Source organism: Onychomys torridus, chromosome 19 (genome assembly GCF_903995425.1).
Source record: "Onychomys torridus chromosome 19, mOncTor1.1, whole genome shotgun sequence".
Classification (NCBI taxonomy): Eukaryota; Metazoa; Chordata; class Mammalia; order Rodentia; family Cricetidae; genus Onychomys; species Onychomys torridus.
In genome coordinates this window covers 7,524,099-7,589,687 of record NC_050461.1, presented here as the reverse complement: position 1 = coordinate 7,589,687, position 65,589 = coordinate 7,524,099, and the positions used below count along the sequence as shown (strand labels likewise).

At 45.7% G+C, this 65,589-nt stretch overlaps 1 protein-coding gene and 1 non-coding gene across 3 annotated transcripts; one reads left to right on the top strand and one right to left on the bottom strand.

Annotated features, from left to right (window-relative positions):
• Window positions 1-3,890: 3,890 nt before the first annotated feature.
• On the bottom strand, window positions 3,891-3,971 carry Trnav-aac. The gene has a single exon. It is a non-coding gene; the product is annotated as a tRNA-Val (tRNA).
• A 32,396-nt stretch (window positions 3,972-36,367) lies between these two features.
• Cd24 (CD24 molecule) lies at window positions 36,368-41,776 on the top strand. 2 transcript variants are annotated; one of them, XM_036168897.1, is made up of 3 exons: window positions 36,368-36,603; window positions 36,943-37,119; window positions 40,122-41,776. In XM_036168897.1, the coding sequence occupies exons 2-3, from the start codon at window positions 37,051-37,053 to the stop codon at window positions 40,281-40,283; spliced, it is 231 nt and encodes a 76-aa protein (XP_036024790.1). In that variant the 5' UTR covers window positions 36,368-36,603; window positions 36,943-37,050; the 3' UTR covers window positions 40,284-41,776. The 2 variants fall into 2 exon arrangements, with proteins under 2 accessions (XP_036024790.1, XP_036024789.1); XM_036168896.1 differs by lacking the exon at window positions 36,368-36,603 and having other exon boundaries at window positions 36,897-37,119.
• Window positions 41,777-65,589: the final 23,813 nt, after the last annotated feature.

Sequence of the window (65,589 nt, the reverse complement as noted above, 5' to 3'; positions counted from 1 at the left end):
CCTGATGCTCGGCCTCAGCCCATCCTTGGGGAAGTGGAGGCAGGAAGATCTTGCTGTTAGGCCTGCCTTGGCTACATAGCAAGCTTGAGGCCAGTCTGGGTTACATGAAAATCCTGTCTCAACGAATCAGTGACTCTTCCTCTCCTCCTCTGATTACACAGTGGCTTATGGTTGTGTTTGTATAAGAGGAAACAGCAATTACAAATTGTTTCAAGTGCTGTAAAGATACATTTACACTGTTGACATTGCGGGGGATACACAGTTGCATTTACTTGATTGATGCCTGCCATAATGTTGGACCTGGGATTGACCTCAGGTGATTTAGCCTGGCCACAGAGGCCTTCACCCTCTGAGCCAGTTCACCAACTGCTGGGTGAAATGTAAAAATTATATATATTCGTGTGTGTGTGTGTGTGTGTGTGTGTGTGTGTGTGTGTGTACGTACAACTTGCAGGAGTCAGTTCTCTCCTCCACGTGGGTCCCGGGGAACAAACTTGTGTTCTCAGGCTTTCTAGCAAACACCTTTACCCACTGAACCATCTCACCAGGGTGAAATCTCTTTTTAAATGATCTATAGTAGAGGGCCTAGAGAGATGGCTTAGCGGTTAAGAGCACCGGTTGCTGTTCCAGAGGACCTGGATTTGATTCCCAGCACCCACATGGTGGCTCGAGTCCTGGAGACCAGTCCCTCTTCCGGCTTTTGAGGGCACCAGGCATACAAGTGGCTCACAGATATATATACAGGCAAAACACCCATATACAAAATAGGAGATGTTTGAATACACTTTTATTTTCTTTATTAATTTTTTGTTGTTTTATTTGGTTTTGAGACAGAGTTTCTCTGTGCAGCCCTGGATATCCTGGAACTCACTCTGTAGACCAAGCTGGCCTTGAATTTAGAGATCTGCCTGCCTCTGCTTTCTGAGTGCCGGGATTAAAGGCGTGCGTCACCACCACTCAGCTTCTTTATTAATTCTTTCAGTATTGCCAAGACATTTGATCATAACAGCTAGTAATTTTGCAGAAAGGAAAAAATAGTAAATTACAAAAGCACTTATATCTATTATTTTTTTTAAAGATTTATCTATTTTTTTGTGTATTCAAATATTATCTCGTATATCCCAGGCTGCCCTTGAACTTGCTGAGTAGCCAAGGATGCTCTTGAACTTCTGATCCTCCTGCCTCCAGTTCCTGAGTTCTGCAATTATTGGCCTGTTCCACTACTCCTGGCCAGTAGGCTTTCATTTAAAATATACATTAAAGCCTGGAGGTGTAGCTCAGTAGTAGAGTACTTGCATAGTATATGTGTGGTCCTAGGGTACTGCAAAAATAAATAACAAATAAATAGAACAGAAAGCTGTGCATGGTGACTCGTGCCTGTAATTCCGTCACTTGGGAGGTGAGACAGTTGGATTGGACCTGGGTTGGTGAGTTTGGGACCAGTTTAGGCTACCGAGTGAGGCCAGCCTGGACTACAAAGTGAGACATTGTCTCCCAAAGCAAAATTGGGTGTTACAGTGCGGCTCAGGAGGTAGAGTGCCTCGCATGGAGACCCTGATTTGAGCCCAGCACTACATAAACTAGATACTGCCACAATCTCTGAGGCCTAGAGAGTGCCATAACTGGGGGAGGTGGTGATGAAGGAAACACACACACACACACACACATACACACACACACACACACACATACACACACACACACACATACACACACACACACACATACACACACACACATACACACACACACATACACACACACACACATATACACACACACATACACACACACACACATACACACACACACACATACACACACACACACACATACACACACACACATACACACACACACATACACACACACACACATACATACACACACACACACACACACACACACACACACACAGAGAAAAGCTGGGAATGTGCACTCTGGTGGAGGTGCACCAACAGAAGCCTGGAAACTCAGCGAGAGAGGAGGATGCAGGCTGGCTGATCCACAGGGGAGCAAGCAGTCTCAGGTCGCCATCATCTAGGAGGGGCTGCAGTTGATAGTTCAATGTCAACGTCCAGGTTGTGAAAGCTTCAGCTGCAGTCTCTGCACACACCGGTGTTGGCTAAAGGTCAGCCATTTGTCAACATCTATTCTCAGTCAAGGATCCCAACACCTTTGCCACTCCCAAGGGTCTGAGATGTTGCGGTCCTCAATGTGGCCATGTTCATGTCAACAACACACATTCACTCAAGACTTCATCTACTCCCCATATGGTGTTGGGGTGTATGCCTATAATCTGTGATCCCAGAATTTGGGAAGTAGAAGCAAGAGGATTGGAGGTTCAAGGTCTTCCACTAGTAAATAGAGAGTTCCGGGCAGCCGGGGACCACATGAGACTCTCTTCTAAAAATAACTAAATAGCCGGGCATTGGTGACGTGCACCTTTAATCCCAGCACTCGGAGGCGGAGGCAGGCTGATCTATGAGTTCGAGGCCAGCCTGGGCTACAGAGTGAGTTCCAGGACAGGTGCAAAGCTACACAGAGAAACCCTGTCTCAAAAAAACAAACAAAAAAACCCAAAAAAACTAAATAGGGACTGGAGCTCAGCACTTAAGACCACATGCTACATTTGCAGAGCACTGGAGTTTGGATCCCATCACATATGTAGGGCAGCTCATAACTTAATTCCAGCTCCAAGGGATCCAAATGGCCTCTGAGGGTACTGCACTCATATGCATACACACTCATACACCCATATACACATACACACATAGTTTTGTTTTTGTTTGTTTGGTTTTGGTCTTTTCAAGGCAAGGTTTCTTTTCTTTTTCTTTTTTGGAGCTGAGGATTGAACCCCAGGCCTCGTACTTGCTAGGCAAGTGCTCTACCACTGAGCTAAATCCCCAACCCCAAGGTTTCTTTTCATAGGCTTGGCTGTCCTTGAACTAATGATGTAGACCAGGCTGGCCTTGACCTCATAGAGATCTGCCTGCCTCAGTCTCTTAAGTGCTGAGATTAAAGGCATGTGCCACCACCACCCAGCTTATATACATAGTTTTTAAACAAATCTTTAAAAATAAATAAATACTAGGGTTGGGTTGGGGGTTTAGCTCAGTGGTAGAGCGCTTGCCTAGAAAGCACAAGGCCCTGGGTTCGATCCTCAACTCAAAAAACAAAACAAAACAAAACAAAAAACAAACAAACAAAAAAAAAAAAAAACAGAGGCTGGAGAGATGGCTCAGCAGTTAAGAGCACTGTCTGCTCTTCCAGAGGTCCTGAGTTCAGTTCCCAGCAAAAACATCATGGCTCACAACCATCTATAGTGGTATATGATGCCCTCTTCTGGCAAAAAGTTGTACATACAGATAGAGCACTCATTAAATAAATCTTAAAAAACAAAAAACAAAAAACAAAAAACAACAACCAAAACCTTTCTGTCCCAATGTGTCTTCCTTGAACGTGATTAATGTTTAAGACCCACCAGACTTTACTCAAGAAATGTGGCAAGCCCCAGCCCCACAAAGTAACACAGTACAAGGACAAGGATCCTTGTATGTCCAGGGAAAGTGGCATTCTGACAGGAAACAGTCCTATGCTGGGCAGACTAAGCCTGTTTTCCCCAAAATGCTAAAAGCATAATGAAGGCTGTGCAGAGACTTGAGTGTGTGGAGCCCAGCTGTGGGTCTGAGAGAAGGCTGCCTAGCAAGACACAGGAGCATTGTAAGCTGCTTTTGTTAGGAAGACAACAAAATCATGAGCTTTCACTTAAAAAGAAAAGTAAATAAACATGAAAAGAAATGCAAACAAATTGAAATGACTTAATATATGTCTTTCAAAATGTTATTTTTCTTCTAAAAATTTCAAAGTTCAATTTTTTTTTTTTTTTTTTTTTGAGCTGAGGATCGAACCCAGGGCCTTGTGCTTGTTAGGCAAGCGCTCTACCACTGAGCTAAATCCCCAACCCAAGATTTTTTTAAAAAAAAGATTTATTTTATTTATTATGTAAACAGTGTTCTTTCTGCAAGTTTTTGCTGTGTGCCAGAAGAGGGCATCAGATCTCATTACAGATGGTTGTGAGCTGGGAATTGAACTCAGGACCTCTGGAAGGGCAGTTGGTGCTCTTAACCACTGAGCCATCTCTCCAGCCCCAATGTTCAAGATTATTACCAAGAATTGGGGTCACAGTAGAGTGCTTGCTTAGTGTGTGAGATGCCTGAGTTCCCACCCTAGCATCTCTCCCCAGAAAGCCAATGGCGGTGGTACTTGCCTTTAATTCTAGGACTGGGGACAAAAGACAGTGGGTCTCTGTGAGTCAACACCAGTCTATATAGAGCGTTCCAGATCAAGACCCTGTCTAAAAAATAAAAGAAAAATCTATTATATTAAAAATACAGCTGGGATGTAGCCCAGTGACTAAGCACTTTCTGCATTTGTGGGAGGCCCTGAGTTTAATCCTTGGGGGGCAGTGTGTGTGTGTGTGTGTGTGTGTGTGTGTGTGTGTGTGTGTGTGTAGGTGCACATGGAAGTCAGAAGAGGGTGTCAAATCCCCTGGAACTGCAGTTATGGATGGTTGTGGGCTACCCCGCCAGTGCTGGAAATTGAACCCGGTCCTCTGGAAGAGCAGCCAGTGCTCTTAAACACCAGTTTAGATTTGTAATGTGTCTCAAAGACCCACAAATTAAAGGCTTGGTGGTGTTGGAAGTCTGAGGAACCTTTAGAAGCTAAAACCAAAGGCCATAGGCATATCTCAGTGGTAAAACATCTGTACAAAGCCCCGGGTACACACATGTGCACACACATTTTTAATAGATGAAAGCGAGGCTTCATGAAAGCTGGTTAGGTCATTGAGGCCACGCCCGTGAAGGGGCTGCAAAGGGAATGTTGGGACCTCAGGAGCCTCCTCACACTCTTGTTTCCTGGCCATGAAGTGAGTATTCTCTCACTCACGCCCCTGCCATGTGGTGGTGCTTTACCACCGGCCCCAAAGCAGCCAAAACTTCAAGACAAAAATAACCCATTTCTCTCTTTGAATTGCTTATCACAGACATTTTATTATAGCAACAGAAAACTGACTAAATGACACACAGTAAGTTAATTAATATTATATTTATTTATTGGGATTTTGGGTCTTGCTATCTAGCCAAGGCTGGTTTTGAACTCACAAACTTCCTGTTTCTTCTCCCAAAGTGCTGAGCTTTATAGGCATGCACTATCTATTGTTGTTGTTGTTGTTGTTGTTGTTGTTGTTGTTGTTTTATTTCAGCTCCAATCCAGCCCATCACCAAGGGAAGCAGAGGCAGGAACCTGGAGGCAGGAAATGCAGCAGTGACTGTGAAGGAACACTGGTTACTCACTTGCTCTCTCTGCCTCACTCAGTGACCTTTACATTTTCATTTTTAATTGTGTGTGTGTGTGTGTGTGTGTGTGTGTGTGTGTGTGCACTTGAATGCAAATTTCTTCAGAGGGCAAAGGTGTCGTATCCCCTGAAGCTGGAGTTATAGTGAGCCATCCAATGGCGACACTGTGAATTGAGCTCTGTGTGAGTGCCACAGCTATGTTTTAGGTTTTAATTACTGTGCCTGTATTGACTGGTTTTGTGTGTCAACTCGACTCAAGCTGGAGTCATCAGAGGAAATGCCTCTATGAGACCCAGCTGTAAGGCATTTGCTCATTCAGTGATCCATGGGGGAGGGCCCAGCCCATGGTGGTGCCATCCCTGTGCTGCTGCTGGTCCTGGGTTCTACAAGAAGGTGGGCTGAGCAAGCCATGAAAAGTAAGCCAGTAAGCAACACCTCTCCATGGCCTCTGTATCAGCTCCAGCCTCCTGGATCCTGTCCTGACTTAGGTGATGGCCAGCAATGCTGAAGTGTCAGCCCAATAAACCCTTCCTCCCCAATTGCTTATCTGTCATGGTGTTCATCAGAACAATGGAACCCCTCGCTAAGACATGCATAATCGATAAATGCCTCGAACCTGTAAGCCCCTTGCCCAAGGACAGTGTTGGAGGCTGCTGTTTATGGAAGCTACATGTTTTAGCTCCTTTTTAAAACAAAAACAAAAAAACAAAAAACACTTCCACTGGTTTTTTGTTTGTTTGTTTGTTTAAGATTTATTTACTTATTACATATACAGTGTTCTGTCTGCATGTATCTCTGCAGGCCAGAAGAGGGCACCAGATCTCATTGCAGATGGTTGCGAACCACCATGTGGTTGCTGGGAATTGAACTCAGGACCTTTAAGGAAGAGCAAGCAGTGCTCTTAACCTCTGAACCATCTCTCCAGCCCCTGTTTTAGCTCCTTAAACAAGTGTTTGACCCAACTACACTGGGTGTGCTTGATCAGGATGTGTAAGCAGGAGGCACATAGGCAGGAAGTACATCAGGATGCATGCTTGACCCTGATTGGTTGTAGGCAGGAGGCATGCAGGTAGGAAGTACATCAGGATGCATGCTTGCCCCTGATTGGACCTGGTGGGAAATCATAGCCTTATGGGTTTGCCTTTGTAAGCCTCTGCAAAATGTGATTTGTGCCCTCATCCTGGCCAGTATTTAATTAAAGTTTGCTTCAAATTTGACTCAAAAATTTGTGGAACTGGTTATTGTAGGGTTTCTATCACTGTGAAGAGACTCCATGACTACAGCAACTTTTATAAAGGAAAACACTTAATTGCGTGACTTACAGTTTCAGAGGTTCAGTCCATTATCATGGCAGGACATGGTGGCATGCAGGCAGACATGGTTCTGGAGAGGTAGCTGAGAGTTCTACATCTTGATCTGAAGGCAGCAGGTGTCTGTGTGCTGGGCATAGCTTGAGCATATACGAGACCTCAAAAGCCTGCCCCACAGCGACACACTTCCTCCAACAAGGCCACACCTCCTGATAGTGCATTCCCTATTAAATACGTGAGTCGAAGGGGGCCTTCCCTATCCAAACCACCACACTGGTCTTTCTGTCATGATTTTCAGAATTAACACACTAATACTTTGGAAGCATAGTAAGTACATGCTCTTAACTGCTGAGCCATGTCCCCGGGTCTCCAGATACCTTTCTTATGCATCCCAGACCTGCTGACCTAGTGTTGGAATTGGAACTGTCCACAGTGGGCTGGGCCCTCCTGTATCAATTAGCAAGAAAATGCCCCACAGATACTTCCACAGGCCAATCTGATGGAGATGACCCTTGAGTTTCCCTCTTCCCATGTGTGCCAAATTGACAATCAAGCTCAGCATCACACAGCCCATCATGGTTGGTGTCTTAGTTACTGCTCTGTTGCTGTGAAGAGACACTATGACCCAGGCGACTTGTAAATGAAGACATCTAATTGGGGGCTTGCTCACAGTTTCAGAGGGTGAATCCATGATCATCATGGTGGGGAGCATGGCAGCAGGCAGGCAGGAGAAGTAGCTGAGAGCTTACATGTTTTTGTCTTCTTTTGGTTGGTTGGTTTTGGTTTTTGTTTTTTTGAGACAGAGTTTCTCTGAGTAGCCCTGGCTGTCCTTAAACTCAGAGATCTGCCTGCCTCTGCCTCCCGATTGCCACCACTGCCGGGTGAGAGCTTACTGCTTATAAAAAGTTGGAGTTGGAGATGCTGGGCTCGGTATGGGCTTTTGAAGCCTCAAAGCCTACCCTCTCCTCCAACAAGGCCACAACTCCTAATTCTTCCTAAAGAGTTCCACCAACTAGGGACCAAGCATTCATATATTTAAGCCTATAAAGGCCATTCTTACCCAGACTACCACAGCGGGGAAGTTGAGACAGCTGGTCACACTGTGCCCATAGCCAGGAAGAGAGGAATGAGGAATGAGTGCTTCTGTGCGGCTCATTTTCTCCTTTCTGTATACTCTAGGATCCCTTTCTAGGGAATGGTGCCACTCACGTGGGCAGATCTTCCCACATCAGTTACCTAACCAAGACAGTCCCCTACAGACAGGCCCAGATGCACATTTCTCAAGTGATTTTTGGATCTCATCAAGTTGACAATTGAGATTAATTTGGGATGGCTAATACTGTCAATTGGACAAGATCTAAAATTAAGACAGAATTAAAACGAGAAGAAAACTCTGGCAATGGAGGAAGGGAAAGGAGCCCCTCCCTCTGGGGTCTAATGGAAGTCCTTCACCAGCTGAGAATCAGGAATCTCAATACAATTAACATTTGCTCCGTGCCTTGCTCCTTTCTCAGCTGTAAAGCTACATTTTCCTAGGACTCTCACTAATGGAAATCCCCATCCTAAAACCAGGACCATAAAACCTTCAAGAAACCTGCCACGAGTGGAATTCTGGGAAGCAGGCAATCCCATCACATGCCCTGGAGACAGGAGGCTGGGACAACAACAACAAAATCTGAAGTGTCTCCGACCCTACAGTTTACTCAAAAAGAAAAAATAGATAAATAAAGCAGTTTCTGGGGCTGTTGAATCAAGCCTTCTCCACTACAAAAAACGTTTCTCAGACCCTGCAAGGTGCGTTTTCCTGTAGCCTGGATAGTGACAAACAGGGTTGGGGCACCAACATCTCAGACCAATAAAATGTACTCTCTCTCTCTCCCTATCTTTCTCCTTTTTGAGTTCAAAATGAGACTAATTTTTTGTTTCCTCCTGTGACTTATTTTTTGCATTCAACAGAAACCCCATCTACAGTAAATCATGACCCAAACCCTTGTGCAGCCCCAACTGTTCCTGGTTTTTCTTTTCTTTCTTTTCTTCCTTTCTTTCATTTGTTTTTAGGTTTTTCGAGACAAGTTTTCACTGTATACCTTTGGAGCCTGTCCTGGAACTTTCTCTGTAAACAAGATTGACCTCAAACTCACAGAGATCTGCCTGCCTCTGCCTCCGGAGTGCTGGGATTAAAGATGTGTGCCACTGTCACTGGGTGGATGTTGAACACTTTTAAAGATATTTCTTAGTTATTTTTATTTCTTCTTTTGAGAACTCTGAGATCAGATTCATAACCCTTTTTAAAATTGTTTGTCTTTTTTTTTGTGTGTGTGGGGTTCAAGACAGGGTTTTTCTGTGTAACAGTCCTGGCTGTCCTGGATCTCACTCTGTATACCAGCCTGGCCTTGAACTCACTGAAATCCACCTGCCTCTGCCTCCCAAGTGCTGGGATTAATGGTGTGCACTACACTGTCCAGCAATTGTTTGTCTTTTTGACTCTTTGTTTTTTTGAGTTCTTTGTATAGTCTGGATAAATAAAGACCTACCTGAGAGTTTCCAGGCGGCTTAGTCATATCCTAGTTTAGGAGTTATTTGAAAACATTTCCAAGATTGCTGTTTACATTGTAATGTACAGCTGCTTCTACTTTTTTGGTTGGTTAATATATTCTAGACAAAGTGAATAGTCAGAATTAGAAAAAGAGATGGCCTTCACATGCCTGGATTCTGGTAGTTTCTTGCAGTAATTAATTTACTGAAGCCTTTTTGTGTTCTAATTAGTTTATGAGGCCCTGGGGATACACATATTAAGAAAACACATTTCCTTCCTTTGTGGACTCTAGGTAGCGAGAACAGAGCAGTCTAGGAGACAGGATTACAGAGAAAAGCATGGGACTTGGAGCTTATGAGGGGACATCTCAGAATGTCTCTATTAGAGACTAGAACATCAGGCAAGGCTTCCAAAAATATACTTCGCTAAAAAACCTGGGTTCTGAAGGATGATTAGGAGGCCGGCTGTGGTGGAGAACACCTCTTATCCCAACACTAGGGAGGCAAAGGCAGGTAGGTGGATCTCTGTGAGTTCAAGCCTAGCCTGAACTTAGAGTCCCAGGACAGCCAGGCTTACACAGAGAGACTGTCTCAAAACAGAAAAAACAAAAACAAAACAAAACAAAACAAAAAACTGTGTCGGAATCATGCAAGTGTAAGAGGGAGCCAAACTGAAGCCATTTTGATCCAAACTTCCATCTTGGATAGGGGTCAAATTGAAGGGAGCCAGCAAAAGCACTGAAGACTGCCATTTTGACTTCAGACTATTTTACCGGTAGGGTGAAATAAAGTTCATGTTCCCAAGCCCTAGGAGAGCTGAGAACTTTCCAATGGCTGACCAACCTCCTTCCTAAACTATAGAAATAGTCGTTATGCATCTTTAATTCTTTAGCAACATTGTGGCTGGTCCCAACCACAGAAAGAACAAGTGAATCTGATTGGTTGGACTGAAAGGCTTGCATTGTGTATTGATCGCCAATAATGGAACACGCAAGGAAGCCCCTAATTTCTAAATCCTGATTGGTAAAAATTGTAACTGTAACTTGGCAACAAATGTTTGTGATTTACCACACTTCTGCCCCTGCTCAGGGCTGTCAGGGGAAGCAAGGCTCCCGAGTCCTTGTCCTGCAGCCTTTATGGATCAGTGACCTGCTTATGTGGTGATTTATTAAAATCTTTGGAACGCATAGTGTTGGCTCTCTCCTTCCTGATGTCAAATAATGTGCTAAGTGTAACAAAAAGTTTAAGTTCCCCAGACCTCCTTGGGTAACTGACATCCTGGTTGGCAAGTTGAGTCGTGACTGCAGGGCAAGTCGTCCCACCACAGTTAACTAACCAGTGAGAACAAGATAAGTGTACCATGGACCAGTGTTAGGAAAGTCCCTGATCCCTGACCTGATTGGTGGAAAGTGGAACTATAACTTGGCACAGATGCTTATGGTTTTTCTGCTTAAATTCTCACTGAAATGGACGTTCAGGGATGCGGTCAGCTCCCGAGTCTGCCCCCGTGTCCCTGCCGTGCTGCCCAGAGATGTGTCTTGCTTTGCGTGATCGCTTGTGTCTTCTTGGCTTGTTCCAAAGCCTTCGACCTACAACACAAGCAGAGAAGGATCTTGGCTTGAGTTGGTTTTTTTTTTTTCCCTCTTGAGTCAGGGTTTCCCTGTGTAGCCCTGACTATCCTAGAACTTGCTTTGTAGACCAGGCTGTCCTCAAATTCAGAGATCTGTCTGCCTCTGCCTCCCAAGTGCTAGGATTAAAGGTGTGCACCACCACTGCCCAATTCCTGGAACATTTTTAATTAATTAATATTATATTCTGAGGCAGGGTCTCAGGTAGCTGAGAATGGCTTTGAATTCTGAATCTAACTCTCCCCACTTCCCAAGTGCTGGACTACAGACTTGAACCATCTAGCCTAGGTTTTGTTTAGTTTAATCCTCTCTAGTCCAAACTGGGCTCAAATTTTTGTCAATATTCCTGCTTCTGCCTCTCAAATGATAGGATTATTGTAGAGAGCTGCACACAGCCACACCCATAAGATGGCGCCGGCTTCTGCCCCCACCTTCCCCATGGTGAGTGCTCTCAGGAGTAAACAACTCCATATTTGGCTTAGTCTTAGGATCTGGCTTGCTTCCATGAACCTGGACCTATCTGCAGTGCCCACGTGGCAGGCCACCCAGGGACTATTTAGGTCGTGGGCGGGCCTTCCCCGGGGTCAGAAGATTATTCAAGGTTCCTGAGTAAACTGCTGAAAGAAGAGCCTGGTGTTGCATCTTCCTTGCTGGTCGAGGCGGTCGTGACAGATTATAGGCCTGTGCCAGCATGTTGGAGATTGAACACATGATCTTGTGTGTGCTAAGCATACATTTACCACCAATCTATACTCCCACTCCTCAAGATTTTAAGTGTCGAAATGCAAAGATCAGATTTGCATTTCAGAACCACTTATCAAACAGCGGTGTAGCATGAATTGTTAGAAGGTCATATTAATAAAATCAAACATGAAGCCAGGTATTGGGGTGAATGCTGGAAGATCCAAGAAGCAGAACAAGCCATAGCTTCCTCACCTCACCAATTCCTCAGCTGATCCTGTTTCCTCAGACTGGAAGCCTCTAAGTCCTCATCCGAATGGATCTCAGCTGAACTGCTGTTCAAAAGCCTAAAAGCTTAACCAGCTCTAGTTCCTGGTTTTCATGCCTTATATACCTTTCTGCTTCCTGCCATCACTTACTGGGATTAAAGGTGTGAGTCACCATGCCTGGCTGTTTCCAGTGTGGCTTTGAACTCACAGAGATCCAGATGGATTTCTGCCTCTCAAATGATAGGATTAAAGGCGTGTGTGCCACCATTTTCTGGCCTCCATACCTAGTGGTTATTCTGTTCTCTGATCCCAGATAAGTTTATTATGGTGCATAATATTTTGGGGAACACAATATCACCACACAGAGGCAAAACTGGAGGTTGGAAAAACAGTTCATAGATGTGCTGGCTAAGCCAGATGGTTGTCAAGGTGACAGGGTCCAGAATCACCTAGGAGACACATCTCTGGGCATGCCTGGAAGGCATTTCTAGATTAGATTAACTAAAGTGGGAAGACACACTCTGAATGTGGTGGCTCTCTTCCATGGGCTACAATCCCCAACTGAATAAGAAATAGAAAGTGAGCCTGGCACTCTCGTTCTCTCTCTCTGTGACCAGCTGCCAAAAAGAACTGTATCCTGGAATCGTGAGATTAAAAATAAACCCTTCCTTCCTTAAATTGTAGGTCAAGTATTTGTCATACCAATGGGGAGAGTAACCAGTGATCTTTGTAAGAAATGTCATGGCCGGCTTGGAGGCCACTTCAGTGGCAAAGTACTTGTCTGGGTGTGCAAGATCCTGGGCTTGACCCCAGCATCCCATTACTCAATAGGCTGAGGAAGGGATGGCTGTTAGTTCCAGGCCAGCCTGGACTTGCTTGCAACCCTCTGACCTTTGCCTCCATAGGCATGTGCCAGCACACCTGGCCAACAACATGCTTTTAACCTTTTATATCTTCATACTTCCAATTCTTTTGGGATTGAATTCTCTATCCAAACACAGGCTTGTTTATGCCAGTGTTTGGGTATCTTATCATCCCCAGAGCTCTAGGCTTGGTGTTAAGGGATAGTGTAGCCCAATATTATAGCTACTAACTAGAAGCCACTGAATACTTGAATGTGGCTGGTCTGAGGAGATAGATGTGACTGGAAAACACACAATAGATCTTACAAACAGATATGCAGTCGACAGACTCAAAAATGCCTCCCAACAGTTCTGCCCTGTGGCACTCTTACATGCCATGATCCTCCTCCCCTTTGAGAGTGTGTGGGGCCTCTGTCTTGCTTCTGGGCAGAGACTACAACAAAATTGTCACTTCTATGGTTGCATCACATAAAGCTGCCAGTTTTCTTTTTCCTTTCTTTCTTTCTTTCTTTCTTTCTTTCTTTCTTTCTTTCTTTCTTTCTTTCTTTCTTTCTTTCTGTTTGTTTTTTGAGACAGGGTTTCCCTGTGTAGCTTTGCACCTTTCCCGGAACTCACTCTGTAGTCCAGGCTGTCCTGGAACTCACAGAGATCCGCCTGGCTCTGCCTCCCTAGTGCTGGGATTAAAGGCATGCGCCACCACTGCCCAGCTTCCCATCTGATTTTCTATTGATCCCCTTGCTTGCTTTAATGGGCTACCCCAACATCTGGAAAGCCCATGTGACAAAGGACTTCAGAATGACTTCCAGATGACACCAGAGGGAAGAAAGGGCTATGGTCTGCTGGTCCACAAAGATGAATCCTGCCAACAGCCATCTGAACTTAGGAGCAAATTCTTCCCTTGTCAAGTAGTAAATGAGAACAGTACGGGACTGCCTTAGTTGTTAATTGCACTGCCATAAATTACTAGAAACTAGTAAGATGATTTTTCTTTTAAGTTTTCCATGTATGAGTGTTGTGCCTGCATGCATGTCTGTGCACCATGTGTATGCCTGGTGCTCTCAGAGGCCAGAAGAGGGCATGTTTCAGATGCTTGTGAGCCGCCATGTGGGTGCTGGGAACTGAGTTCCTGTCATCTACTGGAGCAAGTACTCAACCACTAGCCATCTCTCCAGCCTCCAATTACCATTTTTAAATTATGTACATATCTGTGTAATGGCATGTGCAAATACTTATGCAGGTGCCCTCAGAGTGCAGAAGACATGGGATCCCCTAGAGCTGGAATCATAGGCAGTTGTGAGCTGTGTGGTGTGGGTGCTGGGAACAGAATTTGAGTCCTCTGCAAGAGCTCATAACTATTGAGTCTAGGCCCCCAACTTTAAACACCTCAGTCAGATTAGGATTCTACCCTCTGAATACCTCATAAGGACATAATCATTTCAACAAATGACATGTAGGGAACACACTACTATGATAACCATAGCAAGCGCCAAAGAAGAATGTCAGATGTCTCATAAGTAAGGTTTGAATACTGATGACATGATCAAAGAATAATATTTTGGCTACATCTGTTATTTTCTGTTGCTACAATAGATGTTTGTGGCTGGGTACTTTACTAGCAGAAGAGGGTTTATATAACTCACAGTTCTGGCCAGCTTTTGCTCAGCCCTGTGAGAGCCCTCTGAGAAACCTCACGAAAGGCAGATAATGACAGGTTCATATGGTGAGAAAGGAAGCAAGAGCTTGAGCTGAGAAAGCTAAACAGTTGGTTTTCCCTCTGTGTTGTGGTGCTAGAGATTGAAGCCAGGGCCTCAAGGATGCTACTGAGCTTAACCCTAACATCCCATTTGCTATTTGCGGTGGTGGTCCACATTCGTAATCCCTCAGGAGACAGATGCAGGAGGACCTTGAGTTTGAAGACAATCTAGGCTGATTGGAAGACTTTCAGATGCACGGGAGCTGGGGATATAGCTCAGTTGGTGGAATGCTTGTCCAGCATGCGGGAAGCCCCAGGTTTGATCCAAAGCACCACATAAAACTGTGCACGACACCACATACTTGTAATTCCAGCACTTGAGCTGAAGGCAGGAAGATCAAGAGTTCCAGCCACTCCTGGCTTCATAACAAGTTTGAGGCCAGCCTGTCTTACATGAGACTTGTCTCAAACAGAAAAAATAAAATAAAATCTTAACCCATTCAGTGAGACTTAGCTATTTTCTGTGAGGTCCCATCTCTTAAAAATGTTACCACTTCAGTGCCACTACACTGGAACCACATTCCCAGCATGTGAATCTTTGAGGGACAAACTGTATCCACACCATGTCACTAGGTTAAATACAATAGCTATCACAATTATTTTTTTTTTACCTATGTGCCTAATTGAAAAATTGAAGATTTATTTATTTATTATGTATACAGTATTCTGCTTGCATGTATTCCTGCAGGCCAGAAGAGGGAGCCCGATCTCATTACAGATGGTTGTGAGCCACCATGTGGTTGCTGGGAATTGAACTCAGGACCTCTGGAAGAACAGTCAGTGTTCTTAACCTCTGAGCCATCTCTCCAGCCCTGAAAAATTTAAATAAAAAACCAGTGGTTTACATTATATTGCTGTTAGGTAGCACTAGTCTCCAGGCATTTCATGTGGCTTATGTTGTCCAGTGTACACAGCTGGACACTGTATCCTTAGTGTCACACTTACTGCTGAGATGGTTGACTTAAAAAAAAAAAATAGCCCTGGGTGGTGGTGGCACACGCCTTTAATCCCAGCACTCGGGAGGCAGAGCCAGGTGGATCTCTGTGAGTTTGAGGCCAGCCTGGGCTACCAAGTGAGTTCCAGGAAAGGTGCAAAGCTACACAGGGAAACCCTGTCTCAATACAAACAAACAAACAAACAAACAAACAAAACAAAAAACAAAAAAAAAATAGCTTCTGTGCTGGAGAGTGTGTGTGTGCACACATTTCACAGTGTCTGTTCTGAAGTCAGAGGACAATGTTCAGGAGTTGGTTCTAACATTTTCTCCCCCACCCCTGGCAGGGTCTTTCTTGCTTTATTAATGATACATACTCCAAGTTAGCCTGCTTTTTACATGGGTGCTGGGGATTAAGTCAGGTGTTAGGATTTCCAGGCAAGTGCTTACAAGGATGAACTATCTCTCACTGAGGCTTCATTGTTAATTTGATGGGATTTAGAACCCTCTAGGAGTTGCACCTCAGGCCACTCCTCCAGAGTGTTTCCACAGAGGTGTGATGGAGGAGGGAAGGTACCTTGCTGTGGAATAATCGTTCTGTACACTGTGTGAATATATGTCATCATGATTGGTTTAATAAAGAAGCTGACTGGCCAAGAGCTGAATAAGATAAAGTTAGGCAGGAGAGCCAAACTGAGAATGCTGGGATGAGAAAGGGCAGAGTCAGGAGTCGCCAGCTAGATACAGAGGGAGCAGGAGACGAACACGCCATGCTAATAAAGGTACTGCCTGCCACATGGCAGAACATGAATAAGGAATATGGGTTAACTTAAAATGTAAGAGTTAGTTAGAAACAAGCCTGAGCTATTGGTCGAGCATTTATAATTCATATTAAACCTCTGATTGATTATTTGGGAGCATGCAGTTGGGCCAGAAAAACTCCAGCTACAATCCATCCTCAGTGTGAGGGCACTGATAGGCTGAGGCCCTGGAGTGCCACGTGACAGCTACCTCAGGTTCATGCTGCTCCAGCAGCCACAATTCAGCCATTCTTGCTACACCTTTGCCCATCATGATGGATCAAATCCTCAAACATGAGCCCAAACACAGAGCTCATTTCTTGTGGGGTATTTGCTGAGGCTTGTTACTAACCAGAGAAGACAGTCTGTCATTTTTGAAAAGGGATTGTCTTAGTCAGAGTTCTATTGCTGTGAAGAGACACCAGGACCAAGGACCAAGGTAATTCTTATAAAATGAAGCATTTAATTGGGGCCTGGCTTACAGCTTCAGAGGCTTAGTCCATGAACATCATGGCCGGGAGCATGGTGGCACACATGGCCCTGGAGCAGTAGCTGAGAGCTTTATACCCTGCTCCATATGTAGCAAGGAAAGAGAGAGAGAGAGAGAGAGAGAGAGAGAGAGAGAGAGAGTGACTGGGAGCCTGGGAGCCTGGGTCTGAAATGGACTTTTGAAACCTCAAGGCCTACCCCCAATGACATACATTCTCCATCAAGGCCACACCTCCTAATCCTTATGATTCTTTAAACAGTGCCACTCCCTGGTGACCAAACACTCAAATCTATGAGTCTCTGGGGGCCTTCTCACTCAAACCTCCACAGAGGTGCTTTACCCTTTTCAAGCTGAAACTGCTACATGATTTTTGCCAGAAGACAAAATCTGCTTACTTTTTTGTTGTTGGTTTTCACTTCTGGCTATTGCCTTCAAGTTTTCAGATTATCAGCCGGTGGCAGATGCATTGGAAAAGGGGCGGGGGGGACCAACCATGAATTTAGTGGGTATTTTGACCTTCTTTGCCATGGTGGCTACACATTCCTGAGAATAAATTTAGTGAATTTGAATTTCTTGTGTCTTTGTTACACTTCTATTGCTGTGAAGAAACACAGTTGGGGCTGGCTTACAGTTCAGAGTTTAGTCCATTGTCATCATGGCAGGAAGCAGGAAGACATGGTGCTGGAGAAGGAGCAAGAGTTCTACATCTGGATTGTCAGGTAGCAGGAATAGAGAGAGAGCAAGCCATTGGTCCTGGCTTGAGTTTCTGCAACCCCAAAGCCCACCTCCAGTGACACACTTCCTCTGGTAAGGCCACTCACTAAGCATTCAAATATATGGGCCTACAAGGGCGAATCTTATTCAAACCACCACATCTTGCTTATATGCTGTGTCTGTTTGCCTTTCACTGATTAATAGACTACATTCTTTGTGCTAATTAATAAAGGCATGGCTCCATGATCAGGGACCCTAATCTCAAGGAGGGTCTTTCAGACACTTTCCCTGTAGAGTCTCTTGTGCAAGCCTGCCCTCCCCACCCCCTGTCACTGGGAGTTGCTGTTCTTAGGAGTGACTGATGCTTGTGGAGGTTGTTCTAACCTTCCTGTGGTAAGATGGCTGGAAAGTAATGGAAATGTAGAGTGGTCTGGGCAAGGTAACTAGTTGTTGGATTTTATACTTAGTGTTTTAGGAATAGGAACAGGCATGGTGGTCCACACCTTAATCCCAGAAAGGCAGATCTCTATGAGCTTGAATCCAGCCTGGTCTACATAGCAAGTTCTAAGCTAGCCAGGGCTACATAGTAAGCCTGTCTACCTTTCTCCAATACAAAATAAATATGTCATTGGTAGACTGCATGCTTGGCATGCATGAGGCTCTGGTTCAACCCCAAGCCTAAGTGCAAACATGCATGTGCCTGTACAAGAAGCAAAAGTTTAGCAGCCATGGTGGTGCATACTTGTAATTCTAGCACTCAGAAGAGAGAAGGAGGAGAGTCGCCACAAGTTTAAGGCCAGCCTGATTTATATAGCAAATTCCGGGACCAACAGGGCCACAGAGAAAGGTCCTTTTGCACAAAGCAAAATTGTGCTGGGTATAGTGAACCATACCTGTGAGACTGAGGCAGGAGGATCAGGAGTTTGGGGCTAGCCTTAGTTACATAGCGATGTACCGTCTCAAGAACTACAGCAACAACCTCCCAACCCCTAACAACAATGACAACTAGGGCAGCAATATGACCCTATGATCTCAGTGCTTGGGATATGGAGGCTGGGTGAGGAGTTCAAACCTTGTCCTCGACCACAGCAATTTTTAGGCTGGCCTGGGTCAAATGAGACCCTGCTCAACAACAACAACAAACAAAATGACACCATTGCCAGTGTGGAGGGGCCCCCCAAAGCAGCTTGACCACACAGCTGCCATGACAGGCCCAGACACAGCTTCTGTGACAGGCTTACTGGCAGGCAACACCCAGATCCAGGAAAAGCCTTAAGCTGATACCACCCAGGGATCCACCCATGGGTGAGGAAGTACCTGACATCCCAAACATTCCAACCATTAGATAAGGTGGCCAGATTTCCTTGAGTCTAGCACACACCTGTTTTTGTTTTACAGAGACCCCTAGACAAGTGTCAGCCAATCAGGGTCCTGGACCCTGGAAATCTCCTCACCCCAACCTCTGCTATGATAAAAACTCTGCCCTACCTGAGCTCAGGGCTCTCTGCTCTCACCGCTGTTTTGGACAGACAGAGGGACCAAGCTCCGAGCTTGAAATAAAGGCTCTTTGCTTTTACATACGGGATTCAGTCTCTGTGGTGGTCTTCTGGGGGTCCCCGAGTTGCAGGTCCCCAGATCTGGGCATAACAGCCAGTAGTAGCAGTAGCAGCGACATAAGACTTGGAATCTCTAGGGCTGGAGAGATGGCTGCTCTTCCAGAGGTCCTGAGTTCAATTCCCAGCAGCCACATGGTGGCTCACAACCATCTGTAGTGAGATCTGATGCTGTCTTCTGGCATAAAGATATGCGTGCAGATAGAGCACTGGTATGTATAAGAAATCTTAAAAAACAAAACAAAACAAAACAAAACAAAACAAACAAAAACCAAAACCCCCAAACCTTTAAACCTTCTTTTCTTTCTTTTTTTGATTTTTAACATTTATTTTAACAATTTAAAAAGATTTATTGGGTTGGGGATTTAGCTCAGTGGTAGAGCATTTGCCTAGCAAGTGCAAGGCCCTGGGTTCGATCCTTAGCTCAAAAAAAAAAAAAGATTTATTTTTATTAATATATTTGTGTGTGTGTAAGCCACATGTGTTTGCATGCCCATGAAGGCCAGAAGAGGGTGATAGAGTCCCCAGAGCCATGTTAATGTCTTCCCCAGCCCCACTTCCCTTCCTTCCTTCCTTCCTTCCTTCCTTTCTTTCTTTCTTTCTTTCTTTCTTTCTTTCTTTCTTTCAGAAATGTCTCTTCAAGTCAGTTTGCCCATTCTTGTTTTTATTATTTATTTGCTTTAAAAATGTATGTAAGAATACTTCACATGCATGTCTGCTGTATAGCATCACATTCACGCCTAGCGTGCTTGAAGGCCAGAAAAAGGTGTCAGATTCTCTGGAACTGGGATTACTGATAGTTGTGAGCTGCCATGTAGGTGCTGGACCTTGAACCCGGGTCCTCTGGAGGAGCAGCCAGTGCTTGGAACTGCCGAACCACCATCTCTCCAGCAGTTGCCCATTTTTAAATGAGATGAGTTTTTTTGTTGTTGTTGTTGCTGTTGCAATATGTTATATATTCAGGCAAATGTGGTTTTTTCCCCACCGGTTTGTAGATTGTCCATACATGGACAGATGGGATTTAAAGAAAACATTTACTTTGTCCTGTAATATTTCTAGTGATGCTTTAGGGTCCCTTTCAGGTTATTATACTGGGCAATGTCTGGCGATGCTCACTGTTAACTTGACACTGACCAGTCACACATGCAAGAAAGAACCTTGTTCCATCAGTCTCTAATGAGTCAATTTTTTAATATGTAGTGTTTTTTTTTTTGTTTTGTTTTGTTTTGTTTTGTTTTTACAATAAAATAAGAAAGATCCCCAACAAAAACAAAACCAACCAAGCAAAAAAGGACAAAACAGTATCCAGACTGTCTGGATGCTCAAAGATGTTTATGTGCTGTAGATAGTCTTCTGCCTTATAAAAAACATACTCAGTGGCTGGAGATGGGGCTCAAGAGGTTGGTAGAACACATGCCTGTCATGAAGTCCTTGGTCTGACCCCCACCCCCCAGCTCTATATAAACTAGGCATGGTGGTTACACTCCTCTAATCTCAGCTCTTGGGAGGCAGAAGCAGGAGGATTGAGAGTTCAAGGTCATCCTTAGTAACATAGGGAGTACATGGCCAGTCTGGGATCTATGAAACCCTGTCTTTTTTTTTTTTTTTTTTTACTTTTGGTTTTGTCCTGGAACTCTCTCTGTAGACCAGACTGCCCTTGAACTCACAGAGACCCACCAGCCTCTTCCTTAGGAGTGCTAGCATTAGAGAAAAGATAAAGGTCTCCTACTGATTAAGGTAATTGTCCTTGGGGCTGGAAAGATGGATGACTCTGTGGTTAAGTGTAGCAGGAATCTTAAAGGTACTTATTAATTAAATCAAACCTGAGGCTGATTATTGGGGTGAACGCTGGAAGATCAGAGAACCAGAACAAGCCACATTTTCCTCACCTCACCAGTTCCTCAGCTGGTCTTGTTCCCTCAGACTGCATGCTTCTGTGTCATCCGAATGGGTCTCAGTTGAACTGCTGCTCCAAAGCCTAAAAGCTTAACCAGCCAAATGCTTAACTAACTTAGTTCCTGGTCCTCACGCCTTATATACCTTTTAGCTTTCCGCCATCACTTCCTGGGATTAAAGGTTGTGAGTCACCATGCCTGGCTGTATCCTTGAATACACAGAGATCCGCCTAACTCTGCCTCCCAAGTGCTGGGATTAAAGGTGTGAGTGCCACCATTTTCTGGCCTCTGTATCTAGTGGCTGTTCTGTCTCTGACCCCAGATAAGTTTATTAGGATGCACAATATTTTGGGGAACACAATACCACCACAGTTAAGAGCACTGGTTGCTCCTCCAAAGGAGCCTGATTGGATTGTCTGGACGGACACCTATGGTTGTTCAGTTCTGGGGAATCCTTTGCCCTCTTCTGGCCTCTGTGAGTACTGCATGCACATTGTGCACAGACATCATGCAAGCAAAACACATACATAATAAATAAATAAATCTAAAAAAGTAAAAAACAACCAACCCCCCAAAAAACCACATACACTATTGGGTGATAAATATGTCATTGAAGAAATTAGAAAAGAGAATTAAAGATTCCTAAAATCAAGGTTGGATGTGGTGGGGCAAGCCCCTAAACCTAGCATTTGGGAGGCAGAGGCAGGAGGAGTTCTGTGAGTTCGAGGCCAGCCTGGGTTACACAGAGAAACCACGTCCTAAAAAATGAAAAATGGAAAGGAAAGAAAAGAAAAAAAGAAAAACTTCCTGAATAGGACTCCAGTTGGTTGAGAAATGAGGCCAATAACTGACGAGCAGGACCCATGGAAGTGGAAAGCTTCTGCAAAGGAAACAGGCAACTGAGTGAAGAGACAGTTTCTAGAATGGGAGAAAATCTTTGCTCACTATACATCCAGCAGAGAATTAACACCTAGCATATTCAAAGAATAAAAGAAGGTAAACAAGAAAATAGATATACCAATTGAAATAATGGGTATGAACTGAACAGAGTTCTCAGAAGAAGACACATACATGGTCAATAAGTGTTTTAAAAGTGCTCAACACCCTTAGCCAGCAGGAAATGCAAATTAAAACTGCCTTGAGATTCTACCTCTCCCTAGTCAGAACGGCTATCATCAAGAAACAAAGGACAACAGACGTTGTGAGGATGTGGAGAATGGACCAAACCCTTATTCTTGGCTGGAAGAAGAGTGAACCGGTACAGCCACTGTGGAAACTGGCGTTGGGATTCTTGAAAAATCGAAATAGAACTTTCATATGCCCATCCACAAACACAGCTGTCACCGCAAAGGGGAGAAGAGAGCTTATTCTGGAGCCAAATATAAGTGGCATGGCTGGGGAACTCAGGTTTAGGTTACTCCCAATGCTGTGATCCACCATGGATGCAATTTTATGAAGTTTTTTTTTTTCCCTTTGGTTTTTCAAGACAGGGTTTCTCTGTGTAGCTTTGTGCCTTTCCTGGAACTCACTTGGTAGCCCAGGCTGGCCTTGAACTCACAGAGATCCGCCTGGCTCTGCCTCCCGAGTGCTGGGATTAAAGGTGTGCGGCCACCACCGCCCGGCAAGTTTTTTGTTTTTTCTTTGTCAGAGACAGGGTTTCTTTATTATGTAAACTCTGGTTGTTCTGGAACTTGTTATGTAGACCAGGTTGGCCTTAAACTCACAGAAGTCCACCTGCCTCTGCCTTCCAAGTGCTGGGTCTAAAGGTTCGAGCCACCACACCAGGCATAATGTCTGTGTAGTAACAGAACAAAGAAAGCCATAAATCAAGGCACTTGTTGACTACATGGCGGAAACGTTAAGTAGGCAATCTCAGGTGTGATCTGATGCTTCCTTTGTTTGTTGTTCTTGCTGTTTTTCTGGATTAGTACTTTTCAAAAGGCTTTTATCTGTTTCATCACAGGATTTTAGGTCTGACCCAGAGCTGGGCAAGGAGCAGCTACTAAGGAGCTAAAGACATCCTAAGATAAAATAGGCTCCAGAGCTGCCACGGTCCAGACTCCACACAATTGCTGTGGTTCTAACCAGCTAATCAGCCTTGCAGAGCTTCCAGTTTGAAGGTATGCCTTCTTTCTGGGTGCTTTCCCTCACACAAGACCCAGCTTTACACTCCTGGGCATCCTACCCCAGAGATGTTTGCACACCTAGGTTTAGTACCACTATTCACAAATGTTAGGAAAGTTAACAAGCTAGATATCCAGATACCCATAAACTAATGAATGGACAATGAAAATGTGGTGCATATACACAAAGAAATCTTATTCAGTTGTAAAGAAAAATGAAATCGTAGAGAAATAGATGGGGTTATTTCATTCAAACCACCACACTACTAACTAAAAATACATGTTCGTGTATAAGTCAGAGGACAACATTGTGGGGGTTGGTGCTCTTCTTCTAACCTGTTATGAGTTCTAGGGGTTGAACGCAGGTCATCCGGCTAGTGTGACAAATGCTTTACCCACTGAGCAATCTTGAATATGATATGTTCTTTCTCATAGTGTCTTACTTTTCTATTGACATGAAGAGACACCATGACCAAGGCAACTTATGACACACCTCCTCCAATAAGGCCACACCTCCTAATCCTTCCCAAAGAGTTCCACCAGCTGGGGACCAAGTATTCAAACACATGAGCTTATGGGGGTGTTCTCATTCAAATCCCCATGGAGTAATACTGGAGGTGGAAAGATTGAAGTGGAATGGGAGAAGAGCTGAGTGGATGGAAAGTCTATTAAAAATGAAGGATGTGTGGAAAAGCCAGAAGGAAACCTGTTTTGGGTAAAGTAATTTTTTTAAAAAAGGAGTTTTAACAGGTCAACTGCATGGGTGAAAAAACTTACCCCCGGAAGTTTGTTTATTCATTTATTAAATGAACATCCATGGGGCTGGAGAAATGACTCAGCAGTTCAGAGCATTCACTGCCTAGGATCTGAGTTCGGTTCCTAACACACATGTTGGGTAGTTCACAACCACCTGTAACTCTAGCTTCAGGGGATCCAACACCCTCTTCTGGCCTCCACAGGCCCCACACTCAGGTGTACATACCCACACACCGACACACAAACATAGACACAATTAAAAACAAGTACAATCATTTTTAAAAAGGAAAAGAAATCCCAGTGTCAGGTGTGGGCTACCTCCCTCTGAGCTAGCTGTTCATTGAGGAGCCCTGAGGCCTCCAAAGCAATACCAACTCTTGCTTCTGCTCTGTCTGAACCGAACAGTAAGGTGGTTGCTGATGACACTTATCCTAGCTAGTCTGCTTTCTACTGCTTTGATAAAGACCATGGCCAAAAGCAACTTAGGGAGGAAAGGGTTCATTTTGATTACACTTCCACATTGTAGTCCATTACTGAAGGAAGCCAGGACAGGAACTCCTAGGGGGCAGGAACCTGGAGGCAGGAGCTGATGCAGAGGCCATGGAGGGCTGCTGCTTACTGGCTTCCTCAGCCTGGCTTGTTCAGTCTGTTTTCTTGTCTTTTTTTCCCCCAAAGTCAGGGTTTCTCTGTATAACAGCTCTGGCTGTCCTGGAACATGCTCTGTAGACCTGGCTGGCCTTGAATATAGAGATCAGCCTGCCTCTGCCTCCCGAGTGCTGGGCTAAAGGCATGTGCCACCACTGGCTGGCCTTAGTTTGCTTTCTTATAGAACCCAGGACCATCAGCCCAGGGGTGGACACACACACACACACACACACACACCGTTCACTAATTAAGAAACTGCCCCACAGACTTGCCTCCAGGCCCATCTGATAGAGGTAATGCCTCACTTAAGAGTGTCTCTTCCTAGATACATCTGGGTTTGGGACAGTTTGACAAAACCGGCCAGTACAACACCACGTGCTTTCATTGTAGGCCTCGGGGAAACCAGGTGGGAGTGAGGGGCTGCTTCCTCCCTGGTTAAGCTCTCACAGTGCTGGAAGGTGCTGTGCTGGCCAGTGGGGGTCGGGGCAGCGTCGAGAGTCTCACTCTGCTGTGGACCCTAAGCGCTAGACTACTGACTCACTGGCAAGCTATGCCCACAGCTGCAGCAGTGTTATAAGGGTCACCAATCGCTTCCTGGTCTGCTTTACAGGAGGGATTCAGGCTTAGTACTGTCACCTGAGTCAGAAGACTATAGCTGGGGAGGGGATAGGTCCTAATGCAGAAGTAGACCCTGTTTTACTAAATAGTCATGTTGTACCCCAACTGCCTTCTAAATATTTCTGTTGATGGACACTGGCTAGCCGCTCGCTCTCATCTTTGGCCAGAGAAGATTCTTTTTACAGAGGATAGTAGTGGTTGCTGCAGAGCCTCACAGCTGGTCAAAGCACTGAGAATCAGTGACTGCTGAGCGCTTGGTTTTAAGTGGACCAAGGCTCAGGGAACATGCAGAAGGTCGGGGAGGGAAGACTATAAGAGGAGGGGGAGGGGTGGAGTGGGGGGGGAAGGGGTGTGGGGTGTGGGGGAGGGGTGGAGTGGCTGATGCAGTCTTGAGCTCACCGCAGTTGTGATTGCTGAGTGTGCCAATAAACATTACTTCATGGATGGGGGAGGAGCTATTGACGGTTGATGCTTGTTGGGGGGCTGGGTGTGTGTGTGGCATTTTCTTTAGTGGTTCAACCACTGGTAAAATGCCCATGTTCACTGGGCATGGTGACACACACCTTTAATCCCAGCACTCAGGAGTTAGAGGCAGGCAGATCTCTGTGAGTTCGGGGCCAGCCTGGTCTACAGAGTTAGCCCAGGTTGGTTCTGAACCCACTACAATCCTCATGCTTCAGCTACCTAAGACTGGGATAAGAGGCCTGTGCCACCACCCCTGGTGTTTTAGGATGTTTAAGAGTATTTATACTATGAGAAAATGTTCAACTGGAAAGATTATTGTACAGTCATTATAATGTTTTTCAAATAATTGCTCAATGACAACAATACAGTAAATTTTGAGAAGAACTTCTCCTGAATGCAAACCCAAGGAGAGCGCTGTCAACAGTCCTCAGGTGTGCCAAGTCCGTATGTGTTTCCTTTGTTTTTCGTTGAGACAAGGTCTTGCTATGTAGCCCAGGCTGGTCTCAATCAAACTTATGATTCTCCTGCCTCAGCCTCTCAAGTGCCAGTATTGTTAATGCATGCTACCATGCCTGACTTCCAGTTCATGTCTTCCGGGTGGGGACGTGTAGAAAGAACAAGGCATGGAAGGAAAAACAGACATCTCTTCTTGGAAGAAGGGAACAAAGAGTTTGCTTCATGTTCTTTGACTCCAGGAGATTCCAGGAATTGCTGCTGCTGCCCTGAGGTCATGCTGTCCTCACTCAGCCTAGGGTCAGCCTCACTGACGCAGTGGCCTGGTACCCAGCTGGAAGCAGGACCTGGCTGTATTTGGATTGTGAGGCATTTGTGGCTGGTCAACTGCACAGATTACCCTAGTTATTTCATTAACCTCCTAGAAATATGGCTACACGTTTGTGACTAGAACTTTTTAATTGTTTTCTGTTTAGTGAAAAGCAGCAAGGCAAAAGTCCTGTACACATTGGCTCCCAAGCCTGAAACATGTAACCTTACTCTCAATTCTTAGGCTCTTTCCACACACACATAGGATTTCAATGTTCTTTATCACATTTATTTATTTATGTGTGTGGGACACACACAACCTTGTGCCACACTGTACAAGTGGAGGACAACAAATTACCATGTGGATTGGGGAGATCAAACTCAGGTTATGAGGCTGAGCAGCAAGCCCCTTTGATATTGAGCCATCTCACTGGCCCCTAAATATATGTGGCTGGCATTTTATTTTTATTTTATTTTATGTATATGATTGGTTTGTCTGCATATCTGTCTTATACTATGTGTCTAGTGCCCAAGGATGTCAGAAGAGGGTGTTGGATCCTCTGGGACTGGAGTTACAGATGGTTGTGAGGGTCATATGGGTGCTGGGACTCAAACCAGGTCCTCTCTAAGAGCAGCAAGTGAGCTTAACTGCTGAGCCATCTCTCCTATCCTTGCCATAGGAAATATTTTGAAAAAAGTATAGAGCTAGGGGCCAGTGGGATGGCTCAGTGGGTGAAGGCATTTGTCACTAAGCTTGATGACCTTAATTCAGTCTCTGGAACCCAACTGGTGGAAGAAGAGAGCTGACTACCAAAAGTTGTCCTTTGGCCCCTGTAGCTGGAGTTTTCTCCAGTCCCACTAGGACCCAAGTAAACACACAGAGACTTATATTACTTATAAACTGTATGGCTGTGGCAGGCTTCTTGCTATCTAGTTCTTATATCTTAAATTAACCCTTTTCTATTAATCTATAAGTTGCCACATGGCTTGTGGCTTACCAGTACTTTACATCTTGCTTCTCATGGCGGTGGCTGGAGGTGTCTCATGACTCAGCCTTCCACTTCCCAGAATTCTCCCCTCTGTTTATCCTGCCTATACTATACTTCCTGCCTAGCTACTGGCCAATCAGCGTTTTATTTATCAATCAATCAGAGCAACACATTCACAGCATACAGAAAGACATCCCTAGCATGTCCCTCTTACACATATACATACAAATAAATAAAAGCAATACATTTTTAAAAAGATTTATTTATTTATTATGTATACAGAAGAGGGTGCCAGATCTCATTGCAGATGGTTGTGAGCCACCATGTGGGTGCTGGGAATTGAACTCAGGACCTCTGGAAGAGCATTCAGTGCTCTTAACCTCTGAGCCATCTCTCCAGCCCCCAAAGCAATACATTTTTTTAAAAAAAATCACAGGACAGGTGTGATTAATCCCATCATTCAGGAGGCTGAGGAACAAAAATATTAAGCTCAAGGCCAGCCTGGGTTACATAGGGGGAGGGGGGGCTGTGGGCAATGCTGGGAATTAAACCTAGGCCCATGTGCATGCTAAGCTTGTGTTCTGCTTCTACTGTGAGCTGTATCCCTAGCCCATAATAATCTTCTCTTTTGTCTGTCTGTTTGTTTTGAAAAAGAGTCTCACTGTGTAGCCTTGGCTGGCCTGGTACTCACTATGTAGACAAGGCTGGCCTTGAACTCAATATCTACCTGCCTCTGCCTCCTGAGTGATGGGATTAAAGGCATGAGTCACGATGCTTGGCCCTATATAATATTCTTATGCCTTTGAATAGTTTCCAAATTGTTCTATATTTAACATGAATTCTTCTTCTTTTTTTTTTTTAAATTTTATTTTTCGAGACAGGGTTTCTCTGTGTAGCTTTTCACCTTTCCTGGAACTCACTCTGTAGCCCAGGCTGGCCTTGAACTCATAGAGATCCATCTGCCTCTGCCTACCAAGTGCTGAGATTAAAGGCATGCACCACCACTGTCTGGCTGAATTATTCTTTAAATTTTTTTTTAAATTAAAATAATTCTGTGTATGGGTGTTTTTCCTGCCTGAATATCTGTGCCTCACTTGTTATGCCTGGTGCAGGTGGAAGCCAGCCAGAAGAAGGCATTGAATCCTCAGAACTGGAGTTACAGAGGTTGTGAGTCACTGGGAATTGAACCCAGGTCCTCTGGAAGAGCAGCCAGTGCTGCTAACTGCTGAGTCATCTCTCCAGTGTCTGCATTACTTTTACCTGCAAAGAAATGTTTAAATTAATGCTGAGAAGAATCTTTGTTTTCAAACCAGATCTCTGGATGGCTTTAACCCAGGCACCCTTCTTTGGCAGAGACAGTTAAACCCTCTGGTCCTATTTTAATAGATGAGAAGAACAAAATGCTTTTTCCTTAGAGCGACATCTTAACACTGTATTGAACAAGATGTAAGTCCACATCTGCTTTCCATCTGCTGAGTGTGATCCTGGAAGAGCCCTGTTAACAGATTTGGAGAGGATTTTACAAAGGTGGGCAATGTGCTCCTGTTTCGGGGTCATGTAACATTTCCCTCAACATGCCATTGTTCTTTTGGGTTATAAAAATATTTGATCCAACTTTCCAGCCTACTTAAAACCTCACTAATCTCTCACAACATAAGAGTCCCTGTAGCTTTAGTCCTAACAGAATATTAAATCTGAGAAAGAGCTTGGGGTGTAGCTCAGTCGCAAGGCACATATGTTAAATGTGCCCAGCACCAATTCCTGAAACAAAAGCCTCCAACCTCAAGAAAACAGAGGGACACAGAAATGGAGTAAACCATGCAAGTGTAACATATGCATAGAATCTTGCACTCTTCCAATTTCACTATTCCTGAGCAGAGGATCATGCGCACACACACACACATCATCTGGACTTGAAGGAACGTAGTCTCATAGTTGTTACAGGACAGGTGGACGGAATGAAGAAAAGAGAATTTCTGCCCAAGAACCCATGAGTGATGGACCAAGAGCTCCCAAGGCAGGCTGGGAAAGAAATTCTGAGGCCAAGGGTAGAGAAAGTCAGCTTCCTGTAGATGTGCTATGTGTGAGCTGGGGAGGCCAAGACCACAGAATGCTCTGCTGGCTAATTTGTTCAAATGATTTTGTGTTCTGTGAATAAGTAATGGTCCAGCTGGTTTACAATGAACTGGCACTCCTGTGCCCTGGCTGCCAACTCCCCTCCTCAGTGGCAAGGATTACCAGTGACATGGATGTCTCTTTGGAAAGAGCTTTTCTTTAACTGTAGGACAAAACAAAACAACATACTGTAGTGTGCTCATTGTATTGAGTCTTGGTTTTTATCCCCCCCCCCCTTTTTAACAGGGTCTCACTGTGTCACCCTGGCTGGCCTGGAACCTGCTATGTAGACCATGCTGGCCTTGAACTCACAGAGATCTGCCCCCTCTGCCTCCCTGGTGCTGAGATTAAAGGTGTGCAAAATTTCATGTAGGTCAGCTTAGTGTCAAACTCATTATGCAGCTGAGGGTGGTCTTGAACTTCTGATCCTCCTACTTCCACCTCCAGAAGGCTAGGATTACAGGCATGCACTACTACACTTGGTCTAAATGACAAGGGGAACTGAACCCAGGGCTTCGTGTGTGCCAGGCAAGCACTCTACCAATTTCTTTCCCAGCCTGCCTTGGGAACTCTCCGTCCATCACTCATGAAGCCAGCATGTTTTCTATTTAAAAACAACAAAATTCCAGTTCAGGATGCCAGGTATTTTCCTGTATTGATCTTTATCTTATTCCCTTGAGACGGGGGTCTCTCACTGACCCCCAATCTTGTCATTTTAGCTTGGTTGACTGGCCAGTGAGTCCTGGACTCTGCCTGACCCACCCAGATACTGGGGTTAGAGCGTCTGTTGGCCATGCCCAGCATTTTTTCTTTGTTTTGAGATAGAGTCTCACTGTGTGCCCCATTCTGGCCTTGACCTCATGGTACTCCTCTGTCTCAGTCTTGAGAGTGCTGGAGTAACAGGTTATCACCACACCCGTTTATATTTTACTTTAATATCTAAAAACTATTTTTTATGTGTATGGGTGTTACATCTGTCTGTATGTCTGCACACCATGTGTGCCTGGTGCCCACGGAGATGGGAAGAGGATGTCAGAGCCCAGGACCTGGAGTCACAGAAGGTCTGAGCTACCATATTGGTGCTAGGAATTGAACCTGGTTCCCCTGGAAGAGCAGCCAGTGCTCCGAACCACCGAGCCATCTCTTCAGCCCCAGATCTTACTTTTTTAAACTTAATAATTTATTATAATCTGAGCATGGTGGGGCATGCCTTTAATCCTAGTACTTGGAAGGCTGAGGCAAGTGGATTTATGCGAGTTCAAGGCCAGCCTGATCCACATACTGAGTTCAAGGACAGTCAGGGCTACATAGAGAGACCCTCTCTCAGCGAACAAACAAAACTGGCTGAGGTCAGTCTTAGCTCTATGTCAAAGCCAGCTAGGGTGTATGAGACCCTGTCAAAAAAGAACAAGGAGAAAGAAAAAAAATGCTATTTGGGGTTGGAGAGATAAGCAGTTAAGAGCACCGGCTGCTCTTCTAGAGGACCCAGGTCTGGTTCCCACATGGTAGCTCATATCCACCTCCACCTCCAGGGAATCCTGACACAGGACACCGTGTAGTGCGCAGACATCATGCGCACAAAACACCCATAACATAAAATAATAGAATCCACACTCCAGGGCAGGCCCCGCTCCTAAGAATAGTTGGCCAACACAAAGACAAACTCCACAGGAAAACAACAATTATGGAGGGTCATTGAGAGGTCATCAGGTTAGGGTGCCTGCTGCCAGACCTGATGGCCTGAGTTTGATCCCACGGAAAAAGAGAACTGTGGTGATATATTGTGAACCCTAATAAAATTTGCCTGAAGATCAGAGGGCAGAACAAGCCACTAGATTAAACATAGAGGCCAGGCAGTGGTGGCATACACCTTTAATCCTAGCACAGATCAGTGGGTTCAAAGGCACGCTGGACTACCTGAGATTGATTCCGTTTAGGAGAGAAACAGCCAGGCAGTGGTGGCACACACCGTTAGTCCCAATGCTTGGGACTTTTAATCCCAGCATTAGGAAGGTTGAGACAGGAAATGATACGGGTGGGCGGAGAAAGGTATATAAGCTGTGAGGAGACAGGAACTGAGGCTTTTCAAGCTGAGGAGTCCTGGAGGTGACACATGGCAGTAGCTTGTTCCTTTGTCTCTCTGGTCGTTCAGCATTTACCCCAATATCAGGCTCCATTTTTTTTTTTTTTAAATTATGAGACTGTTTTGAATTCGTGTTACATCTGGTGCAATTCCTTTGGGTTTTCTTTGACCTCCCATGTTCCCTCTCCCAATAAACACATAAATGTAAAAACAATAGGTTATAAGAATTTACCATTGCTGGGTGATGGTGGCACACACCTTTAGTCCCAGCCTTCAGGAGGTAGAGGCTGGTGGATCTCTGTGAGTTCAAGGTCGTCCTGGTTTACAAATCAAGTTTTGGGACAGCCAGAAACCCTGTCTTAAAAAACAAAATAAAACAAAAAGAATTTACCAAAGAGATTTCTTCATATAATATATATACATACATATATCTACCATATGTACATATACTATATAAAAGAATATAATGTTCTTTTGCAGTCTTTTTTTTTTTTTTCCTGGAACTGAGGACTGAACCCAGGGCCTTGCACTTGCTAGGCAAGCGCTCTACCACTGAGCTAAATCCCCAACCCCATAATATTGTATAATATAAATAAGTTATAATTCCTTTAGCTAGGCCTCAATTTCTGGATAATTAAGTGATTTTTCGGTCTGTTACCATGTGGTAACTAATTATTGCACATTAATAATTTGTCTTTGTACAAACTTTTTTCTTCCTGAAACAGGATTTCTCTGTGTAGCCCTGGATGTTCTGGAACTCTCTGTAGACCAGGCTAGCCTTAAACTCACAGAGATCCACCTGCTTCTGCCTCCTGATTACTGGGATTAAAGGTGTGTGCCACCACCACCTGGCTGTACAAGTTTATCTTTAGATTAAATTTAACATTATTATTAACATTGTAGACTAAATTGCCAGAGAGGAACATGTAGTATTAACACCAACAGATGTATACTTTCCTACCAGACCTAAGAGTTTCTCTCACATCCTTGCCAACACGATAATTCATAAAACTTTGACCTTAAATTTTAGCCAAAGACATTAAGAGTTCCTTCTTTTTACATAAAACTTTGACCTTAAATTTTAGTCAAAGACATTAAGAGTTCCTTCTTTTTATTTAAATCCCTTAAACATTAGCAACAACAATATACTAGGGTGCTTCAGTATGGGTCATTTTACTTAATTTTCATGTAAAAGCCCGGGCTGTTTCTTTTTACAGTTCTTTTCTTGTTGGGTGAAGCTGAAGATCTTGGAGAATTTTAAAACAATCTATAGAAGAAAAAAAGAATGACCTAGTTGCAAAAGACACTCACTGTGGTTGTTAGTTTCCTGAGCGTCAAAAATTCAGGGCTTGTTATCAGCACAAAGGGAGATTTTTCATTTATTTACTTACTGACAATGAGCGCTGACAACCCCTGTGGCCAGCAGAGGGCAGCACATCCCCACGGAGTGTCTGGGAGACGCCACCAGCTGATTGAATATGCTTCAGCAGGGACTTCGGACCACATTAGCCAGACTGCTAACCCACTTTGTCACTTCCCCTGCCTGGCCTTAGGACAGGTGGGAGTGAGGCACAAAGTTTGCCTGAAAAACCAAGATAAACTGAAGAACTGAACGCCAGCTAAGTGCAGGGCAGCATAGAATTAAGAAAGAAAAGAGTATTATGAACACAAACATCGTTAAATAGAAGGGGATTTTAATTTAATTCCAGGCACTGTTTGTACAATAAAGCACAGAAAGCATACTTTATTAATTAATACTTTTTTTCACACTCATTTTGCTAAAAACTGACAAAAACATCAAACATTAGCCCTATATTTAATTTTGTATTTTCCTAAAAAATAAGACTTACTGTTTTAAATCAAAATGCAAATTAACCTTCTTTCTATTAGTTTATTTATCCAATATTGGGTGCTAGATGTGGAGGACATGGGATGGTCAGGACATAGTCTCTGTACCCCGCCCCCCCTCCCAGGTCCGCCCCCCCTCCCAGGTCCATGCTGCCTCATGGTCTGCGCTGAGCTATGTCCCCAGCCCTTTCATTCCTGTTCTGGACAGGGTCTTGCTAAGTTTCCAGGCTAGCATTGCCCTCACGTCCCCCTGTTGTAGCCCTCTCCACTTCTCTTTCTTTCTTTCTTAATTGGTAATACTGGGGGTTGAACCCAGGCCAGGGCCTTGTACATTCTGGGCTAGTTGTACCACTGAGCCCTATCATCTGCCGGGTCCCTGTTCTTTTCAGCAAAGCAGAAGTGATTTAGAAGCTGGGTCAGGAAACTTTGTAACTTTAGAGATGGCTTCATAACTGGCTCACTGCCTGTGGCCAAGTTCTTAACATCTGTGTGCCTCAGAATAAAAATGATACCGATGCCATCTGTGCTATTGACCTCACTGATACACAGATGAAATGCCGCATGAGGGCTGGCCAGATAGCTTGGTGGGAAAAGGTGCTTGAGTTCGAATCCTGAAACATGCATGGTAGAACGAGAACTGACTTCTGCAAATTCTCCTCCGACCTCCGCATGACGTGCTGTGGAACATGTAGTAAAACACCCCCCACCCCCCACACAAAAGAAAAAGAAAAGAAACACTGTATTCAAAGATACTTGGGAAGAAAGCAGCCTGAGACTCAAAAGCTACAGAATAATGCCCACAGCAGCAGCAGAGGCTGCTTGGTGCGTTCTTGGGTGAGCAAGCACCCCGCTAAACGGCAGAATTAGCTGAGTTAGGGCTGCATCCCTTGTACAGAGGTGCACTTCACCTGGATGTACTGGGAGGCGGTGGAAGGCACAGGCTCCTAGGAACTGGTGGAGCAGGATTTAAATCCGGCTGGACTCTCCTGAGGGCCACAGCGTTCCTTCCAGTGGGGCGTGGAGGAATTGTATGTCTCGTCAGGTTACAGGGCTGAGGTCCCCAGCCTTCCGGAGGCTGAGGCAGAAGGATTCAGAATTTGAGCCAGCCTGAGCTACACAGGGACTGTCAAACAGCAACAAGAAAGTAGGTCATAGGCAATTTCATGAAAACTGACCTTAGTTATGTAGTATTTCCACACACACATCAATACACACATTAATCAATTTCAAAATCACTCCATGCAATATTTTCCCTATAAAATGTAAATTGGACACGTGTCTTAAGAAAACTCTGAAATAACCGGTCAGATTCTCTTTAGTGCAGTGGCATGACTGTTGTTGGCTAGGCAAAGCAAACTGTGGACTGCAGGAAGAGCAGGAAGAACAAGACTCACAGACAAGAGGCTCAGAGCAGAGCTTCTAGACGGTGCCTTACGCTGCTAGGTCAAGAGGGGCAAAATGGACTTCCCCTTCTGGGCACAGTAAAGTTCCAGGAGAGCTTCTGGGGGGATGGGCAAAGGGGTCTGCTCAGAATTCTGCATGTCTTCAGGCGTGAAGGAGGTGGGTCCAGGTGGAGGTCCTGTACACCTCACAAGCCTGGGCACTGGCTCAGTTTCCTGCTTCTTTTGAATCGGAGATACAGGGAAGATAAACATGTTCTGTTTCCTGCTACCTCCAGGCAGGGAGCAAACTTCAAGAGAGAGAGAGCTAGGAGGTGAGCACTTTCTAACAGACTTAACAGACTCATGACCCGCCTTTGTTGTTTGTTTATGAGACAGGGGTCTTGCTAGGCAGCCCCAAGTAGCCTGGAACTTACGTAGACCAGGCTGGCCTTTCGGTCATCTTCCTGCCTCTGCCTTCTGAGAGAGAGCTCAGATCCAGGCATGCGCTTCCACACTTGGTGCACAATAATTGCTTAGTAATTTATCAATGGTAGTATTATCGCCTCCATTTTACAGAGGAAGAAGCTGCAGCTTTTAGCCCCAAGTACAAATGTCTCACAGCATTGGAGCTCAGATAGCCTGGCTCCAGACGTTGTATTGTTAACCACGGCCCCAGCACATTTCCTTAAATTAATACCAAGAAAGGAGGAAGAGGAAGAGGAGGGAGGGGAAGAAAGGAGAGGTGAGGAGAGGGCAGAAAAAAGAAGCAGACAAAATAAACAGACGCCATGGGTAGCAGCAGTCCTTCCACAGGCCTGGCCCGGGGAACCCCTGAAGACAGGGAGGGCCCTCGGGATTAGGCGCTACTGAGTCAGTGGTCCTTTGACACCCTGGAAGAGTGCCGAGGTCTTGCATGGAACGACATTTCTGCACAGTGTGGTAACTGTTAAAAACAGGAAAGTTCACTGGTGCTAGACAAAAATTCCTGTGTTCCCAAGCACATCTCACACGTGGAAAGTTACTGCACGGCTCTGGCTAGCCGGGAAGGCTCAGGCTAATGCAGTCACAAACCAATGACTATGGATTCCATTGTTTAGTTTGCTCCCATAAAACTAACCTTGTTTTTATGAGGCTGTTCTGCAAAAATTGAAATTTAAACAAATTTCCATCGTTGCTAGGTTTGGTCTGTTTTGCTTTAAGGGCTGTAAAACACGTGGGCTAAACTTTAAATAGAAAAGTCTAAGCCTTGTAATTAAAAATTAAAAATATTTTACCACTAAATTATTTCAAAATTTGCTTTGAAGTTTTCACAATAGAAGGATTGAAAGAAAGATTCCATTAAAATGTGCAGACGGATGAATACGTTTTTTTCTACCGGTTTATCATATTACTAAATGGCAAGTATGGAAAAGAAATGGCTTGATCCTGAAAGCTTTTGCTCTTTAAACAAATCCTGAACAAGTGCTGTCCTACAGAGCCTGACAAGCCCGGCCCCAGGAATTCCGAGTTCTGCTGGGACCGGGCTGCCGCGGCAGTTGGGGGAGGGGTGGAAGGTCGTGTCGAGTCCTGGCCCCTAAGCCCCGGCAGGTTGGAGAGCTTTGGGACCGAAACCTAATCCCTCACGGTGTCCCGCCCCGTGACCGTGCGCAGCCGGCTGCTCCCCGGGTCGGGGTGGATGCCGCCGGGGTAGCTCGGGCGCGCTCCGCTGGACGCAGGGCTAGAGGAACTCAAAACACAAAGCAAGCAGCCGGGCGAGGGGTGGCCGGGCCCGGGGTCCCTGCGATCCCTGCCGTGCAGCCGCCTAGGGCCAGCGCGAGGCGGCGCCGGGTCTCCTCGCCAACCCGGTGCGCCACGGCCCAGGGACCTGCCAATCTGCCCAGGTCCCCTTTGCAACGGGCACTTGACAAACACCCGGCCCGGAGCTTCGCGCAGCCGGCGCGGCGCCCGCGGCTCCGACTTTTCGTGTTAGGGGGTAAGATGGCAGAGCCCGGGAAACAAAGGAAACTTGGCCCGGGCGGCGTGTGTGGCTCGCGCGCTTGCCCCGGGTCCCGTGTGGGAGTCGTCCGCGCCCTCGCTCGCAGCCCGCCTCGGGGAACCCTAGCTCAGCCAGAACCCGCCGCGCCCGCCCACCTGCCGCGCTGGCCGCCCCGGGACATCCCAAGTCGCCCCGGGCGGGGTGCAGGCGGCGGCGGGGGAGGGGGCGCGAGAGCTGCGCAGGGGGTGGGAGGGCGGGGAGGCGGCAGGGGAGGAGGAGAGCACGGGTGGGCGGGCGCCGCACGTCACGGCTATTGTGGCTGTCCTGGTATATAAGGTCCCGCCGGCCCGCCGCGCTCCCCACCTTGCCTGCGCCCGCGCGAGCCCAGCAGATCTCCACGCACCGAGCATCCAGAGAGTCGCGTCGCGCGCCGACGGAGCGGACATGGGCCGAGCGATGGTAGCCAGACTGGGGCTGGGGTTGCTGCTTCTGGCACTGCTCCTACCCACGCAGGTGAGGCCCTGCGCTTGGGGTGGCACTGGGGCCGCGCCCTGGGGGCGTGTGCGTGTGTAGGAGGGATGAAGTCCCTACCTCCCGCCACGCACTGGGGTAGGGAGAGAATTTTGTGTAACTGCCTTGGGGAACCTACGATGTGGACTCCCTCGAGAGAGAGAGCGCCCCCTCCCCTCTCACGGAGGGTCTTCGCTCTCCCAGCGAACCACACAAAGAGAGGAGAGAGGGGACGGTCCCTTTCGGGGAGCGTGGCACACGCCCATCCTCCACCGTCCAAACTGGTTTGGGGATCGCCCGGGAAGCCCTGGCTGTGGCTTTCCTCCCACCGTAATCCTCAGTCCTGAAGCTCAGCTAGGGACCTCCCAACGCCACAGGCTCCCGCAGTGAGACATCACCCCTTTATCCCTGGCCACTTTAGGGGCCCCATCTCAGCCTAGATCCACTAGGGAGGCGGAGCGGCAGGACTTTAGTGTCCCGAGTCTCCGCCAGGCTTTGTCCCAGCCCACCGCCGCTTCCTTTTAGATCTGTCCTGGGTACAGATCTCACCCCCAACACCGAGGGTGGCGCTAATCTGGCTACGTTGGCGAGAGAGTGAAGGCGCCGCGCCCAGAACAAGACCTGGAGCTGAGCCTGGGAGACCAGGGCGGGACTCGGAGGCGCAGCCGGTGGCCTTCGGTGCGCTCAGGAGTGTCTCTTGGGCTTTGCCCCTGAAAAGTTGGGCGCGCGGGTCATTGGTCCCTAGACATCCAGGCTCCGGGCTCACCTGGGAGAGCAGCTCCAGAGCTTGGAGCGCGCTTCGTCTTCCCCACGGTGGGAAGGGTAACTGTACCCCATTGTCTTCTTGTTGTGGGTTGACTGTGCCCGGGGGCCTTTCTCTCCGCTCCCCCCCCCACCCCCCCATGGAGGAGGGATTCGGCCTCAAGAAACCGGCTAGTCTCACCCAGATCCCCTTCTCCCCAGTCCGCCTCCCTATCGAAATGTTAACAGGGAGGTTTTGGTTAAGCAAATCAAGGGAGCTTGGTGGAGAAATTGTTTAATGCCAATTTAATAATTAACATTTAAGAATGTTTTATAGTGTTGGAGAGGACCCCCAGACTTTCAGATTGGTGCACTAGGCTCTTTTTTTCTTTGTTTTTTCTTTTTTTTAATCTGCTGTTCTAAAAGCTCTTTGTATAAAGAACAGTTACTTTCAGGTGCCCCAGACGGGCTCCCTATTGTAAACAATTTAGCATATTAATGTTTTCCATTTCGTGGGAATGCCACTTCCTGACAGGACAGGCTCTGTCTTACACACAGTAGGCGCCTAGTAAGTATAATTGACTGGATGGGGATTTTGTTGTGGGCAGTCTACTTTGGATACAATTTGTACATTTCTTTAGTCAATATTTGCTTAATGGCCTTAGGAGGGCAGAACAAAAGGAGCCAGTGCTGATGTAGGAGGGTTTATCTCTGGATCAAGGGGCCGAATGTACATGTGGCTAGGCTCGTTACTTGGTGCCACGTCGGCCTCCCTCCGGCTTGTAATCGGAAGCTCTCGCAAGCCCTGGCAAACCCTCCCTTTCAGTGAGGGCTGAAAACTCGGATCAGCCTTTGTTCCATGACAAAGGATAGTATCACGTGCCTCGCTGGACTGTGCATTTCGTGGCTCACAAAACCAGCGGTGACTATACCACCAGGATGCCGGGACAGTAGGGGAAGCCTTGGTTCTTGGCCACAGCACCGAGCCAGTGACCAGGCAGTGGCTAGTGAAATTTAACTCCACACTCCCCTGCATTTTGTGAAGGTAGGATGTTTTAACTGAGGGCCTTTTGCCTTAGAGCAAGGATTCTTAAGTATTTTTTAAATTTAAATGAAAGCAATCATTGCTATTATTAACCTCTGGTGCTTGTGGTCAAACCCAAGGGCCTGCACATGCTAGCAAGTGTTCTACTAATGCTATACATCCCTAGGTGGTTAGCTCCCATTTTTCAATTTAAGATAAATATTGTGACCAGTTTTGAGAAGGGTTATAATTTCAAGATTTCAAAAGAGCAGATAGGATACCCAATGTGCTTTTAAGTTTCAAATGTTAAGATACTTCTTTAGGGTAATGTTTCCCAGGCTGTGTGAAACCAGAAAGACCTAGTACACCAGGGTGGACTGTGATGTAACAAACTAGCACCACAGATCTCAATCATCCCACAAGTGTACACACACACACACACACACACACACACTCCCCAGGTCCCCCATATATTACATACAAGGGTTTTTGTTTGTTTGTTTTTGAGACAAGTCCCACTGAGTAGCCCGGACTGGCCTGGAATTTGATTTTTAGATCAGGCAGCCCTTGAACTCAGAGAGACCCACCTGTCTCTGCCTCCTCCTGAGCTGGGATTCAAGGTGTGTACCATGACTCCTGGCCATACACAGGTTTTGCTTTCTTGAGACAGAGTCTAGCCGTAAAATCCAGGCTGGCCTTAAGTTCTAGATCTGAGCCACCAACCTGGCTCAACTTTAAAATGTCTTCTTGTCTAGGGGAACAGTGAACCAGGCTTGCAAAGCTAGCAAATCCATATGATATCAGAAACCAGGTTAAGCCCATCCTTTAGTACACTATGCGGAGTAGGAAACAGTCCTGCTCTTGGCACTGATGTAGTCTGGAGAACTCTTTGTTTTTTGAGACAGGGTCTCCTGTAGCCAAGGCTGGCCTTGATCTCCTGGTCCTCTGTATTCTCTAGGTATCTAGATAGGAAGTTTTAGAACTAAAGAGACTCATTTGGTGGGACCAAGTGAATTCAGAATTTAATGATGTAGTTCAGAGAACAATGGGAAAAGCAATCTTAGGGTGGGTGAGGGACAGGAGGTGTAGTTCAGTGGAGAAGCTAGTGCTTAGTATCCCCAAGATCACCCTGTATTTGATTTCTTCTACTGTAGCAACAGAGGCATCTATAGAGTGGAAATGGAGCTAGCTGTGGTTGGTTCTGAAAACTTATCTGTGATTTTTTTTTAATGTATTTTAGATCTATTGCAACCAAACATCTGTTACACCGTTTTCAAGTAACCATACTATCTCTACTGCCCCAAATCCAACCAATGCCACCACCAAAGCAGGTGGCAGTGCCCTGCAGTCAACGGTGGGTCTCCTCGCGGTCTCGCTTTCTCTTCTACATCTCTACTGTTAGAGACTCGAGCCAAGAAACGTCTCTACTTCCCCATCTTCTAGACCCACCCCAATGGTAACCACAAGTCCAGTGTGACCCGGAAGAAACAGGTCCACATCAAATCTGCAATTACCACACCTCAACAGAAAACCTTGAGAATTCTTGTGAAGGATGTGACAGACGGTGAATGCCAATATTGAATCTGCTGGAGTTTTATGTTCAAGATGAAGAGTGATAACATCTGAAGTTGATGTGATTTCCTTGAATGTGACTTAAGAAATGTGGACACTTGAAACTGTAACTTGAGATCAAGCATAGGTTTTATGTAGAGATATGGATGGGATGTAGGGTGGAGATGGTTTTCATTGGCTCATTCAACCTATAAGGCCATAACACAGTTAGGTGACATTAAAAGGCTTCTCTGATGCTATTTATGTATATGTTGGAAGGAACTACCAGGTGTTACTTTAAATCCGCAGTGTATTGTCTCATTACTACTAATTTAATATGCTAAACTCTAGTTAAGTTCTACATTGTCGAGCTGTTCTCTTTGGAACTGAGCATTACACCCCCTCCTGTGGCTTTAGGCTTGACATTATATTTGACCTTTATAAGTAATTGACATGTGCCAGGCAAGGATGGATTGGAACCCACCCCCAAATCCAGCCATCACTGAATAAATCTTACTTCAAAAGTCAAACAGGAGGTGTTTTCCATCATCTTTTCTTCACTCACCCGGAGTGCCAGATCCCCTTAGGTAGACCGGTTCCAGAGAGCAGAATTACGTTGACCTCCGCCAATTTCAAATGCTGCCTTTTCTTTCTGCATGTGTGGAGGGGTTTTCATAACTTAAGGTGTGGTCTGTTAGGAGGGTGAAATTGTGAATCTTGACATTCTAAAGGCAAATATGCAAATAAAGGAGCGCAAACCATAAACCTAGCAGTTGGGGTGTGAAGAGGGAGGATGACTTGCATCCAGTTCACAAAGTCTTTTATACAATTTCTGTAAATACTTTTTTTAAAAAGAGAAAAACAAGACAATGGATCGGAATAGCCACATTTGGAATACTTTGGTTATCAGTTCATATTTTTAGATAGTTTGACATTGGTCCTGTGCCTGAAAGGGGGCTTGGTTCTACGGTTAGTTTTTCCAATGCCTTGATAACATACATACCTTTAAAAACATATACATTCCTTGAAAAATCTTTTGTTCGCATGGTCACACACTGATGCTTACACATTCTGGGATCTCATGGCCACAGTAGTCTTGATAACCAGAGTCATTTTCTCCACCTTTAGAAACCTACCTGGGAACAAGGAGACCTCACAGACCCAAAGCTACTGTGTGTGTGAATGAACACTTCAACTCCCTTTGCCTCGTACCTGAATGCTGTACGTCTGTTTGATTGTATATTGTGTTTGTGTATTTATGCTTTGATTCATAGTAACTTCTCATGTTATGGAATTGATTTGCATTGAACACAAACTGTAAATAAAGGAAAGAGATGGCTGGAAGAGCAGTCTGTTGATTTTTTTATTTTTTATTTTTATTTTTATTTATTTATTTTTTTGAGACAGGGTTTTTCTGTGTAACAGTCCTAGCTGTCTTGGAACTTGATTTGTTAACCAGGCTAGCCTCAGACTCACAGAGATCCACCTGGCTCTGCCTCCCAAGTGTTGGGATTAAAGGCGTGCACCACCACTGCCTGGCTGTGCCTTTTGAAATTTTAAGTGTTTTTTTTTTTTTTATATAATAATTATGGGTGATCATGGATGTTATATAAGCCACTGAGGATCTATCTTGATGTTATGCTTCTAACTGGAATATTACATGTTTGAAAGCTCAGCTAGCAGCAGATTTGGCCATAGAATTTCACCCTAAAGTTGACTTAAATTTTTTTTTTTTTTTGAGACAGGTTTCCACTGTGTATCTACCTTACCCCCATACTCCAACCCGCCTCCACTCCTGCCTCACTCCTTGGCCTGCAAGGCCCTGATCTCACAGAAATCCATTTGCCTCTATCTCCCAAGTGCAGGTAATAAAGGCATGTGCACCATGACTGGCTCCACTGTTGAGCGCCAGCTGTGTGCCAAGGTACCCATGGCTGATGAGCGTGGCTGGAGAGCATGCCTTTGAGATGAGAAGGTATCAGTGATGACAGCAAGCTGTGCGGTGTCACTGAGGATCAGCAGACCATGGGTTGAGACCCCTGGCTCAGGGACCATGGGTTGAGAAACCATGATGGCCTTGAACACTGGAACTGATGTCTGAATGACAGATGGTTGTGGGGGACATCTAACGGGATGAAGAGCAGGTTCTAAGTCAGCACCGCTTTCCCCTGTGCTGGGGTCTACAGATGACTCTGTTTCCACACATCAAATGCATTCCTGAACTCCCACCGTCTTTACTGTGATTCTGGGACTGCCCAGAAAGGGTAGGCTGGAAACTGCTGTCTTCCTTAGATGGACTTCCATGGGCAACATCAGGCCTGCCCTTAAAGACTTAGATGACCTGGGACACTTTTCAGTTGTATCTACAGATTACTCCATGCAACACGAAGCCTACCAGCTTAGTGTTGGAGTAACTGAAAACGATTTAAAAACATTTAATTTGTTTTTCTTTTTAAATTTTTTTCTCTTTTTTTTCAATACATCCCAACTGCAGTTTCCCACTCTCTAATCCTCCCATCCCGTCCGTGCCCCCCCCCCCCCCCACCCCCCCATGCTCCCCCCAGATCCACTCCTCCGTTTCCCTTCAGAAAAGAGCGGGTCTCCCAGGGATGTCAGCCAATATTGCTCAATAAGATAAATAAGACTAAGCACAAACCCTTCTATCAGGGTTGGGGAAGGCAACCCAGTAGGAAGAAAAGGGTCCCAAGCACAGGTGAGAGAGTCAGAGAGCCCCACTCCCACTCTTAGGAGGCCTACTTAAATAGACGAGTACAATCATCACAGTCCATCTTGTCACAGGTCGTCAAAACGAGTTTTGTCTCCAGATGAAGACTAGCCTTTCTGCCTAACAAAGAAGTGTTTTGCTCACAAACAGAAACTTCCCAGAGGAAGATACACAGTCTTGGTTGTGTTAATTCTCACCTTGCTTTGGTTTTCCCGTTTGCTTTTGTTTTGGAGACTTGTCTCATTCTGTAAGCAGCCTAAGCTGGTCTCAGACTTAGGGTGATCTTGTCTCAATCTCCTGAGCCCTAGGATGGAATTCAGGTGCCATCACATACATTTCCTTGGTGTATTTTTTTTTTTTTTTTTTTTTTTTTTTGCAACAGGGTTTTGCTATGTGACTCAAGCTGGTCTTTAACTCATTAATTAATGTGGGTTGGCCTTGAACTCGTGATCATCTGCCTCTGCTTCTTGAGGGCTAGAGTTACAGATGAGTCACCATGCCTGGCTTGTGTCACTCTTATATCCTGTATCTTATGTTAGCCGTTACTACAAATTATTAATAAATCTCAAGTCAACTGAAGATACAAGGGGAGAATGTAGACCAGGGCCACGTGGCGGCCACCAGTATTTATAGCTGTCTTCTTCCTTACCAATCCTGTATTTCCTTTCCGCCAGGAAGCATTTCATCTAGTGGTTCTTAGACTGGCGGAGTGACCCAAGCTTGAAGTCTGTTGTAGATGTCTACAGACGTTAATCACAGGGCATGGAAGTACTAAGAGAGAAGCCCTAAGATCTATCCTTCCTCCCTCCCTTCCTCCCTCCCTCCTTCCCTTTCTCTCCCCTCCTTCCTTTCTCCCCTCCCCCTCCCTCCCAGCCTCCCTCCCTCCCTCTCTCCTTTCTCCCCGCCCCCTTTTCCTCCCTCCCTTCCATTTTCTGAGACAATGTTTCACTTCCCAGGCTCTCTGGGGGCTCATGGAACTCTTCCCCGGCAGCCTCCCAGGTGGTACAATTACAGGTGTGTGCAACCATGCTTGGCTTAGAGGTGGTTTTCAAGCTTATTTCCCCTTAACTTCCACCGCACAGTAGCAGCCTGATTTCTCCTTGGTGATCAGGATCAATGATGATGGTTAGAACAAGTCCTTTATTCATATTTCGAAGCAGAAGTTTGAGGATCCCTAAAAGACTGGCGGCTGTCTCGACTTCTAGTTCAATGGGATAATTGTCTCCTGGTGGAAGCTTCTTCTTCCTTTTCTGCTTTTTTTTTTTCTTTTTATTGTTACTTGCACTTTTGGGGATGGAACCTAGGGCCTCACAGATGCCAGGAAAGTGCCAGGTCACTGGCCTATGCTCCCAGTTTCTGTTGGAATCACTCTTTCTGTTAGAATCAAGACCTCAGGATGAGCAGCGCGTGAGGTCCAGGACAGGAAGTAAACACCTTGACAATGACTCACTAGGAGTAACAGTGGTACCTGCTCTAATTCATTTTTGACTTGTGGGTCTGCTAGACCTGTTGGAGGAACGGCACCGGATCCAGAAGATGGGTAGCTTCCAGGAGGATGCAACCCCAGTGCTGAAAGGTGCTGCCTCTGCTTGGCACGGTAACACATTTTTAAAGGAATTTGTTTCCTTCTGTCAGACCAGCTGCTCCAGGATTAGAGAGAGCATGACACGATGAATTAGTTCCTGACCACGAGCCCACTGCCACACATCGTCACACATCAACGGCAGTGAAGTGAGCACCTTGGTTTGAAGCAGTGCTGTGGGGACACCATGAGAGAGGACAAGGATGTATGGGAGTTTGGTCAGAGCATGGCATGCAGGAGGGTAAATCCACATCCAGAATAAGTCTGTGTATTCAAGTAAGAACAAGATGCTGTCGCCCCTTCTGTGATGGAAGTGATTCGACATAATTAGACTTTCTTAGGTGGTGGGCTGGGCAGCCTGCAGGACAGTGTCTGTCAGGGACCGAGTGTTGGCTTTTGCTGCAGCTGAGTGGTACCCAGCAATGGCTCTGGCCAGGGTAGTCATACAGGACCGTGTTTCTGAGCTCCTGACACTTTGGCTACTTTGGTTATGAGCTCATAGTCAACACCAGGCATGGGTAGTGGAGGAAGCTGTCTGGGCTCACAAATGGGTTGCCCTACTTTCTCGGCTATTTACATACTTCTGAGGGCACCTTTCAGTGAGCATTCACATGGTACAGAAACATCATCACATTCTTCTTCCATATCTGTCTCCTTCTCAGGACTTCTTGTCACCATTTTTTCTACTCATGTCCCTTCTAAGTCTCTTCAGTCAGGTATTTGGCCACAGCCCATGAATCAGGATGGTTTGATATTTCTGGTCATTACTCTTTTCCAAACCCAAATGAATAGCAGGTCCTTTGCCTGTAATTCTGTCCATGGGGGTCATTTCAATCACAAGTGGCCATCAGGAATGTCTTAGAGACATTTGTGAAGCTGTTGCTGTCTGTGTTTGGGTAAGGCCAGCGTATGACACAGAGCCAGATCTCAGCCTTCTCTGTCTTGCTCATCTGATCATGAGGCTGTTGGTGTAGGCTCTGAAAGAAGAGGTGATGCAGCTGGAGGAGGGGCCGTGGACTCGGCTTGGCTCTTCACGTAACTTATTGGTGCCTCCAGGGCCCTCTGTGTACGTCTTGACAAATGGAATGTGGCTGCTGCCCACAGCTAACAGTACTACCTAGAGGGTGAGACCACTGTGTGGCTAACTTTCCATTGTCAACTCGACTAGATTTAAAAATCACCTTGGAAATATACTTCTGGGTGTGCCTATGAGAATGTTTCTAGAAAGGCTTGACTGAGGAGGGAAGCCCTACTTTGAATCAGGCAATACTATCCCCACGGGATTGGGTCTTGGGCTGCATTCAAAGGAGAAAGCTAGCTGAGCAGCAACATTGCCCATCTCTGCTTCCTCACTGTGGACATGGGGTACCCAACTGCCTCAAGCTCCGGATGGCAATTCTTCCCAGCCGTGGTAGATTGTACTCTCAAATTGTGAGGCCAAATGTGCCCTTTCTTAGGTTGCTTTGGTGAGTATTTTGTCAGAGCCATAAATAAAATAACAAATACAGGAAGCCAATAGTGAGAGGGGTGCTGGTGTCGAGATAAACCTGACCATGTGGTTATAGGTCTTCAGAGCTGGCTTGCAGAATATGGAAGAGTTTGGAACTTTGATCTAGAAAAGCCCTCGAACACTGGAGGCAGCACTTTGTGGGCTGTTCTGGGGAGAGTTTGCAAAACCAGGATGCTAAGAGAAACAACCCTGGCGGTCCCAGCCATCTTCTGCCTGTGTTCTGAGAACTAAAAAGTAATTTGCTTAGTGCGGGAGCTCAGGACAGGATAGCGTCAGTCTGTCTACCTGTTTCTGCTCACTACCCTTCTGTGATGAGACAGGGAAACGTGTGCGACAGGAAGGTATGAAAATATGCTGTTTGCCTAGGAAGCTGTTGGAGGTTGTAGACAAGGCAGGTTTGCAGACGGCTGTAATTGTTAAAGAGACCAGCACTATGAAAAAGAAACCTGGTACCTTGTACTGGGACAACAGGGCAAGAGACCGCTCACGAAAGCCGCAACTTAGGAAAGTGCAAGTTTATCTAAAAGGAAAGAGACTGAATTATGAGTGGGGATAAAGGGGTTCCTGACCCCAAAATAACCACCCAGGGAAGTGTTTCCCTACGGTCGGCACACAGAAGTCACTGCAGCTATGGTCCAAGGGGTCCCGTGCCACATCTCCAGCTGGCAGCAGGCCTTGGCATGAGAGACGCAGGAGCAATGGAAGCTTGTGCCAAGGTTTCAGAGAGCAGCTAAAGAGAAGCTGTGTGTGGCAGGGTCAGGTTCCCTGTCAGGACCTGAGAGGCCAATGTGTGAAGCTATATTGCAGTGGAGACCCCAGGATGTTGGGGATGTCAAGGCCATGAGATGTCCATCTAGAAAAGCTGTAGGTACTGAATGGAGCTGCCTGGGATCGGGTGGGTGGGTGGGTGGGGAGGTAGGGCTGCATGAGTGATGCAAATAACAGGTGGCCAGTTCACTGAAGCCTCTGGAGCCTAGATGATTCTATCGTAAGTTCCTGACACCGGACATGGAGTTGCAGGGTTTGGTGTTTCCCATAATGCTTTGGGTCTTGTTTGTCTGAGCTTTCCTTGCTCGGCTCCCTCTCTTGGAATGGGAATGTTCACTCTGTGCCATTGTACATTGTGAGGACGTACCTTGTGTTTTTGGTAGAGGCACACAGTTAAGAGATTTCTGTCTTGTGTTTCAGAAGAGACATTGGAATAGTGGTGGGAATGTTAGACTGTGGGGACTGTTAGAGATGGACTAAATGCACTTTGACTTATGAGAAGAAAATGAGAGTTCTGGGGCACAAGTGGGATGCTATGACATGTTTGAGTGTCAAGTAGAAAAGGCGTGTGGTCACGGTGGGCTGGACCCTAATCCATGAGTCCAAATGAGCCCCCCTTCCTTGGGTTGACTTTGACAGGTGTTTTGAACATAAGAGCTGACACCAGATCATAATGTCATGTGTGTATCTCAGGGTGCATGGTTGCCCTTGACTAAGGGTGCAGGCTCTGTTAAGGCATAGTAACAAACCAACAGCTGTTTCTAAAAGAAAGGAAGGAAGGAAGGAAGGAAGGAAGGAAGGAAGATGACAGACAGACAGAACTGTACCAAGCCCATCATCCTAGCTACTTGGCAGTTGAGGCTGGAGAGTTCAAGGCCTGTATACAGAGTGAGCTCAAAGCCAGCATGGGCAACTTGAGTGAGACTCTGTCTCAAAATCAAAAGTGCAAAAGAGGCTGAGGGTATAGCCGAGGGGTGGAGCAGCTGCTTGGCAGGTACTGGAGCTTAGGTTGAATTCCTAGGAGCACAAAAGTCTGTCTGTGTAGGACAGCAGGCTTTGCTTTCAAATCTGAACACAGACCATCGTAGCAAGCTTTGACCTAAAACACGTATTAAAAAGGAACCAGAATTGGAAGTGTCTCTTCCTTTTAGTATATTGGTTTTGTAGTGTTAGGATCAAACCCAGGGCTATGTAGATGCTAGCAAACACACTACACTGAGCTCCATCCTCAGTGAGAGTAAGATTTAAGTAAAGATCAGGGGCTAAGAGAGGACGCAGCCATTGAGAGCTCTTGCTGCTGGCCTGGTGGTGGTGGTGCATGCCTTTAATTCCAGCAGAAGCAGGCAGATCTCTATGAGTTCAAAGCCAGCTTGGTCTACAGTATGAGCTCCAGGACAGCCAGGGTTGTTACACAGAGAAAGCCTATCTCAAAAAACAAAAACACCCCCAGTTCATAATCACTTGTAACCCAGTTCCAGGGGATCCAATGTCCTCTTCTGGCCTCCACAGACACCCAAACATGAGTACACACACACACACACACACACACACACACACACACACCATTTTTTTAAAAAGTAGTGATCAATAGTTGAAGAACTGTTTTTTTTTTTTTTTTTTGAAAGTTGTTTTAAACTACCCTGGGCTGTTCTATTTCATGGTTACAGTTTATGTATTCACACTTAAATTCTAGTCATGTGACTTATGGCTAAGATGAGTAATGAAGGACCATTGCATGAATGTTTCTTTGACCAAGTTGACTTGGAGATAAAAGCAGACTACAAAGGCAAGACTTGAGTCGACACAATGTGTCATGAAGTTAAGATACAAAAGATGTGGTTACAACTAGACACATCCTAACTCACACCTGGTTTCACCGCTTTTTTTTTTTTTTTCCTTTTCCGATACGGTTTCTCTGTAGTTTTGGTGCCTGTCCTGGACTAGCTCTGTAGACCAGGCTGGCCTTGAACTCACAGAGATCCACCTGCCTCTGCCTCCCGAGTGCTGGGATTACAGGCATGCGCCACCACCGCCCAGCCGTGCTATTCTTAAAATACAACTTAAACCATTTAGATGACTGAAAAAAGTGTATATTTCATTTTTTATAGGCCTCATTTTGGATTGGGCTGGTTATTCTAATTTTGGTATGCTGATAAAAAATCGCCACTGTGGGGTGCTTCTCAATTTCTCTTTAGATGAGAACTCAATTCTAAAATCAGTATACTGCTAAGAAACTTTAGGAAGTTTCCATATTTATGATTTCTGAAGAGAAATATCTCGGAGAGCCGGAAGGGTCTGAAGTGGTTTAACTGTCATGCCTCTTGGCAATTGGCAGAGAGGATGGTTTGTGAAACGTTACACTCACAGAACGCACACATGCACAACGGGGCTCATTACCTCCTCTCCACAGACTTGGCTTTTCCACTCAGGCCTCCACCTGCCAAATCTCTCTCATTATAGACCGGAGCTGCCTTTCTCTTGTGGCTCAATCTTCAATCTGCGAAAATCTGTCATTTTTAAGTCAGAGGCATCTAGTTTTCTCTATCCCCAATCACTGCCCCCTTAGCCGGCAGGATCTTTGGGAGCTGTGTCTGCCTCATTCCCCGTCCCTTTTCTCCAAAATGTCCCTTCTCAGTTTAAAACCATAGCTGCCCATGGCCTACAAGGGCTGAAAATAGAAATCCCACTTCTAGTACTTAGCACACTTTCCAATCTAACCCCAAATTCCAGCCCCATTTTAAGCCACACTGGTTCACTCACCAGCCTTCAATCCCCTCATTCTGTGCCCGTGTGGCTCTTTTCTTTCTGGTGTGTGTCTGTGTGTGTGTGCGTGCAAATGCATGTGAGATGTGTGCATGCTTGTGGAGGTTGGGATACAGCCTTAGGCACTATTCACCTGGAGCTGCCAAGTAGGTTAATCTGGGCTGGCCAGTGCTCCCCAGAGATTGACCTATGTTCACCTTCCTGGCATGGGCAATACAAACATGGTGGGTGACGTAGCACCATGATTGGGTTTTGTTGCTTTTTTTTTTTTTTTTTTTAATTAAAAATGTTTTAAAGTGTGGATTCTGAGGATCAAATTCAGGGCCTCTTGCCTACAAGGCAAGCACCCCACTGCCTGGACCACCCCACTCCTTAGCGCACACCCCATTCCTTTTTGAGACAGGCTCACTATCCCCAGGCTGTCCTCGAACTCAGTATTGAGTCCACGTTGGCCTTGAGCTCAGGGTGAGACACCACAGCTGGCTGTGCCTCTGTGATACTCCAATCTGTCCATTCAACGTAGCCAAGGTGAGGGTGGTGGAGACAGACAGGCGTCTCCAGTTGCCTCCTAGCTTCTTGTATGCTACCAAATGCTATAGGATCTTAGCCAAAGGGCACAATGTTTCTGTTACCTTGGAGTCTTGCATGCTGGATGGCTTGACAGAAATGTGACCTATCTCATAAGGTGGGCAGAGAACCAGACAAGTTAATACAGAGTCTCAGTACAGAATCTGGCCCTTTGTAAGTACTGGATAAACACTGGCAGCATTATTTCCTGTTAGGGCAGAAAGAAATAGTTGTGACTTTTCTGTCAACATTCCTGCTCTCTGAAAGAATGTGTCTTATTCATTTGTGACGGGGGTAGGTGTGTAGTGAATGCTAAGGGCAGTGGACTACAGCAGTACTTTATTATGAGGAAGCGGGAAAGAGGAAGGCCAGACTTCTGCTAGCCTAGGAGGTCGGAAGAGAAGTTGGGACTATTTCTAAATGGCTGGTGTCTCGAGACCTCTTCTTTCAAATTAGAGAGGCGTCTCTTCTATCTAGAGCAGTGTGCTCAAGGCCAACACGTAGCAGGACCACTCCGGAAACGTTTAAAAACATGCCAACTTCTCTCTGCCCTGAGACTGTGATAAACTGGTCTGGGTGGAGCTCAGTCCTTGGGAGCTTTGAGGAGCTACTCAGGGGACATCGAAGCACAGCTACGTGGAGACACTAAGTGGGTATGTGCAACTCTGCTGTCAGACCAGGTGCCGGCAGGGTCACATCTTTGTGCCCAGCAAAGGCATTCTTCTTACCAGCAGTGTCTACAGATGTAAGGCGGCCACTTTCTCCTACTGTGTTGTTTGATTTCAAATGGGCACCTCGGTGCCTTGGCTCTTTTGTGTGCAGGAATGTCTTCCCTAAAGGCATGGAGATCATGGAGGGCTAAGTGCTCTTGAGTTGGTGAGTAAATAATACTCAAGAACGTTCTTTAACTGAAAGATGAATTAAATGATACCTCTAAATGGGAAGCATGGTCCAATCACAGTAGGGCTTGTTAGATGGCTGTATGGATTTTGGCTGAGTCATCCACGTCCAATGCTGGAGACATCCTATTCAGCAGATCCTGGTCGCAGTCCAGCATGGGTCAACTTGGTGCATGGCCCTTGAAAGCAGCTCTGGGCTTCTGGGGGATTGCATTTGACCAGGTGTTTTCAAGTTTCTAAATACGAGATTCCATTCCACTTATAAAACTCCATGGTTCAGAACTGTGTTTCCTTTCTCTGAGCTTACATAAACTCACCCTCAAACTCACAAAATAAGCTGAGCCCACAAAAATGAATATAAGTTCATTTTTATTGTTCCTGGGGACCATCATATTTAGTTGGTATCGTGTTTCACACTGACCTCTATTTAGTGAGGACTTGAGAAACATTTCTTCTTCTGATGAATTAACACAATGGACTCTCTAATTAGTAGTTGCTGTCCTTTAAACACAGTAGAACAACTTTAAATTGTTTGATGGTGCTTACAAAAGACAGCCAGTGTCTCAACACTGGGTTGAGACATGGGTGTAAATGCAATCAGGAAGCAAGGCTTCCCTGTAGAGTCTTACAGTTACCAGCGTTTATCAGTATATGTTTGGTTTTGTATCTACTTACTCCAGGCATGTATCCTGTATCTGAAAAGCTTAGGGGTTGTGTTTTATATTTGGAATATTTGAATATACATGATTAGATATCTTGTATATCTTGAACCAATGTCTAAACGTGAAATAAATTTATTTTTCATATGTGCATTTTACACATAGCCCGCAGGTAATTTTATTTTATTTTTATTTTTTTGAGGTGAGGATTGAACCCAGGGCCTTGCGCTTGCTAGGCAGGCGCTCTACTACTGAGCTAAATCCCCAACCCATAATTTTATTTTTTTTATATTTATTAATTTATTGAGACAAGATCTCAGGTAGTACAGGCTGGGTTCAAACTTGCTATCTAGCCAAGATTGGCCTTGGATGTTTGATCCATTTGCCTCTGAATACTGGGATTGCAAATGTGTGCTGTCATATCTGGCAGGAAGGTAATTTTATGCAGTATTTTCAGTGTGTCTGTGCTTTGACTACCACGTGTTACATGAGGTCAGCTCTGGAAGTTTCTGTTTGTGGCATGGCATTATATCATTGCTCAGAAAGTTTGGGGTTTTGAAGCATTTTAGATTTGGGATTTTTGGATTGGCCATATTTAATTTATGATGGCTTGTTTTATTATTTATTTTTTGTCTCATTTTTAAAAACTTAAGTTTTGAGTCAGCTTATAGAAAAAGACACCACCATACAATGCAAGTTTACAAATAAATGAGGAATTTGAGGCATAGCACAAAATAAGGTAGAAAAACTAAAAATTCATGGGTAGAGTTCAGGGATTTTGTCACAGGACCAAGCTTTAGCCAATGGGAAGAAGGGTTAGAAACAGAAACTTCTTTTTTCCCCTTGTGCTGGGGATCAAACCCAAGACGTTTTGCATGCTAGGCAAACATTCTAATGCTGAACTAGGCCTGCAACTCCCTTCCAATACATTTTTGGTGGATGTTGTAGTATGCTCCAAGATCCTCCCTTCAGGATCCAGGGACCCATTTCCCCACCTTCAGGGATCTTGACTGCTAACAGCTCACAACAGTGCCCTCTCCAGGAATGCCTTTGTAGAAGGAAACGTATACTCAGGCTCACATCTCATCCTAGGGCAGCTTACTTCCAGGGCTACTTTAGGTGGAGGCCAGCCTTCCTTGTCACATGATCCCAGCTTCAACTCTCATGGGCTAGGTGAGGCCTTGGCTGGTAGAGCCTCACAGTGAGATGTCTCCTATGTGCCTTCCTCCTCTAGGGTGTTGCCGACAGGACATTCCAGTGACTTCCCTGTACCCAGATCTGTCTCATCATCTGCTTTTGGGGACCTGACTTGCCAGATGTCACAGACATCATACTATTCCCATAAATAAACCCGGCCTGCGTGCTGGTTGGTGGTTTGTTTGTTTGTTTGTTTATTTTGAGCCTAGGCTGAAGAGTTGACAGGAGATTGCAGAGTGAGAAGGGAGTGTAAAATGGGGGTGCAGAGCTTAGCAGGGGCCAGACTGTAAGGACCAGGTGAGTTGTTCACGGCTGAACTAGAGGCTGAGAAGAAGCAGATGCCAGTTTAATTGGGTGACTTGACGGCACTTTAATGAAAAGTCTATGTACAGGTATAAACACGGCTTAGTGAAGGCATCAGAGGTGACATCAATGGGGAGCCAGCCATGACAGAGGCTGCAGGAGGTAAGAAGTAACAGTTGCAGGAATGTGGAGACCCTGCTTTTGAAGGCAGCTGCAGCTTTCCGTAGAGGGCTGCATACAAGCAAAGGACACACACACACACACACACACACACACACACACACACAATGCATGTATGCACACATGCATACATTAAAAAACAACAACAAAACACCACCATCAAAAAAACTTGAACAAATTAAGGCGAGGGGCTGGAGAGATGGCTCAGTGGTTAAGAATACAGGCTACTCTTTCCTGAGTATCCAGGTTCAGTATCACCACTGTCTGTAACTATGGTTCCAGAGGATCTGATGATTTTGTTTTTTATTTTTATTTATTTTTTTAACTTTTCTAGACAGGGTTTCCCTGTGTAACTTTGCGCCTTTTCCTGGATCTCACTTGGTAGCCCAGGCTGGCCTTGAACTCATAGAGATCCGCCTGGCTCTGCCTCCCGAGTGCTGGGATTAAAGGCGTGCGCCACCACCCGGCCTTGATGATTTTGTTTTTAAAAGATTTTATTTTTATTTTACATTGTGTGTGTGTGTGTGTGTGTGTGTGTGTGTGTGTGCATGCTTGTGTGCTTGTGTGTGTATGTTGTGTGCTTGTGTATGTGTTTGTGTACTTGTGTGTATGTGTTTGTATGCTTGTGTGTGTATGTTATATGCTTGTGTATGTGTATGTGCTTGTGTGTATGTTGTGTGCTTGTGTGTGTGTGCATGTGTGTGTATGTTGTGTACTTGTGTATGTGTTCATGTCTCTGTGGGTATCCACAGAGGCAAGAAGAGGGTGTCAGATCTGAAGTTAGAGGGTGTTAGAGCTGAGGTTACTAGTGGTTGTGAGCCGATCCATGTGGGTGCTGGGAAGTGAACTCAGGTCCTCTATAAGAACACTATCCACTCTTAACTGCCGAGACATCTATCCAGCCCCGCCCCGCCCCAACAAATCTTGGTTGGACTTCCCACCTGCATAGCTGGGAACAAACACGTCTCTTCTGTATAAGCCCTGTGGTATTTTTATGGCAAATCTAGAAAACTAACACAGAGGGACATTGTAGAAGGGTCAGTGCTGGGTGACACAATCACATCTTCACATCACGTGACCTGCTTGCCTCTAAGAATTTAGTGAGATTTGGCCAGAATAGATCTAAGGGCCATTTTACAATTCACATTCGATCCCACTCCCAAAGTAGATGCTAAATAGAGAGGTGGATTGTATGAGGGATGTTTAGGGAGTAAACTCCCCGCTCTTCACAGTGGGTTGGGGTCTTGGATGAGGGGAAAGGAACCAAAACTGTTTATTGGTGAAATATTTATTGAATACCTGCTCTATGCTAAGTACTCCCTCCTCCGATGCTGAGTGCTGCAGCCTGTTGCTCAGTCCCCAAATGGGTGGCTAGCAATCTCTGAGATGGAAAGCCTTTGAAAAGGATAAGATTTTAAAAACAAACAATAGCCCCCCCTCAAAGGCTGTCTCCAAAACTTAGCTCTAAACTCCTGTTTAGTGTTTGTTGTTGTTGTTGTTATTGTTTGTTTTGGTAGCTCCAGGGATCAAATCAGAACCATGGGCATGCTGGACACGTATTCCATCACTGAACTGGATCCCCTCCTCCTTTTAATAACTTTTTCTTAACTTTTATTGATTCATTACGGATTTCACATCATGCATTCTGATCCCACTTACCCCCTGGCTTCTCAAATATTCCCTTTGCCCTTGCAACCTCCCCCCCAAAACAAAACAAAATTTAAAAGAAAAACCAAAGGGGCTGGAGAGATGGCTCAGAGGTTAAGAGCGCTGACTGCTCTTCCAAGGGTCCTGAGTTCAATTCTCACCACCCACATGGTGGCTCACAACCATCTGTAATGAGATCTGGCACCCTCTTCTGTATACATAATAAATAAATAAATCTTTAAAAAAAAAAAAAACAAAGAAAAGGAAAACCAAAGACCAATTGTAAGAAACAAACAAACAAGCAGAACAGACAAATGGGGAAGAGTCTCGTGGTAGAAGCTGTGGTGTGGCCGGCTGACTCACACAGTGTGCCCTTTAGTCCACTCGTCTTGCAAATGTTCATTGCTTGGAGTCACTGAAGTCACTGGTCTGACTCAAGGTCTCTGGCTTCTGCTACACCATAGATAATGGGCTCTCCCTGGGGCTCCTCTTGGATATCCTGTTGTTGTCTTGTGTTGAGGAGATCCTGCTGTTTTGGATCTGTAGGTTTGTCCCCTTCACATGCTCCAACAGTTCATAGATAGATTCGGTGGATGTTGGGGTGGGCCAACTCACAGTCCTGGTTCTGGGCCTGAGTGGTCAGCCTGCCAGCTCTCCCTCATCGTGACTACCCAGGAGAGCTCTCCAGCACTGCCTTTGCTAGCTCGCTCAATGCCCCTGCAGCAAGGAGCCTAGCCAGTCTCCTGTTCTCAGGTCTTCAGACGCAGGTCCCCCTCACTCACGTCACCAGGGCCAGCTTCACCATTTTGCACAGTGAGGTGCAGGGCCCTCTCTCCAGATTGCTGTAGGGGACATACAAGGAGGGGTGGGTGGGGTCAGCTCTGCTGCTCTCATGCCCTCAGGGCTGGTTCACCTGCATCCCAGACAACAGGGTCAGCTCTAGTGTGCGGCACAGGTGAGGTGCACGCCTGTGGTAATGGGTAGGGACATCTTTCCCAAGTTTGGGGGCCAACTTTCCCTTGAGGAGCTGGTCCAGGTTTCCTGCTGCAGTATCCAGTGAGGGGCAGGGCCAGCTATCCCAGGGCCAGTGAAGGACAGGGCTGGCTCAGCACAGCATGGTTCCATGACCCCTGTACTAACTTAGGCTATGGAAATCATTACAGACCCCAGCTGCAGTGGAGCCATGGACCCAGACATGGCCCTTAGTGGACACTCAGGCCGGATGTCACCATGGCCCTGGTGGCAGCAAGGTCCGCCCAGATCAGTATGGCCCTCAGACAGCAACATGGTCTTAGGTGACTGACCCTGGGCATCTGCAGAGCCCTCAGTGGTAACAGGAGCCTTGGACATCACCCCAGACCCTGGCCGCAGCAGGACCATGGCCCAGACGTCTCCATGGCCCCAGGTAGCAGCATAGGCCACCCAAATAAGTATGGCCTAGCAGCAGCATGCTCCTCAGACACTAACATGGTCTCAGGTGGCTGACCCAACCTCAGTCATCTGCATGACCCATGGTGGTAACAGGAGCCATGGACATCAGGTCAGACCCTGGCTACTGTAGGGCCATGGACCAAGGCATGGCCCGCAGCAGCAGCCCTGGCATAGATGACACCATGGCCCTGGGTGACAGGCCACTGAGATCAGCATGGCCCTGGTGGTGGCATGGCCTTCAGATACCCTCATTGCCGTAGGTTTTAGCCTAGACCTCGGGCATCTGTGTGGTATTTGGTGGCAACATGGGTAACAATATAGACCCCAGTTATGGTAGGACCATGGACTCAGTCAGACATGGTCCTCAGCAGCAGCCGGGCCCAGATGTCACCATGGCTCCAGATGGCAACCCAGACCACAGGCCTCTGCAGGGCCCTCAGTAGAGGCAGGAGCCACAGATATCAACACAGGCCCCCTCTGCTGCTCTGGGGCCTCAGACCAAGACCTTTCCCATCTTCTATTAACAAATATCTCACAGTTTCTGTGGGTGGGCAATCTGGGCATGACTTCCTCAGTTTTGGGTTCCTTACAGGCTGCTGTGGAGGTTTCTGGCATCTGCGCATCTGTTGAGGCTCAGCTCAAGCTGGGCTTTGAAAGGTCTTGCCTTCAGTTTACCAGGGGAGGCTGGGAGCAGTTATTCCCAGTGGATTGGTGCACAGAGGGTTGCCGGCTCCGGTCTAGTCCCTGGCTGGAGACTGACCTCAGCTCAGCTCCTCACAGCCTATGCCTCTCCAAGGCAGCATGCTGGAGATCTGACAGGTGTTTAAATGATTTTCTAACATATTAAAGTGTGTGTGTGTGTACATGAGTATACCTCTGTGTCTGCAAGAAAGCTCATACCAATCCTATTCCCCTTAGACAGGCACACTTTTAGCTCAGAAACTTTGTAAGGCAGGTGTTATCGATCACTCCTAATCTAACAGGACACAACCCATGAACGCCCAGCCTTGCACATTTTTACTCACAGTACACTGTGAGAACTAAGGTTATGTCAATTTTTCTGTAACCAGGCAAGATGAGCTGTTCTGTATCAACATCAATTCACACTTACAAAACACAGATTTGACATTTTAGGATAGTCCTTCTTCAGACGCCTTCTCTGTCACTTGTATGTTTTGGCGATGAAATGATGCTGTTGCCATTTGGGTAACATTCTTTTCCTGTTTTCCCAGGGAAGATGTATTTATTTGCTACTTGGCGTACAAGAACCACTGTCCATTCTTCTCTGCCCTGTTCCATGTTCTGCCTCGCTGACTGCATCTCTCAGATGCCCCTGATTTCTAGCTACTGACTTGGTTAGTTAACAGGAGGAACTGGCAAGAGATAGGAGAGTTTTAGGGGAGAGGGCTAGGATATCACCCCCCAAACAACTGGGCTTCAAAGACCATGGCTGTCTTTGTGTGCTCACGTTCCTGTGGGAGAGTCTTCCTCCATGATTTGGCTCTCTGGATGTCAGCATTACCCTGGCAACTGCTGTTTCTTGGTCTAGAGACCCAGACTTCTCTCCTCCAGCCTCCAGTGAAAGCTTTGTCCTGCAATCCATTTCTAGCCTGTTACAGGAGTTAAGTGTTTGGTCCATCTTGAAAATCAGAGTTAAACTCAAGAGGTAGAGACCATCACAAGCATCCTAGTAGATCATTGCATAGCATCATATTTCATCTTTGGATCTCTGGGATGTCTGCAATAGTCCCTTTGGGGATAGGTTCCTAGTGAGCCTCAGTATCCTGTACTGAGTCCCTGCAGCCTAATACAACCATAGGTGGCTCATGCACAGTTTAGTCTGGGAGAGTTATAGGCCAAAAGGAACTCCGGCCAAGGTCTCCTTGATATATATGCACAAACTGTGGTCTAGGTTTGCAGGTTGGTGTAAATTGCACTAGCTCCAAATCTGGCCCTGAGAAGCCAGGTTTCCAATTTGTCATGGAGTTTGAGTTTAATTAACTTAAAAGAAAACCCGCTTTTATGTAAATTCGATTTTTCAAGGTAATTATAGTATGAATTTATAACATGACTTCTTAAATCAACTTCTTAAAAAAACAATGAAATAAACAAAAACTTCAAGTTATTGAGAGTAATTGCCCCGGATTTTAAGTTGGATCCTTAAATAACTGTGTTGTGTTGAGGGATTTTTTTTTTTTTTAAAACAGGGTCTTGCTATGTAGCGGCTGAACTCAAAATTTTTCTGTTTTAGCCTTTGAGGGTTGGGATTACAGGCATGTACCACAGCACCTTGTGGACCGATTTTTACTTATTTATTTTTAAATCCATTATTATTGTTGTTCATTTCCTTTTTCTTTGCTCCCTCCCTCCTTCCCTTCCTCCCTCCCTCCCTCCCTCCCCCCCTCTCTCCTCTCTCTCTTTTGACTGTAGCCCAGGCTGGCCTGGAACTCCTCAAGTAAGCTAGCTTTGAACATGTGAATGCTCTGCCTTTCTCCCTCAAGGGCTGGGATTTAAAGACAAATACACCACTCCCAGGGCAGAGGGATTTTAAAATAAGATTTGTTGTTTCCAACGGAGATGAATGACTAGGAAAAACAAAATGGAAATTTAATACTGGATTGTTTTTGGAGTGGAGAGAAGAAAAGTAAATCTAGGAAGGTGTATGGGCTGGTAGAATGTCTTGGGTGTTCACAATCAGAATAAATATGAGTATTAGCACCTCACAGTGTTTGCTTCCGACCCATGTGTCTTTAGAAGCATGGCAGAGGCTTCTCTCTGGTCCCACTCTTCTTTCTGTTCCTAGAAGCAGCTTTCAGAGAGACCCTGATCTCCATCCACTGTTAGTATTTATCTGCTCTGAGAGTTCTCCTCTCTAATTACAACACAATTTGTGCTCTCACTTCTTGCTGACAGACTTTTGGGTTTTTCCCCAGTCCTGTTGCCACACTGCTTCTAGCCCGTCTCACTGGGCCTCCATTTTCAGTTTCTACTTAGACAAGAGGTGGCTGGATCCTGGGAGCGAGCTCATTTGCAACTATGCTGGCTGGCAAGATGGGTTGCATTAGTCAATCCATCTATTGGCATAGTCTTCCCTGAGCTTCCAGATTGCTGTTGGAAGGTTTTCTTAGTGAGGACTGGAATTTATAAGGCTCAGTATGCTTCTTTATTTGTACATCCACGATCAGGATTGGACCGGAGTGAATAATGCAAAGTCACTTGCAAGGAGATGAGACTGACCTTTGCTAATATTGTTTGGATGTGATACATCTGTGTAGCATTTGAAAGCAAAAACCCTTCACAAATGTATGTATCACAAATGAATGAATCGTGGTCTTTTATTTATTCAAGAATTCTCTCACCGAATGTCAGAGTAAAACAACTCTTTCATGCACTTTTGGCTTAAAATCATCACACTTAGTCTAAACACCTCGCAAACAGACGGCACGAAGTCTTGAAGAATGACTCGGTACTGGGACAGAAGCACAGAAAGCCAGCAGGCCGAAGTGTTTTCATTGCTAAGGACCTTTCTGTTCTCTCGGTGATGTGTTTGAACAACTTCACTGAGCCTGGCTGTAAATGGGGACCTTTGTCAAAGTCAGCTAGCTCCCTAGGTCGTTCACAATGGCACATTTGTGTTCTTAAACCCCAGGTACCTATTTAAACAGACAAGAAGGAAAGCATTTCCTGCTTCCAGATAGCCCAGTATGGTTAGGTTCCAAGTGGGTCCTTCTGTGTCCATCGTGTTCTGGGCCAGGATTTATGCTAGAGGACATTTTCAAATAAAGTATTTGCTGTATGCCTAATGCTAATTAATATAAAAAAAAGGCCCTGCAGTATTTTTGAAGGACCACACTGAGAGATCATCTAAACTACCATTTTATGATCAGGCTTGTGTTTTCACGTATTTACTTCTTTTTCAATGTTAGGGGTTGAACCCAGGGCTTCACATACGAGGAAAGTGTCACCGAACTACATCTGCAGCCCCCCAGAAAAGAAAAGGAAGCTAGGCATGGAGGATCATGCTTCTAATCCCAGCACATGAAAGACTGAGGCAGGACTGTCATGAACTGAGGCCAACCTGGTCTACATAATGTGTTCCAGGCCAGCCTACACTATAGAGTAAGACTGAGTCTTAGAAAATAAATAGACAACTAAAAACAAACAAACAAAAAAGAATGGGATTTAATGTAGGCAACAGTTCCTAGTTCAGTGGAAACTTTTTACTGTTTTAAATCTTGAGAAATAGACTGAGGGGAGTTCTTGCCGGCCAAGAGAGTCCTCTCAGATTTCAGGCTCCTGGCACGCACGGTTGGCCACTAGATTCTCCAGGAGCAGCTTCTGGGGGGTGAGATGGCACTTCTGAGCAAATGGAATACAATTCTAATATGAAAAATTGTATCACCAGAAGTGACTTGTAATTTATAATATGATGTCACCACCTGACTCCTTGTAATTGCATCTGTGGTTGACCTTATATTACATTTGATACTCTTAAGGGCTCAGATCTTCCCCCTTCGACTTTATAGACAAGGACTCCAGATAAAAATGTTTGCCAGGCATGATGGCAGGAGATGGGGTCTTTAGGATGCAACCTTCCAAGTGGGGATAGACCCTAGATCAACCAGGCACCTTTATTTATTTCCTTTTATTGATGATTATATTCCATTATACACCAGTGATTCCAGGTTTTGGGAAAACAAAGCTTTTAAATCAAGGCTAGAGACAAGTATTGAGTAGAGAGTGCTTGCCAGTGACTTTGGTCTGCAACCAGACCTTTGAAAGCTCAATGATACACACCTCTTTGTATACACACACACACACACACACACACACACACACACACACACACACAAACTCAGCAAGGAGTAGTCTTTGTTGTGCCTTTATTGCTGCCGGAACTTCACTACCCTGGTTGTCTAGAAAACCCAGCTGACGGACTGAGAAGCGGTCTTCAGACAGAAGCTTGACATTGCGTTGGTCAGATGCTCAGGGAATAAGGAAGGAGATCCAGCACCCCCAGCTCTCCATGAGCTCTGGCTCGCAGCAGCACCCACATCAGAGTTGAGATGTTTGCTTAAGGTCAGTCAGCTGTCCTCCCCAGGCCAATGCTCTCAACAGTGCTCTGGCTGCTTGAATATATGACTCATTTTAATACTTTGTTTTGCAAATGCAGACCTGACCTTTTAGCGCAATTGAAACTTTGAAACTGTCTTCTGTTTTGAGGGGGAAGAAAGCTGAGTAATCCTGGCATGGCCTTACCTGACTGCACCTCTGGCATCCAGCTCTATCTGCCTTACTTTTTGGTCTTCTGGAAGCATCTCCCCAGGAGAGAATGGAGCTCCTGGTGGAGGATGTGTTCCTTAGGTCCAGACATAGCTGGCTCCAATTTACTCAGAGGGTAAGCCCTAACCTCAGGCTGTGCAGTCTTCTAGATTACAAGAATTCTTGATGTCTCCTTTAATTTCTATTAACAAGTACAGGTCGTTATGTATATATTTATGCATCATTAATTCAATCATTCAAAGTCATACCACGACTAGCAATTTAAACTACTGACCTCAGTGCACTCCCATAAAAATTCAGACTGTTTCTGAAGTTTGCAATTAAAATGAAACAGAGCAAAGTGCATAGATGGCCAAGCAGCAGCGCTTGCCTTCTAGAGAATGAGCAAGCTCTAGACCACGTTTGATGAGCTCCCTTGGGATACACACGGGGGCCAAAAAGATGGAAAATGGCTCTGGGCCCAGCACTGTGGCAGGAACTTTGCACAAGCGCAGCTGATGCTCATGGCGGGCTGGACAGAGCAAATTTAAAAGAGATTCTGCTGGTAACAAGCATCAGAACCAAGGTTCCTAGCCAGGCCCTACTGGCCCCGAAGGCTCTGCTGCTCAGCCCCAGCGGTCTGCAGGAGGCCACAGTTGGGGACACAGTCTTTTTGTTTTGTTTTGTTTTGTTTTGTTTTTTTTTTTTTTGTTTTTTTGAGACAGGGTTTCCCTGTAGCTTTGGAGCCTGTCCTGGACTAGCTCTGTAGACCAGGCTGGCCTCGAACTCACAGAGATCCACTTAGCTCTGCCTCCCGAGTGCTGGGATTACAGGTGTGCGCCACCACTGCCTGGCTGTGTCCACATTTGTGAGGCTCAGAATCACATTGTTATTAGTTGGAAGTGTTCTAGTTGCTGGGACAGACACTGGCAAAGCAGACCGAAGGACAGGGGTGAGTCCTGCTGCCAGATCCTCAGCATTCAAAGTTTCAGAAGGTCAGCCTCCTTCCATTTCATACTGTCCCTTCCCCCTCATAGCAGGCACATGGCTGCCAGGACCCCACAATCTTATTGACCCATATGCCACCTGAGTAGTGGAGTGGTCTTTCAAAACTGAGCCTCAGCTGGATAGAATGTGGAGGCAGGTTTACTTTTTATCACATTTCCCACCTCCAGTCTAATCCCTTATGTGAGAGACGTATTAGATAGCCATGTCACGAGCTTCCCTCTTGTTTGGGGGTGCAGTTGGTTTGTAGGGAAGGTTATAGGAGACCATAGACAATGGGTACATCAATTAATACAGAGTTTTGGCTATGCTCTAGGGGCAGCATTTTGGGTGATGCACACTTGGTTTTCAGAAAGTGGGCATCGTGGATTCCATTATAGATAATAAAGTCATGAATGTTAAGGAGGCTGCCTGGCTGCTCAGAGTCTTACAGGCCAGCCCCTTCTCAGTCTCCTGTGCTATAGAGTTTCTTCAGCACCCACTCGGGGAGATTCCGCACACCCACCAACACTACTGTGAAAACCAGTGAGTTCACAGCACAGGAATAAACCTTCAGTCCTTAAAGGGGACCAGAGGCATGAACAACTCAGATGTGTGATGAGTGAATCAGAGGTTCAGAGAGACTGGGGATGCTCACAACCTCTCTTTGTTACACATGCCTGCAGCCCCAAAGCCCCCCTGCTCTCCTCCCTCATCTCTGGCTTTGGCACACTACCAGTTTTACTAGTGATCCTTACATTCCTGCCTCAAGGGCTCTGCTCCTATAGGTGGATTCCTCTGTAGATAACATCCCTTTGTTAACAACTTGGTTAGGTGAAGGCTTGATTTTGCAAAAGCTTCAGAAACATAATCTAATGTCCTTTTTTTTTTTTAAAGAATCAAAATAATTTATTCTGTTTTATCAGAACATGGTGAAAATAAACTAGAAATAAATAGCAAGAAATGGTACAGAAACTAGGGAAATACTTGGAGACTTCAATGACCCTCTGCCGATGTTCTTTCCTCCTTCTCCTTCTCCTCCTTCTCCTCCTCCTTCTCCTCCTCCTCCTCCTCCTCTTCCTTCTCCTCCTCCTCCTTCTCCTTCTTCTTCTTTTTTGGTTTTTGGAGACAGGGTTTCTCAGTGTAGCTTTGTGCCTTTCCTGAAACTTGATTTGTAGTCCAGTCTGGCCTCGAACTCACAAGGATCCACCTGGCTGTGCCTCCTGGGTGCTGGGATTTAAAGGTGTGCGCCACCACTGCCCAGCGCCAGTGTTTTCTCCTAAGACTATTCTGACGATATAAGATGATAGCAATCATTAAGGAACGCTTATTGGATAGTAGCCTTCCTTTTTTCCCTTCTGATTCTGAAACTTAGGCCTTGTGCATGTGTTAGCTATGGCCCATCTTGGCTACCAGCACTGGCTTATGTTGAGGGATGGTGAGGTGGCTCAGCAGGTAAAACACTGTGCAAGTGTGATGACCTGAGATTGCTCCCCACAACCCACCATGTAAAGGTGGAAGGAGGAGACTGCTTCCACAGAGATGTCCTCTGACATCCACACATGAGCTGTACCAAGTATGTGTGCGTGTGTGCACATACGCTCATCATATACTAACACAGTAATGATATATAAAAATGTTACTGAAAAATAAAAAAACTTTTTAAATTAGAAAAGTTAAACATGTTTACACACACACACACACACACACACACACACACACACACACACATACATGTTGAATAGCTTGCTGGGCTTTATTATAAAGATAGTACGGTCTCTTCTTCCCCCCTGCTTACTCCTAAAATAAAAAGGCAAACACACCGGGCAGTGCTGGCACACACCTTTAATCCCAGCACTCAGGAGGCAGAGGCAGGCGGATCTCTGTGAGTTCAAGGCCAGCGTGATCTACAGAGTGAGATCCAGGACAGGCACCAAAACTACACAGAAAAAGCCTGTCTCAAAATAAATAAATAAAACATTAAAAAAAAAAAAAAGGCAAACACAACCCTGGGTTGGAGCTTGTGGTGATTTGAATGAGATTGTCCCCCTTAGGCTCATGTTTTTTACTATTTGGTCCCCTATTTGGTGCTGGTTGGGTAAGTTTAGGGGGTGTGGTCTTGCTGAAGGGGGTGTGTCACTGGCGGTGGGCTTTGAGATCCCAGAAGTGACTTGTCTTCCAGTTTTCTCTCTCTGCTTTCTGCTTTTGAATCAAGACGTGAGCTCTCAGATATTCCTGCCATGATGGACTCTTATTCCTCTGGAACCATAAGCCCAAAGAAATTCTTCCTTCTGTGAATCTTTCTTGACTTGGCCAAGGTGTTTTATCACAGCAAAAGGAAATAGGCTAACTCAGAACCCCAGCATGGCATAAACTGGTCATGGGATTACTCACGAGACAGAGGAGGAGGATCAGAAGTTCAAGGTAATCCTTGGCTAATAGCTGGAGAGTGTGAGGGTAGCCTTGGACACAAAAGACTGTCTGGAAAAAGGCAATCACTGTTAATATTTGAGGTTGCTAGGTTTTGCTGCTGTCCCCTAGATTTCCAGATGATACTGGAGTTTGCTTGCTTGTGTTTGAGACAGGGTCTCACTGTGCAGCCCTGGCTGATCTGGAACTCAATATGTAGATCAGGTTTGCCTCTAATTCACAGAGGTCTGTCTGCATCTGGCTCCCAAGT

What these genes read in the sequence shown, in the direction of transcription:
- Cd24 (XM_036168897.1), top strand. Translation starts at nt 37,051, where the DNA reads ATGGGCCGAGCGATGGTAGCCAGACTGGGGCTGGGGTTGCTGCTTCTG. An exon ending in CACTGCTCCTACCCACGCAG is followed by an intron (nt 37,120 to 40,121) that starts GTGAGGCCCTGC and finishes AATGTATTTTAG; the next exon opens with ATCTATTGCAACCAAACATC.